General features: G+C 28.7%; 1 protein-coding gene across 1 annotated transcript; it reads left to right on the forward strand.

The window, feature by feature from the left end:
* Positions 1–18110: 18110 nt before the first annotated feature.
* On the forward strand, positions 18111–60306 carry LOC100211568 (uncharacterized). Its single transcript, XM_065817613.1, has 10 exons — positions 18111–18463; positions 18612–18869; positions 18955–19119; positions 37599–37743; positions 38145–38407; positions 54021–54356; positions 56791–57068; positions 57302–57407; positions 58765–58951; positions 59930–60306. The coding sequence occupies exons 1-10, from the start codon at positions 18227–18229 to the stop codon at positions 60142–60144; spliced, it is 2190 nt and encodes a 729-aa protein (XP_065673685.1). The 5' UTR covers positions 18111–18226; the 3' UTR covers positions 60145–60306.
* The last annotated feature ends 642 nt before the right edge of the window (positions 60307–60948 follow it).

Genomic DNA, 60948 nt, shown 5'->3' on the forward strand with positions numbered 1-60948 from the left:
CTTCCTAACCGATGTCGCAAAGGTGGAGTTTGAGCCATGGATTTTTTGCTTCTGAGGCAAGTGCACTACCACTGCGCAACGGCTGCTTGATTTGTAAGCTATCCTATCAGGGTTGCACAATTTGAAAGATATCCAGGAAGCCTTTGAGCTTTGAGAAAGGTGATTTAAAAGATTGTAAATGCTTTGTTTCTGAGTATGAGATGCCATACAAGGTACTTATCTCCCAAACTCTATGTTTTTTTCTTTGAGGATAAAGAAGTTACAACTGAAACAAAACAACAAAGGGCGCAAGCTCTGATTGAGTTTGAAGAGCTAAGGCGCTTCAAACCATTAAATTTATACATTGGAGAGACCAAAAAGCTACCTGCTGATTTCCGAATAAAACTTTCTCTTCAAACATATTAAAATATCAAGGGCAAGTATAAAAGAATGGCTAAATAACTCAGCCAACATTAAGGTATGGGTAACGTATGGGCATATATAGTTTGTCAACTAGAACTTTAATGGGTTTGCCCACCAGTATCCATATGGGTCCCAACTAAATGCCGTATTTAAAAACCGTACGGAAACTATGTGGGTTTGCTACTGGGACCCATATGAGAAGCCCTATGGAATCTCGATGTATTTTGACAGCGGTTTTCATCTGGGAAAGCCGCGGACCGCGGTTTTCATAAGGTCTAACCCGCTAAGTAACCCGTATCAGTTCCAGTTATATTTTTATTTTATAGTATCTCATATAAAATTCTTGGAGTTTCTAAACACTACTTTTCAACAACACATAAAAGCGAAACCATAAGGTTTCATTCTTTTATTTAAAATTAAAACTGTTTTGTAAAATAAAAATGAGTAAGATTTCAAGCTTTACTCATGTGTTGTCACTATCGAAATTCGTCTTTACGGCTTATCACAAATCAAAAGTTTTTCCCATATCGTTAAAATTACTTCTTTGAGAACCGCTTGCGTGATACAACATATTTTTTAAATGTGACCTGTAAAAAAATAAATTTAAAGTATACAAATGTAAAATAACATATCTAAAAAAACAAATAAACTGAGCTGAACTAAACTGTTAGTCTTGAACATTATAGTAGGGATTGTGGCTGATTAATTTTTAGCAATGAGCTTTAGCTTGAAAGTGAATCTAATCAGCTTAGTCAGGCAATCAATAATCAGCTTAAACAGCCAATCAAATAATCAGCTTAGATAGCCTATAACAAAGACTATTGAGAGTGTAAATTAAAAAATTATTTTCTGATTTTAAAATGTCTCTATTTGTTTAACTAGTTTAAACATTACAAGTCATACCTTTTTATATATGCTGTCAGTAGCATTACAAAGAGGGACCAAATGAGGCTTTGACCCCGGGTACATGTAGTTTAGAGGGCGCCAAAAATATATTAGGAAAAAAAAAAATTTCTCTTAATATAAAAATATACAATTGTTATAAGTAGCTCTTTGCGACCAACATTGTAATGGATTAGATATAATTTGGTTTGCCATTAGGTCCTACAACACCTGCAACAAATTTATTTAATTTTCTTCCTACTAGATACTGTGATATCTCTGCATTAAAATGCTGCTGAGCCTTAATAATTACAGCATTGTTTAAATATTTTGAGAGGTATTCCTTCTTAATATAGCACAGGATTTGCTTCAGGTACCGGGGAATTATTGATGTTTGGTATTTGATTGTTTTTAACTGCTTGTACTGCCTATTCTTTAGTTTTCTTTCTACGTCCCAAGTTGTAGTTCCAACTCCTATACCATTTTTGGTTCTTTGATTAACTGATTTGAACTTTGAGTGTGACTGCTAAGAGTGTATGAATACTAAAACCTATTGGGTGATTGCATGGACCTTCTTGTAAATGCTCAACAACTACAGCAAAATCTACACCTGAACCAAATATATTATTCAAATCACATAGCAGTATAGTGAACAACACAAAATTTTCTGAAAGAATTGCATTCTCTTCTACTCCAATCATTCAATTTTGTCTAACAGATGATATTATTAATAGCATACAGTTATTAGTGGCATACTTTTGACCTTCCAAAAACTTTTGAGCTTGCTTAAAAAGATGTGGTATATTTTCAGAGTGCTTCAATACTTCCTACTCTTTATCGGTTAGATTTGTTGTTATCCTTTCATGGATATCTTGAATTGTTGTAATATACAGTACTGTGAATAAGTTTTAGACCACTTACATTTTTTCAAAAAATCCCGGAGAATTCTTCTCTGATATTTATCTTTGTAGTTCTAAATTATAAAGTTATTAAAACACATGTATTTCAGACAAAATTTAATGTCAAACTTCATAAAAAACTCTTTATATTTATAATGTCCTCCTTTTGCCTCAATCCCAGCCAATATTTGCCGGGGAATAGATTCATACAAATTAGTTATAAAATCCTGCGGTATGTTGTGCCATTCTCTTTGAAGTATTTTAAAATATTCTTCAGCATTTTTGGGAGCATGTTCGACCTTCTTTCTGTCCAGGTAATCCCAAATATGCTCAATTATATTCAAAAATGGACTCTGGGGAGGCCAGGTCATTAATTCCAGTACTCCTTCTTCTGCCATTTCATTTAAATAATTTTTTTGCCACTCGGGAACAATGTTTTGGGTCATTGTCCTGCTGCAGAATAAAATTATGACCTATTAGTCTCATTCCGGATGATACAGCATGGTGCCTTAAGATATCCACATAACGTTCCCCGGTGAGTCGCCCCCTATTTTAATCAAATTACCTACTCCAGATGAAGATAAACAGCTCCAAGCTGGTAAAGAGCCTCCTCTGTGTTTAATAGTAGGGTTTAAACACTCGGGCTGATAGGCTTCTTCAATTCTTCTTCAAACATATTGGCGTCCTTTCGTTCCAAAATTTTCAAATTTAGACTCATCGGTGTACAGAACCCAATTAAACATTTCTTTGGCCCAATTTTTGTGTTGTTTTGCATATTTATGTCGTTTTTCCTTTATTGCCACACCGTAATAATGGTTTTCGAACACACTCTCTTAATCTTAAATAATATTAAGCCTAGCCCGTAAGGATTAGTGTCACAGTCATCAAGGATGGCTTTTTTCCAAATTACGATTAATGTCACAGCGGAAGAAGATATTTGTCTCTGGAATACGCCTAGGATATTTTTTAGAATTAGAAGCCAGTTATAAATCCATGCATGGGTGTTAAATCTATCATAGTTTTCTGGAGTATGGCTGGACTGGCTTGATGCCAGTCCAGTCATACTCTAGAAAATGATTGAGTAAAATCTTTTACGCTGCATACTAACAACACAAGACTCGAACGACATGAACAGCATGAACGACAATACTGAACGACATGAACAGCACAAACTTAATAAGACAATTTTAAAAATCCTTGAATCTTATCCCAAAGAATGTGTAACAACAAGCTATTTTTTTGTTGTAAAATACATCATCGTTCGAAAATGGCTAATGACAATAATATAACATGTTACGAGCTTTCATCATGGTTGGTCTATCATGATTATCTGCTTCTTTTGTTAATAAATTTAAAGTATGTGCAATACAGACTAACCAATCATACTCTAACTGATGCAGCTTGCTGAGTAAACAATCTTGAAAAAGCAATCATGATTGCTTTATTATTTGTAAAACTTACTAAGACGTTCTTATACTCAAGAGCAAACATTCTATAAAGATCTTCAATCTCCCTAAGATAATCTACAGCTTCAAGACAACTTTCGATTTTTTTTTTACTATGTCCAGGGAAAAGAATTTTAATTCTTGTTAAATATGAATTAAATATAATTATAGAAATATTATTGATTAATAATAAGTTAAATTCTCTTTTCTCTAACTTCTCTATACTCTACTTCATCATCATTACCATTTTCCAATTTTTGAGTAATATTCATCGACATATATTTTTGAGTAATATTCATCGACATATATTTTTGAGTAATATTAATCGACATATATTTTTGAGTAATATTCATCGACACATACTTTTGAGTAATATTCATCGACATATATTTTTGAGTAATATTCATCGACATATATTTTTGAGTAATATTAATCGACATATATTTTTGAGTAATATTCATCGACACATACTTTTGAGTAATATTCATCGACATATATTTTTGAGTAATATTCATATTATATATTCATTATATACTACTAATTATAATATAAATATAAAAATAAGTTTATCACAATTTATCACTAATCATAATTAAGATAATTTTTTATTCATTTTTTTTCCATAATATTAAAAATTATCCATATGAATATAATTAATAAAGTTAGGTGTGGTATTAATTAAAGGTAAAATTAGTTGTAATTCATAAAGGTGAAAACTAGTCAATAGAGTGACACCCTAACAAAACAAACAAATAAAACAAAAAGCCTTTTTATTATATATTACAATTGTTAAAATATTTAATACTATTAGTTTAGTATTTCAGCCTATATTTACGTTCATTTAAGAATTGCTCCATGCAGAATTAAACTCCGAGGTAGTTATAGTTTTGCAACTGTAATAACTGTAACTGATTGTAATAATGTTAAAAAATAACATGGTAAATAAAATTTAATTTCTAATTGTTTGGAATATGTTGAACATTTGGAATTATTGTGTAGCAATCTTTACAATCATGAAAGAATATTCGAACTTATTTTGGTTCTCCCAAAATTTTGAGTCCAAGACTGCGGCCTAGTTGCCCAATAGATAAATCTAGTCCTGACAGCAATACATATAAACAGTAATAATTTTTGGAAAATTTGTTTTAAAACTTTTTACATATATGTTTAAATTGCGTCAGTATTTTAGATTTTCATTGAATAATTTCTTACATGCAGGGTTGAAAAAAAACATTATAAAACATAGGCCTGAAAACCAAAGGAAAGTCCTTTAATTTGATGTTGAAATGCCAAAAAAATATACAAAAAACGCTAATATTAGCCATCTTTTTTTATAACACTTTAAAATTTCACTATTTAATTACGCCGCCTGGTTTCTCTAGTTTAAAAGTAATTAAAATTCTCATGAAAATTCCGAAAGTATTCATGAAAATTCCGATGCAAAAAATTTGCAAAAAACAAAATGTAATTATAAAAGACTCTCTCTATCAGAAATGTTTCTGTATTTCTGTTGTAAAATTAAAATGGCGAATGTTATTGAGTTTGACGACCGAATATTATTGAGTTTGATAGCCTTAATTTACCGGAAATTGGTCGCAGTTTTCAAAACAATAATAACGAGCGCATCCAGTGGTGCAGGGAGTTTAGTTTACTTGTTAGCAATATGATCTGTTCTCGATGTAACATAAAATGCAACGAACGAAATAGTCATAATGTCAATGGAAAGATTTGGAGATGCATGCAAAAACAACGAAAAAGTATTCGTGTTGGAATTTTTTTTGAAAGATCTTAATTAAAACTTTGGCAAATAATTGGTAGGAGGACCTGTTGTACCTTTGACCACGTTGTACCTTTGGTCACTCTACTCTGTCGGCTTACTATTATTTAAAAAAAAAAACGTGAAGTGCCATTTGAAATACTAGTCCATGACGACTCTTCTCACAGTAAAACATCATACTTGGGATAGATGGTATCAATCCACAAGTAATTATAAGATTTAGCTCTTAAAAAGTAAATATTTGCGTTAATCTTGTTCTGATTTTAAAAATGTGATAAATTGCTGTTTGATTCATCTGCGATATTATAAACATTACCTAACATCATTTTATTGTTATGGAAAAGTTTGGATGATTATGTTTCACCGTAAATGTGGATTAAGACGATATTTGTTAAAGAAACCCATCTCGTGTACCTTTGACCAGACTAGGATGTTGTACCTTTGACCAACAAAAACTAAAGAAAATATGTGACCCTTTCTAAATAGTTATAATAACTGATTTTGTTTTAAAAAAATTAGTAATACTAATAGTAATACTGAGTATTGTAACTTCGATACACAAGTCTTTGCAAGATTGTAAGGATTGATTTTTCTAATTTTTTTTAGACAATTAGGATTGATTACAAAATAGTTAGATTTTTTTTTTTATTGATATAGGTATTGGTACGTACGATATAGCGACTAAAGAAGGATTACTCATTCCTGTAGCGCACCGCAATGCAGCAACCTTATTACCCATTATTATACAATGGATTCGTCCTGGAACAGAAATATTGAGCGATATGTGGGCAGCATACCGAGGTTTAGCAACGCAAGGTTTTCAACATGGTACAGTAAACCATAGTTTAAATTTTGTTGATCCTGCAACAAATATTACAACAAACAGGGTTGAGGCAATGTGGCAAAGAAGTAAAGCCAAATTCAAAACTATGTTTGGGCCCACAAATCGAGAAATGATTCCCGGTTATTTGTCAGAATTTATGTCGGCGCGACGTTTTAAAGAACACTCTTATTTTCAATTTTGGAACTAAGTTGTAGATATATATCTCGCTTGCTTATAATGTTTGTATATAATAACATATGTCAGTCTAAAATCATTAATATATGTAAAAAAAAGTATGTATATAATTTGAAAATACAAAAAAATTTATTGAAATTCGAAGTTTTTTTAAGAAAAAAATACTAAAATAAAAAGAAAATACACAACAATAAAATGTTTTAGCGATATAAAAACCGGTCTATAAAGTTTTCTTAGTGATAAATTTCATTTTTACCGCCTTAAATATTATTATTAACCCTTGTCGTGTTTTAAAAAAGATGGCGAATATTAGCGTTTTTGGTGTATTTTTTTGACACTTCAACATCAAATTACAGAACTTTCCTTAGGTTTTCAGGTCTATGTTTTTATACGATTCTTAATCAGGATAAAATTCTTTATTATAATCAAAAATAAAAATACGGGGGTAGAGATATGAATTAGCGCCTGATTAAAAAGCTTCAAATTCCATAAAACAAAATAATAATCTATCCATCACAAGATTCGCCTGTTTACTCTTCTGGAATATTTTATATTTACAAAGCAGCTATTACCATTTAATAATGGAGAAATAGCAGAAATAAAAAAATTCTAAACTTTAATAATTTTTAAAAAGCAAATTGTGTCTCAATGCAATAGTTACTGGTACATATGTTAAACTTTGTAAACTTATTACTTTCACTCAAGAAAGAAAAAAAAGGAAAAATAATATTTTTATAATGATAATGAATAAAAATTCTTAAATACTATCTTTTTAACAGAGTTCCACAGTGAAAAAGTACACTGTAAAAACAACTTCTTTTTAATTATAATGTAAAAATAATGCATACAAAAAATATAATGCATAAAAGAAAAATTTTTTAATTTATTTGACGCGTAATATTAATTTTAAATGGCCACCACCGAGCAAGTACTGATTTTTTTGATAATAAGTTTGAAACTTATGTGAACCTAATGGGAAACCCTTTTAACTCTAGATCCTTCGGCCCTGATATATACCAAATAGAACCCAATTAAGCAAATTTGCATGATTTCTCTTTACCATTTGCGATCCGTCTAGAAACCAAAACACATTCCCGTCAAAATCTTGTTCACGTAAGCCCAGGCAGTAACCATACGGTACAGTATTTCAATGTTGGCCGGAAATAGTCTCAACACTTTTTAACAACCCTCAGATGCTAGATTTTATCGTAGAGATCAAAATCATACTAGTTTGTCAAAGATGGCTCAGTAAATTGAAAAACTAAGCTCATTCAAAAATTTATTGCACCAACAAGAGATGAAGATCACCTTTAAACGCTACGACCTAAACGGCTACGACCCAACGGCTACGACCAAAAAAGAGCTTAAAAAGTTGCATTTTTTGAGAAATTTTTCACAACAATAAAATCTTTGATTTGTTTGCAAATATTACTTTTCTGGTTTTTTTTTGTATTTTTAAACTTAATGTAAACTGCCAAGTTTATATAGCAGAAATAACAATCAATGATTTATACACCTCTAATTACATATGATTTATTTACCTCTAATTACATATGATTTATTCACCTCTAATTACATATGATTTATACACTTCTAATTATATATAATTTATATACCTCTAATTACATATGATTTATACACCTCTAATTACATATGATTTGTATACCTCTAATTACATATATTTATACACCTCTAAATAAATATGATTTATGCAACTCTAATTACATATGAATTATTCACCTCTAATTACAAATGATTTATACACCTCTAATTGTTTTGTTCTAATTATCTAAAATGTTAAAACTTGTTTTTTTTATAAATGATGATCAAGCCTAATATTGTTTGTTTGTTTATTTTGCAGTTCAATAACTTTTAGGATTTAAAACATTATTTTGTCTTATCACCGAGCCCCAATCATGGGAGCCCCAATCATGCGTATTTACAATAACCGTAGTAACCGTAAATAATATATATATATACTTTACGAAGTATTTATTGAAATTATAAATGTAAAAATAAATAACAATTAGTTTAAGAAATACTTCAAGAACAATATTCATGTTAAGAGTAATATTCAAGTAAATAAGAAAAACTGAAAGAAAAGCAAAAAATAAAAATAAAAAATAAATAAATTAATTAAAGAGCACGTATTTACAAGAGCTACTCTATATACGTATATTATGCAAAGCATTTATTGATAAATATGAGAGTAAAATTTATAACAATTTGTAATAAAGTAATGTTTAAATAAAGAACGAAAAATTAAAAATATACAACTCAGATTAGATTTCAATAATAACTTTTAAGATTAGAGGAAACACCATAACTGAATTAATGGAAAAAAAAAACTTGATAAATTTTAAGACATATTTTATATAATTGAATTTTAGTTAAAAGAAGCATTTAAAATCGGATATGTTAAAATTCATTCCTATTTTGATTCATTTTTAAACTGTTGTATACTAACTTTTTTCGTATTTGCAATATTAGGAAACTTTTTCCACAAATAAGGTCCACGATATTGAACTGAATATGTATTTTGTTTTGAATTATATTTAGGGACAATGTAGTCATTGTTTGAAAATTTTGTCGGGTATTTATGCATTACTTTTTCAAAATAGGACTGAAATATTTTAGGAGACAGTCCCATCTCTATTTTATACATGAACATTAAAACTTAGTGTAAGTTGATTTCATAAACGTTTAATGCGTCTAGTATACGCAGAAGAGGCTTGCATCGTACAATTTGATCAGCTCCAAATAATATTCTGCACGCATGTTTTTGTTTACTGTATAATTTTTTTAATTTTGTATGATTTGTACTTGCAATATTACAATAAATCAAATAACAATGAATGAAAGAAAAATAAAAACTTTTTAAAGATTTATTATTTAGAAATGAGTCGGTAAATGTTGAAAGGGCGGAAGTCCAACAATGTAAACTTTCGGAAAACTAAAAAAAAAAAACTACTTACTCAGTAAATTTCTGTTAATGGTTCAGCAACTTTTTTTTGAAGGGGATAATGCTTTTATCTTAAAAGCAAACATATTTTTTTATATTTATTTTTAAAGAACCTACAAACCAATCAACACTGTGGACTTCAGCCCTTTTAACATTTAACAAATAATTACTGCTTATTTTATTATGATTTTAATTTTGGGCTATAGAAAATAATGTCACAAACTGCAATAAATCTTTAAAAAGTATAGATTTATGAATTGCTTATACATTTTAACAAAAATTATAAGGTAAAAAAGATCAATTACAGAAATTTTATTAGCTATGTATAATTATTTTCCACAACATCTTCTGCTTCTCCATCGTTGCTTTTTGCTGTAGGCCATTGCAGTAGTTCATGCAGTAGTTCATTATAAAAGTCAATATGGTCATGTGGGATATATTTATTACACTTTCTTAAAGTAATTCGTTTGGGTAAAGAAGCCGTTCTGGCAGGTTCACTTTGTTTTGAGTATTTTTTCTTATCATAAAAGTATGTTTTACAATACCATAGATAATTTCACTGGCTTAAAATTGACCTATGTTGTCACAATCGTAATGAAAATGGTGAAATTTGCTTATTTCAAACTGGGTTTGTTGGTTTCTGGGTTTATCTATTGTTTCAATTGAGGTAACGTTTTTTTTTATAGTGAACTGGCCACCAACTTTTAACATTGTAAACTAGAGATGAACTCTCTACATCAACCACTAAAAACTTTCTTAGATCGCTACATTTTAATATATTTTTTTTATTTCTTGAACGCTGTACACTCTGTCATGCCTTCTTAACTCTCTTTTTATAATCGAAAAGTCACGGTCACGGGGCAAAAAACTGTGCCCTCTGATTGGGAAAAATTGATTGACCTTTTTAATTTACTTATTGTCAGTAAGCGCCATAAAAAGTTTTAAAAAGCAATGGTTTTTATCTTCCCCCCCCTACCCCACAACTATAGGCATAAAAGTTGAGTTCATTATACTCATGAGGACAGGTAGACAGGTAGTACATAAGAAAGGAGCAAGTTTCATTTGGAGACTTTCTAACCTGCTCCTCGTGATAAAGGTAGAATGTTGCAACGTTTCTCTTCACATCATGAATAGAAAATACACTAACCGTTAACTGCTTTAGGTAAAATAACTCTTGCACAGGTATTTTTGGCAGTAATATTTACATTTTTTTCTTCCCTAGCGTCCTGTACATCTTGATTTATGGCTTGGTAAAATTTCTTTGCGCGTCTGTTATGTACTGCCAAGTCAGTTACTGCTGCTTGCTTAGCAACTTCATTAAGGTGAGGTGATTTTATCTTTAGCTTAAACTCTTCGCATATGCAACATGTGTCTACTTGATGTTGCCCGAAACTTAAATGAAAGTGCTCATTGTTGTAGTTATAATAGGACTTGTAACTGAACTTTACCCCATCATTTTTTTTCATGAATAATTCATACATTAATTTCACGTTCAAATTTTCACTTAAAAAACACCTTTCCTTTCCGCCACAGTGGATCAGTTTTTTTGGAAAGGAGTCTATCATGACTGGTAATGTAATTCGTATGTACTCCTCTCAAATCTTTAACTGCTTTTACATCCATTTTTAAACTCCTTACTCTTTGAACCCTCTTTTCTGACACAGAAAATATTGATAAAATGCCACAGCACAAACCTGTACTTGTTCATCTCCGATCAAAACATGATACTTAAATTCCTTTTTGTTTCCGCCGTTACTTTTTCTTTTTCGTACAGTATCTTCATTGGTATCACGACTATTTCCTTTGCTATCTCTTGAACAAGGTCTCTTCCTCACAATATCCGTAACGTCAATCAAGCTCATCTTTTGTATTGAACTGGCTGTAGAAGTTTATAAATGCATCATCGAGGTTGTCTTTGCCAATAGACTCAAAACACTTTCTTGAACAACTGAAAAAAACATTATGTAACTTTACTTTATAAAAAAGATTATAGGTAAAAAAATATAGGTAGTCTAGTCTAGTAAACAAAATAGATTTTAAGTTAAAATACGATAAGTAATAGTAGACTATCGTAAAAATGTCATTCTATTGTCTTTGGCCTACAAATATTTACAACCTAAACAAGCAATCAACAACCTAGGTCTATAGGCCAACAATAAATTACAGAGCCTAAATCTGACCAAATTTTAGAAAAATTAAATTTGAAATACAATTTGGCATAGATCTGTCATGAAATTAAAAGTTATTGTGTATTATCACTCACCTGCATGGATCTCCGATAGACTTTGCATCAACTTTTTGTCCCCTGTGGTTTTCATATGCCACACCAGTAAGCCTAGTTTTCTTAATCTTGTTCCTTTTATAATCATCTGGGTTTCTTATCTTTTTTTTATAACTTGTATAATCGGACTCACTACCACTACCACCATTTAAAAAAGCAGTTAATCAATTTAAATCACCATTAAAATGATCAAACGTAATAAATCAACTGTATTTACCACGCTGATGTACAATCAAAACAACAAAGTGAGATTACGTTTGGTCCGCTGTCTTCAGCGAAAAGTTTCTTGTTTTTGTTAAAAGGGCTGAAGTCCGGACTTCAGCATTTTTAACAAAAAACCAAAACTTTTAGACACTGTACAGGCTAGAGAAAACTTTGGACAGACACCTTTTTATCATAAAATGATGGAGATATCCTTTGAATATACAAATTTGCTAAAAAGTCAATTTTGTAAAATATGTGACTTCCGCCCATTTAACATTCACCGATTCAAATGGTTTAGCCCTATATAAAATGGCAATATTTTTTTTTGATATTTTTTTCTCAATGCTTTTTATATGATCACTCCAACGTAAATGTTCATCTAATATTGTTAGCGTTATTGATTATTAGATTTGGCAGTTTAATGGAAATATTTTCTAATTTATTTACTTTATGAAATAAATTAAATTTTTTATCCACATTTAGAGACAGTTTTTTACTTATAAACCATTCATTTACCTCACCTAACTCTTCGTTAGCTCTTTCAAAAAGTGTTTTAATGTCTTGATGGGAATAAAAAAGATTAGAGTCATTTGCAAAAAGAATACAATTTAAGAAGTTTGTTGCTAAATTTATATCATTTATATATACTTAGAATAATAAGGGTCCTAAAATAGAGCTCTGGGGGACACCACAAGTTACAGGAATTGTTTATTTTTCCTCATATTGAATAAATTACTTTCTATTGGTCTAATAGCTTTTGAATTAAAGTCAGTTATTATTTTTTTACTTCATAATATTCAAGTTTTTTTGTTAGTATGTTATGGTTTACAGTATCAAAAGCCTTTGACAGATCAATGAAAACTCCTTATTCAAAGTAGTTAGTACATAATGCGTTTGTTATTTGATTGACTATTTCAACCACTGCATGTCAGTGGAACATTTTTTTTTAACCAAACTGTTTTGAATACAACATATTGTTTACTGATAAATAATTAAATAGCTTGTTGTACATTATTCTTTCAAGCAATTTTGAGAAACACGATAATATTGATATAGGTCTATAATTAGAAATAATAGAGTCATCGCCAATCTTAAAAACCGGTGTGGTTCGTGCAATTTATAATTTTTCCAGGACAATACCTGTTTTAAAAGAAAGATTAAAGATGTGAAACAAAAAAAATTCGATTATATCATAAACATGTTTTACAACATTAACGTTAATTTTATCAAATCCAGCACTTTTGTTAGTTTTAAGATTATAAAAGGCGATTTTAAGATTATAATAGAATTATTAAGGTTCATCCATAACTTCATCGTAACTTTTTAACTAAGACTCAAATGAAGTCGAATTCAGAGGAAATTTTGATGCCAAATTCGGACCAGCATTAATAAAAAAAGAGTTTATTTTTTCAGCAATAATTGATTTATTATAAATATTTTTTTCATCAATTGTTATTTTTTTTGGCGTAGTGTTTCTCGCATAATTATTTTTGCTAAATAATTCTTAATTACATTTAAAATTTTTTTGGTGTTTCCGCTTGCTTCGTCTAATAGCTTTGCATAATAAAGCTTTTTAGAGTTTTTTTTTGTTTTTTCGAATATATTTTGGTAGTTTTTATATAATATTAAAACCGTAAAACTTAGATTTTACATGCTGAAATTTTTTTCTTAAGACTTTTTCAGTCAATGAATTTACCGATGCACAATGGAACAAAATCGAGTTTTTTGTGCCAAAATTATTTTCGTGTTTTTTTTTATTAGAATAGCTATATTTAATTATAAAATGCATAAATAAAGTAATAAACATGTAATTATATGATATAAAAAAACAAATTAAAATAATTAAATTTTGGTGAAAAATACAAAATATTTTTAATGGACAACTTTTATGAGTGCAAACATTAAAAAATTACTTTTCAATGTATTTGTCATAAGATAACTTTTTTAGATTTATATTTACAGAACTTATATATATTACAGTAATGAAAAATTTTGTAGGTATTCTTTGTGTACAAAACATCGTTTTTACATGTTCAGTATTTCTCATCAACTGACCATTTACAGAAGACCAATCTTTTGTTATAACTTCTTTTATTACAAAAAGTAGCAAAATATTTATGATGCATGGCTATTTAAATACATTCAGCATGAGATTTACATAGTCAAATGTTTGGAGGATATTGGAGGATAGTTTATCTCATACCTAATAGTAAAGGTTAGTAGCAAAGAAAATATCGAAAACTGTCTGTTTTCGATGCATAAAAACTAATGATTACACTTAAGTTAAATTGATTTTAAAAACTTGAGCGAAAAAAACTATGTTAATTAAAATACATATTTTAAAATGAAATCCAATAAAGTTAATTTAAAATAATAGTAGCGTAAGAGAGTTGATAAATAAAAAAATGCAAAATAGCGTTTTGCAACAATGTCAAATTAACGTCTAAATAATCGCATAAAATTACGCTTAAATTATTATTTAATGCTTTTTTAACTAGATATTTCCTCTAATGAACATGCCTTCACCATTATGACAAATCTTCACCGTTTAATGAACATACCTTCACCATTATGACAAATCTTCACCGTGCGATGTCGACATTGATTTATTGGTATTTTGGCACACTCTATCCCTTTGGGCGATGCTCGCCTACCCTATTTTTATTTCAGTATGACGTCATTAGTGACAATTATGCAGATTTAATTATATAAATTTGGTTTATAAATAGCATTTAAAAAATAGGAGTGAGTGAAAGCTAACAAGCTAACTTAGAGTTTAAAGCGTTGAACCGAAAACCAAGACGAACAATGTCTGTATATAAACAAGATCGATAAGGAAATCGGTTTAAGCTTTCACGTTAAATCCTTTACTTGTCACAGTGTTATAAAATGGGTTCTAGCCTTGACTTTCTGACCCGAGAAAACCCTTTTGTGGAATGATAGCCCACACTATGGGGATCACTTGGATATAAGTATTAAAATCAGAATACAACGTCCTGGCAAGTTATTGACAGGGCCGTACCGAACGACAAAGACGTGGGGGGGGGGGGGGGTGAAAATGAAAAAAACAAATTTTACCGACAAGATTTTTTTTTTTTTTTTTTTTAGAAGCCAAATTTCAGTTTTAACCGACATAAACCATAATTTTCGAGTTTTCCGTCAAAAACCGATAGAATATAGTACAAAATATAGGTTATTCCAATAAATATGAACTAGGGAAACAAAAAGACATATTCTGAGAGTTTATCGTGTATCTAAAATGAAAATTATGCTTTAAAATAAATATTCTAATACAAGAAAAAATCATTCTAAAAGGGCTCTTTTCACAAGCAATGTTTACTATTAAAGTCCACAAGGCAGCATTGCAACTTTTTACTGTATTCAGGATGATGGTTAGGTCTTTGTACCTTTGCCAATGCACTTGAAAGTTGTGATGCATTGCCTCTGTTGCTTGTTCTGAGTAAAGTTTGGACGTGTTTGTCAATGAAATCTTTCACATGAAAAAATACAGCATGAACCTTGGGTGTCACAGAAACATTTTGCAGTGCCACATAAGCCACTCTGAAAGCTTCAATTTTTTGTACATAACTTGGATCAAGAACGCATCCAAAACAGGCAGACACTACTGCATTGAATTTTCGAAATACATTAACTAATGGTATTGCAGCATAGCATGAGTGTTTCTCGACAATAGATTGAAGAAGATCAATATTTTTTAGCAGCTTCCTGCACTCATTTCCTGCAAAATGCCCTCCATGATAAGGCTGTTGTTTAATGTGCAGTGAATCAGTCCAAAGAGTTCCTTGAGGGAAAACGTTTAGTAGGGCAGCAAAGAGATGATTGAAAACTCCAATAAGGAGATGCAACTCCATTGGCGGTATGAAGTCCAAAACTAATGTGCCACCAGCAAGATCAAATACAGGAGAATGAACAACATTCATGTAATCACGAGCTCTTTTGATGTTTGATCCTGCTGCATTGAAAAGTGAGACATTCTGATCAAGAGATTGGAAAGTTCTTAATTTTCCTTGATTTAAAAGGTCCTTTGCACTTGACTCACACCAGGTGCAGGGGTGTGCACTTGAGTGTGCTTGGAGACCACAAATTATATTTGCCAGTTTTAGGTCACAGGACAAAACAAAATCTTGGTCTCTCATATTGATCAATTGGAAAATTTGAGACACATTTGAGTAGTTTTCTTGCAGGTCCTCAGAGACAGCAATAATAAGTTGCCGCTTAACTCCAGTGTCCTTGAAAAACTTGTTTGTGCAATTGAGTTTTTCTGGGGGAGTGTTAGGTTCACGATTTAATTCAATAATTCCAAGGCCTAATTTCAGGAATCCTCCCCCACCGTCAATTCCAACTTTCACAATATGATTGTTTGATGTGCTTCTCATAGAAATGAGTTTATTTTTAAGCTCTTTGAAGTCCTTGCAATGAATGACAGTCCTTCCACATCCAGCATGATCTTTAATTAACGAACTCGTGAAATGGTGAGAAAGCTGCTTACTAACTGCATCAAATTTTACAGCATAGTTTTTCTCAACAATATGTTGTGAAGTTGACTGATTAATTGTAGCAGCTAGTCTCTTGATGCCATTGTTTGAAAGCCCTGTGTTTGCCTGAACTTGAACAGGTTCTTTTATACTAATTGATGGGTTTGGAGGAAATAGTTTTCTAGCTGATGAGGAACCTAAAATAAATGCAGATATTGTTTAATTTCGAAATTTCTAAAATATCTTTTCATGAAAGTTAAACTTTTACCTGGCATTATTGGAAGCATTCTTCCACCTTGTGGTTGACTCAATCGAACAGTGCCATGTGGAGAAGAATCCTTACTTGAAACAACAAGAGCAGCAACTCGTTCAGATGCAAAAGGATCCTTGGTTGCAACAGCAACAAGGTTATTTCGCAAAGTGCCCTTTGTGCAATGATGAGGTAATCCTCTTCCAATAATTGAAAAACAGTCAGAGCATCGTTTTTGGACAGTTGAAGATGGAGTATTTTGTGCTGAGCTCTGCAAAAGCTGAGTTTTCTGTTGACCATTATTTCTCAGTTTTCCAACAGAACAAATCAAACAGTCACATTGTGTGTCTCTAGTTTGAGGTCGAATTTTTATAGTCTCAAAATTGTAAAGTGATGGGAGATTGATGTGTTCTCCAGAATCCTTTCTTCTTAAACAAGAACGACACTTTTCACAAATTCCAAGTGGAACTTTGTCATTACTAAAATCGATCCTCTCATTGAGTATTGTTTGGCATTTTTCTTTTAGGAAAGGTGTCAGTTCCCTCTGACATTTACTGAAGCAAAGAAAACAGACAGTTTTCCTGCAGTCTTGGTGGTTTTTTGCTGTATTCGGCATTTTTTTGTAAAATTAGATGTGCGCAGTTTTGCTCTCGTGAATAAAGTAAATAAATCATGCCTTTTCCCGAAATTTTTATTTTCCCGAAATTTTCCCGAAATTCAAAAACTGTCTTATTTTCACAGTTAAAAATAATTTTTATGAAAAGTTAAACAGAAAAACAGAAGAATAAAAAAATATTATATTTGTTTGGTAATAAAGGAAGCTTATCTTTTTGATATCTTTTAATTTTTCAACTTTTTTTTATGTTTTCATAAAACATAATGCTCTTTATGCTACAGTATGTTTGTTTACTTGAATTTAAAATTATATCTTACTGTAAAAATGCAAAACAAGCTGTCATTTCGAATGTGTGTGTAATCAATAAATTCAGAAAATTTAAACATCAATAACTTGCCAGGACGTTGTAATCTGATTTTAATACTTATATCCAAGTGATCCCCATAGTGTGGGCTATCATTCTACAAAAGGGTTTTCTCGGGTCAGAAAGTCAAGGTTAGAACCCATTTTATAACACTGTGTTGTATGGACTTTAAATCCTTTACTTGTATGGACGTGTATGGACTATTAAAACCTCTTAAAGAAACTTAATAAATCACCTAGAAGACAACAACAATAACACCACCACCAACAACAACATTAACGTAATCTTCAAATTTGGGACATTAGATAGTGAAAAATGTTAGACTAGAACAAAAGTTTAAAAAAAAGCTTTAGATATAATTTATTATAATAACAAATTTTTAAATCCATTGACGAAAAAAAAAATTTCGATAAATCAAAAACTCTTTTTCTAAAACATTTGTCTGAATGAAACTTTGCTCGTTTGATCTTCTGCAGGTTTAAACTCATTCAAACTAATGTAAATACTTCGTTTATAATTTCTTGTGAATAATTACAATAAACATAACAAAAAAGCAACAAAATTTTTAAAGGTAAAAATTCCATTTCATTTTTAAACAAATTTTATATTTAAACACAAAGCACAAACAAAATGGCGTTTCATTCCATAACAATCTTATTATTAAAACTTTTTTATATCTCGGACGTATTCTCGTATCGGCATGAAGACGGTTGGGACTACAAAGAATGTCTACCAGTGCAAGAAAAATGTGAATTTTGGCTCGTCATTCAAGAAAAGTTGACAATGATTTTTCATAAAGATTTAGTTTATGCCGAGAATGGAAAACTATACTTATATAATGAAAGTCCGTCCAACTTTACAACAGAGGTGCTGCTACTTATTATGAGATTTAATTCATATGCAGTTTATATAAATTCAAAGTTTGTATTTGTATAAATAATTTTTGAATTTTAAAGAGTTTAAATTTTTTGATCGCAAGTAATTATGCTATGTAAAAAGAGTATTAAATTTTTAGGTGCCAATTGAGGAAGTAATCACAGCAGATGGTGTAAACCGCATGATTGAAGCAGTAAACGGCACCCTACCGGGGCCTCCTATTGTTGTATATGAGGGTCAAACAGTCATTGTTCATATTAGAAATACTCTTTTGAGTAATTCAGCTACAATTCACTTTCATGGGCTTCATCAAAAAGATACGTCATATTTTGATGGTATGCCGTACGTCACACAATGTCCAATTGCTGCTGGACAAACATTCACCCACAGATTTAAGGTCTGGCAAGTTTTTTAAAGGTTAAATTCTGTATTTTAAATTCTTCTCCTTCACACAGATACTTTTATTTCAACAAATATTATAGGCAGAACCAAAAGGAACATTTTGGTACCACTCACACATTGGATCCCAAAGAACAAACGGTGTATACGGCGCTTTTATCGTTAAAGAAAGACATTCTGCTGGAGTTATTCCTCCGACAGATATGATTATGACTGTTGGAGATTGGAATCATGAAAGCAGCGTTGAGGTGATTTTTAATAAACTGTTTGAAACTAAATACTATAGTAATTTTGTATATTTTTTGGGTAAAGTGAGCAATATCGTCAGGTTTTACTTTTCCAAAACAAAAAACTAAACTTAAAAAAAATAAATTTTTTTTATTACTTACGCTCAGTTAAGTTTCGGCAATTTTAAAATATTATAGCGTCTGTATGATATTTTGTTGACTACGACATATTTCCGTTAAATGATCAGGTCTGTGAATTATAAAAAGGCGAAAAAAATTAAAATCATAAATTTTACGGCATCATAAAATATAAATGTTTGTAGCGAAAAAACCCAGACTGAAGATTCTTTTTTTTTTTAAATCTTCTTACAATCACAAAAACCTTTTTAAAATTTCTTATCCGAATTTGAATAAGATTTTAAATAAATACGTTTTTTAGGTGAAATGAACATCATAGTTACAATATGCAATTTTTCGTAATTATAAGCTCTCTCTTGGTCGAAATACTAGTATTTTTTGTAAAAATTGATAGAAAATTGAAGACTCCAAAATGGTGTTCTTTAGATTCACTATTAGGGGTAGTAAAAAGGTTTTGAAAATTATATGAAAAAAAAAAGGTTTTTTAAGCATTAAAAAAACCTGAAGCAAAAAAAACTATAACATCTATAGCTCTTGTTTGAACTCTTGTTTGAATAAGTTGATAAAATAATTTCAAGTAAAAGAATTCAAATAATTTGTAAATCGCCTTAACAACACCGAGCAGTATCTACTTTTTCATTGGATAAAACAAATTTTTAAACTACTTTGTGTATGTATAGATTTTTTTATCATTTAGTAACTAGGAGTAAAATTAATAATGGCATATTTTTTGGTTAAATACTAAATCAGAAATAAGAATTACTAAATTTACAATTAAAGAGTATCAATTTACAAGTAATAAGTTTATTCTCTTAAAAACGAGATAAAAGAAACAAAAGAGCGTAATGTAAAGTCTAATGTAGACAAAACTTGTGGTAAAAGCAACTTACCATGGAAAAAAAAACTTTGGTATAAAACTCCATTTATTGCGGTAATGGTAGGAGCTCTTTAACTTTACATAAAAAGCTTTTAAGTTTTCAAGGTAAAATTACTCTAAATCAGTTTCCTGATCTGAATAGAAACAGCTGAATAGTTTTTGTTTTAAAAGGTTTTTTAATTTTTATTTTTTTATTTTTAATTATGTATCTATCTGTCAATTTTAATTATGTATCTAACTAATACATTTAAAAAAAGAAAAATTACTTACGTTCGCGTAACTTTTACAAATTATTCAAGTTACGTATTTTATTAAATATTTAATAAGAAAGCATAAGAGCATTACATATATTCTAAGAAATAAAAAAAAAATTAAAAATAAAAACTTTCATATATTTATATTTGATTGTCATAATAAGTTTTATATTCTTATATTTATGATTGAAATTATTCTTTTTATTTAATGTTTTGTTTAACAATAATACTCAAACATACGCTTAAGTATACCTACAAAAAAAAAAAAATGAAATTCAAATACGTGCGTTATTATTCCGACAAAAAAATGATACTCAAACATTATGGTAATATACGTACTTATAATATGATTTTTTTTTAAAATTACCATTTTTTGAATGTTTTTGGTGGAATTTAAATTAATAAAAGTCTTAACAAAAAAAGTACTTTTTACAGACATTTTTTGATTTTGGATAGATGGATAATGGATGGCGTCAGACCATCACCAGCAGCATTTTCAAAACTGTATAATATTTCCATTGTTGCAAACTGGTTTCAATGGTCATTTTGAACTACGCTTGCAAACTCTATTGATCATTAGAGAAGCCAACATCTTTAAGGCTTCATAAATGATATGAAGAGTTTTTGTTAACCATCGGTTTGTTGACTCGTTTTGCAGTGTGTTGAAATACTTTCCTGTTTCTATTGTGAAATTAGCAGCTCTGAGTGATAAAATATGGTTAATGACTCCGATGCTCAACTTATGACTCCACTGATTGATGAGAACTTTGCACCAATCTCTTTCTGGTGTATCTTCAAAAACCAACCTATCGCATCCTGGTGTACCTTGGTGCTTCAAACAGTTGGTACTTGATAACTTTATTCTAAGTTTAACCAAAACCCAAAAAAATTAACAGCTTATCAAAATAAATTTATTTTGTATTAAAATCATCTTGTTCAGAAAAAGATTCTCAAAAAAAAGATTTTCAGAAAAAAAAAATTCTCAGAAAAATACATGAAATAAACATTATTTATTTAGGTATAGCCTCTATTTTATTCAAACCAGTTTTACACAACATACCATTGAAAAAATAATAATGTGCTTATACTATATATTTATATTTCATTATAACAAGTTTGTTTACATGTTTCACATCAGTTTAAAAGATAGTTTGTTTCTTTGTTAAAAATTTTCTATCAGAGTTTTAACAATAATTTTAGATATAAAATTTTACAATAACAGCTAACTGGAAACTAATATGTTTTTTAAAGCTTTGAATACTTGAGTATAATTTACTTTTTATTCAAATGGCGTTTCGCACTTTATAAATTTGCGTGCCTCTATTTTCTGTATTCCGCGCAACAAAGTTGCTTATATATCTTAGCGCAATGGTTAAATAGAATAATAATAATATTAATAATTTGTATTTTTAGAAACAAGTTAACATTTAATTTTTTTTCGCTTGAATTTTTTTTTAGAAAAAAATTTAAGTGAAAAAAATTAAATGTTAAAAAAAAGAATATTGCATTCTATTATAGTAATAATATTGGTAAATTTAATACATTACTTATATATACAACTTAATTTCTTCAATATTTAAGGTGGTTTCTACCTGTAAAAATATAGATTAAAAAAAAAGTTTTATTCGTTTACTTTAGCAACGCAATAGCAACAAAACACCAAGACATTATTTTTGCTTTTTTTACATGGCCGAAATGACAACTCTTGTAAAGCTTCTTTTTTATATATATATTAAGTAAATTTGAGGTGTTTTTTGGTCATTTGGAATTTTTAATTCACATTTTCTATGGTAATTGTCTTTATAAACTTTTTTTTTTTTTTTTTGCGCTACAATCAGAGGCTACCCCACACCCCAATGGGGAGAGGACATCAATTTTAGGGGGCCCATTTGGAAATTTAGGGGTAATTTTGCATGTTTAGGGTGTATTTTTTTGCTTTTGTAATACCTATTAGAAAATTTTTTAGGGTTTTTTGGGCCCTATTGGATAGTTTTTGAGAGGCCTCTGATCCACTAGCCGCGGTACTGGCAACAATATCATATTTTATTATTCTTCTATCTCTAAGTTATATAATAAAGTATATTAATGAAGTTCTTTATACTTAAGAATGTATTTGCATCTTTGTTGATATGCTCCGCTTGTGACAATAAAATTATAACTGTCACTGATTACAGAAAAAAGAGAAAAGGGTTTACCAGTAATTTAACATTTTTTGTAACTTATGTGGTTGTGCAAATTGTTTTATAAATCAAAAGAATGCTTAGACAAAACAATGTTCAAGTTCTTAAAATTCATGAAGCAAATGCTGTGATTGGCTTCTGTGAAATTAGTCGAGGTTTTTCTGCGATGGAAACGTTTTTATAATGCATATTTTCTTTATCAAAAACTTCATTTTTTAAACTTAATTACAATGAAATTTATTCGATTTTTTTTTTTTTATTCTTTTTATCTAACGGGGGTTTTGTCAGTATAAATATTTTTTTAACGATATGCTAAATTTCATATTTTTTGTTAATATGTGCTTATTCTTTGTAAATATTAGGATTTTGAAAATTAATCTTTATTACTTCTATTTTATTTTTACTTTTATGTTCATAGTAAAACAAAATAATTTGAAAACTGGGCAAGATGACAAAATGGATAAGATGGCTTTTCGTATAAAAGAGAATAATAAAAATTTAAAAATAAGCGGACACAATACTTTTTTTATAGCTTGTACTAACAATTGGTTTTTTAAATATTTTAACCTGGTTAAATATGCATAAGCTTTTTTTACGTTTAAAAAGTATTACTTTCTGAGTTATTGCTAATTGGTGGTATTTTATAGTTGTAACCTTTTTAGGGATAATTATTCGCGACGCGTATTTATTTGCGACGCGTATTTATCTTTCAATATTTTAGAGTAGTTAGTAGTTTTAAAAAGTTTATAAAGTTGGAGACAGAAAATTCACAATAACTGCTCTTTCCTCGATTACTCTTCGACAACTCTTTTTTCCTCGATTACTTTAACCAGATAAAAAATTTATTAACTTTAGCAATGAATCTTTAAGATAAACTGAAAAAAAAAAATCAGTTATATCAAAAACTCAATCCATTAAATTTAGGCAACAGATCAATGAAAACTCGGTAAAAAAATTTCAAAATCATTAAGAGACAACGTTGATAGGAATCTGGTATTGCAGTCAGATGACTTAAGGTGGTAGACCACTATAATTAACGCCAATACAATAACACCAATATAATTATCGTAGATTACGAATTTCATATTAGTTTTATATAAAAATAAAGCTAACCCTATCAAAAATCAGTTTTTAATAATGCGGTTTTGGCATTTTCATAAATTTTTCCGTAGCAACGGGTTGTTTATTCCGTTGCTATGTAGCTAAAAAGGAAGTTATCCCACAAAATACCATAAAAATTAGGACAAAAAATCTTCATTTGTGGTGACTGCTACTCTAAAACTACTTTTTGTTTATTATTAAATGCTTTTGGTGCAGTGTTTTACATGGTTTTTAACGGATTTCTTCAGTAAATGTCTAACTACTTTACAACAACCATAACTTTCTTCGGCTAATTTTCTGTCCTCTATGCTTTGGTTAAATAATAATTAAAGTAATGGGAAATAAAGATAAAAGAAATAAAATAAGGTATAGCAAGAAACGTAGACTCTTCAGTGGAAACCAACATAAATCATCAAACGTTGTAGCTGAAGAAAATCTATCTAATTTAGAAGAATTACAATTCAAATGTAGCTCTGCAAAAATAATGAAGATATTGTCATCCTGTTGCAGTAGTAAATCTTCCGTCGATATTGTAAATAATGATTTTGTAAATAAAAATAAAATTTTTGCTAATGATGATTAGTCCAATGACTGCTATATTTTTATGAACACTAACATTTTAGAAGAAATAATTACTGCCATAGACTGCTGTCCAAAATGTTCTGCAAATGTTAATTTTGACCATGATGTTAAACTTAAAAAAGGTTTATCACACTGTATATTTATTTCATGTGCATCTTGCCAATGGGAGAAGAAGTTTTATTCTAGTAAAACTATAAGCCAACCAGTAAAAGCCGGTCAGAAAACTTTTGATGTTAATTCAAGAATAATATTAGCTTTTCCAGAAATAGGTAAAGGATACTCTAGTATTAAAAATTTTTTTGGTTTAATGAATATGCCTGATCCTATGAACAAATCTTTGTTTAACTTGTTAAACGAAGAAATTGCAACTCGTACAATTACATTGCCGAAGTGAGCATGAATGATGCAGCTAAAGAAGTACGAATAATTAGTTTGAAAAAAAATTATGATGATCATATTGTAATCGATGAGGACATTTTAGGGGACGGAGCTTGGCAAAAGAGAGGATACTCATCACTCAATGGATTAGTTACTATAATTAGCAAAACAAATGGAAAATGTATAGATTTTCGCATACTTTCTAAGAAGTGCAAATCTTGTGAGTATTGGAATGCACACAAAGGTTCTTCAAATTATATGATGTTAAAGACAATCATGTCTGCTCAATTAATCGCAAAGGATCATCTGGATCAATGGAGGCAAAGGGTATTGTTGAATGTTTTCAGTTCTCTATTGAGGCAAGAAAATTAAGATATGTTCGATACATTGGTAATGGTGATTCTTCCTCGTATCCAGCCATACTTGCAGCTAATCCCTATCTAGGACAGACAGTTAAAAAAGGTGAATGGATCAACACAAAATAACAACAAGTTTTTGAATGCTTTAGTTTGGAAACATTTTCCAAAAGATGCTTTTGTTGGAATTGATGAATTAAATTTAGGTTGTTGTTCTGCAATCATTAATTTTAATGATGGACTTAATGGTATCAATAGAGTTTTTTAAAAACTTTTTTTAAAACCAGGGTATTGTTCTTCAAGTTTTTTGGCATCATCTGATTTGAAAAGAGTTAAAAATATGGGAAAAAAATGTAATGAAAAGGAAAAAAGCAGGCGAAAGCAGTTACGAAGTATTCGTAAGGGATTTTTGGACAAAGATAAAGAAGAAGAGAGTTTATGTTATGGTGCAGGAGAATTTTACTTTTTATTTATTTACTATAAACAAATATTTAATTAAGTTGATAAGACTTAAAATTGAAACTAAATCGCAAATCAAAAGAAAAACTTTATTTTTTCAAACTGAAATACTACTTTAATAACAGTATTGTTTATTAATATTATCACTTTTTATAAACATATTTTGTTTTAATTCTGCGTTAGTTTTACTCCACAACACATTTATAATAAGATAATATTTGTCAATAGGTTTTTTTTTGTGTTTTTATATTTTATTTGAAGTGTTTAATGTTTTTTTTTGTTTAAATGTGTTTTTCTCAGTTCTTTAAAATTCACGACTTTGCGGTAATTATCTCTTGATTCTCTAAACTAATTTTAATAAAATTTTCAGGAGTTGTTCCTTTATTTATTATGGATGTCCCCTACCACTTTTATTGCATTATGATAACTCGGTAAAAAGATATTAAAGTCCAAATATGGTCAAAAATGCCCCTTTTTTGTTTTCGAAGTGTTCTTTTTATTTAAAAAAAAAACTGTTTAATGTTTTTCTTTTGTTTTGGTACAGGATCTTTTTCATTATATTAGAAGCAAGTCTAAAAAATTTCAAGTTGATACCATACATAGTTTTTGAGATATTCACTGCAACGAAATAACCCTATTTTGGGGTTTTCGGGACCAAATTTCTCAAGCCATTTAATAATCAAAAAAAAAAAAAAAAAATTTGTCATTAAAATGTAAATTTTAGTCAACTTATATAAAAATAATTTCTAAAATGTAATTTTTGAAGAATTTTTTTTTATTAGTGGCCTACCACCTTAAACAACGCATATGATCGATTTTTAAATCAATTCTGCAAGCAATATGATCAAGCATTTCCTAAAAAAAAATTATTGTAAAAACCAAAGCTGTATTAACTCCATGGATGTCTAATGGGTTACTAAAATCTTCAAAAAGAAAAAAAAAGTTATGCGATAAGTACTTGAAAAAAAAAACGAAATGACATATAAAAGTTATAAAAAAATATTTGAAAAAAAAAAAAGGAACTCAAAAAAGCTTTATTATGCAAAAATGTTAAGTAAAGCTACCGGAAAGCATATTTTGAAACCCTATACAGACTCAGAATAGGCAGAGATATGCGCAATCTGATTCGCTGATTTTGAAAGAGAGGCTTTTGCGCGTATGTTTAAATCAAAACAAATGTCAAAAAACGTATTCAATAATAAAAGTGAATTTGAGTAATTTCATAAAAAACCAAATAATAATAGCAAAAAAAATTATGATTTTTCTATCTAATTTTGTGCAATATAGTTCAAATACTTATACAAACCCTCACAACTCAAAACATCCGTGATTTTCAGAATTTTTTCTAAAAAATAAAGATTTAAAAAAATTAGTTTGTTTTTCTAATTGTTTTAACTCTAAGATATAAAAAAGACAACCATTGTAACAAACTATAAACCAGATGGTAAAACTTAACTATGCTGTGATTCTCATGCGATAGATTTTTTTACAACAGTTTTAAAATTTACCTACTAATATCAATAGACTATTATTAACTTGGTATACTTTTTTTCAAATTAAGTTCCCATTTATCCAATCATTTAGCAAGAAAAGTATTTTGAAAAAATAGCCTAATATCTTTTTAGAACTTTACACATATTACTCCCATATATAAATTATATACAACACTAAAAAAGTTTGAGAATATTGGTTATTGTTATAGCTAGCCCAGATGATTTGCAACACTCTTAAATTAAAAGCAACTGTAAGCAAGAGCGAATTTAGATATCCTTTAATAATGTATAGTAATAAAAGATCACGAAGCATTGTAGCCTAATAAGCTATTAGAAAAAATCTATAACCTGATGTCCACAAGTGTGTTTTGATATAATAAACTGATTACCAAAAGCAATAACTCTCAACTTACCACACCTTTATGAAAAACTACGTGTAAAAAGGTAGAAACAAGAAAGATTGCAAACATGCAAGTTCATGTTGTTGTTTATTTCAATTTCAAAACTCAATACATGTTTGTTGATATATAGCTTTTAACCTGAACAAAATACTCGTTATTGTATTCTATAATTACTATAAAATGTGTATCCTTTAATAGCAACTGATGGTAAATAATATTAAATAAAGCAGCAAACTTTGATAAATTTTATATATTTATAATGCTAATAATTTATTTTACATTATATACTCCAGAAGAAAATGAAAATATGTCTGCTCTTAAAAAATTAGAAAAAAAACCTTAAATAAAATGTACTCCATATTTACAAATTTTATGAATAGTTTCATTATTTAATTTTTGGTATAACCAATAAAAAAAAGTGTTCCTTTTTTTAAATTTCTGTGAATATCTCTTGTTTAATAATATAAAAACAGAGATGCGTCATGTTTTATTTTGATGTAATATTAATAATTTTTTAGAAAACTTGCTTCTTCAAATGTAAAAGCTAATTTTGATGAAGTTATTTTTATTACAAAAATTGCCATGATTCACCTTTATTTGGTTAAATTTTTTGACTTTAATACTCAGTAAAGTTTTAATGTTCAGTAAAAAAACAAATACCACTTTTTTTGTTAAATTTTCTGATAGATTATTATCCAATTTATTATTCAAATTATTTCCATTAGATTAATATCCAATTTTCATCCTATATAATATATATAAAGAAAAATATTGATGTACACCTTATCAGCCTTCTCAAAATTTAGGTTGAACAGTAACTTTTTCAGGGTTCGTAGATTTATATGAAACATGTAAGCTAGTTTGGTAAAACATCTGTAAAAATTTTAAATGTTAAACTGTTTATAATTAACAAGTTGGTATAAAGATGCAGTAACGAGCTTAGAACAACCTCTGCTTCAGCTTAAAACTTATACTTTGCATATTTTAAGTACTTCACCGGTAGTCTGGTGCAATTGCATATAAACTTTGTATCAAGCATGCTTTATAGAACACAGACATTATATTTAATGAGAAACACATTTAAAAATCTTGCAAAATTGCACACATGCAAATTCAAGTGAAATATTTCAAGAGTTTTTACATACAAAACACATTTTATAATAGCAAAAATATTTATAGCATGACTGATTTTGTTCTTTTTTTGATAATTTTATTTTCTTTTTTTTTATTACTCTTTTTTCATTAAAACATTTGATTTTAACCACTTAGTTTAGTTTATTAAATCTTTTTTTTTTTTTCAATTACTACAATACAAAAAATGCCACAATCATTTGCCATAATCCACTTTTATTTATGCCATAATCCACTTTTATTTGGTTAACTTATTTGACTTCAACACTTTTTCTTGCTTTTAATGTCAGTATTTATATGTAACTGTACAAAAATTACTGCTCTGTAGACAAACATAAATTTCACTTCTTTTGTTAAATTTTCAAATATTTTATAAACTAATGTAGCCAGCCAAAATTTTTTTAAATTTTTTAAAAGTTTTTAATGGTTCAACACAATTTTTTATTAGAGTTACGTAATAAAAAAATATATCAGCCTCCTCCAAACTATGGTTGAAACAAAGCATGAAAACAAAATCTCCTCAGAGCTCATATATTGACATAGAACATGTAAGCTAGTTTTGCAATTAGTAAAAATTTTCTAATTTTTAACTCTTTATAGTAAACATGTAAATCAGTTTATAAATAAAGTTCTTCACCAGTAGTCAGGTAAAACTGCATGTAAACTTTGTATGCAAAAGTGCTTCACTATTAGTCTCGTACAACATACTTATATAAACTTTGTATGCAAAAGTGCTTCACTATTAGTCTCGTACAACATACTTATATAAACTATGTATTTGAGAATGCTTTAAGGCCAAGAGCATATTTTAAGAGAAACACATTTGTAGATTTTTTCAAATTTAATTCAACACATTTTTTTTTTCGTTTCTTAAAATTAACAATAGATAAAATTCTTGAAATTTTGAAATTCTTACGAGTGAAAATTCTCTTGTACAAATAGATTTTGATACATTTTAAATACTCTGAAGAGTAATAAAATAAAATGAATTTTCTGTGTTGATAGTAATACATGACTTGAAATTTATTTCAAAAATCTGTTTGTTTTTATTTTAATTATGATTTTTCAAAATCGCACTTGCCTCTCTTTCAAAATCAGCGAATCAGATTGCTCATTTTTCTGCCTATTCTGAGCCTGTATAGGGTTTCAAAATATGCTACCGGAAACACTAAAAATACATAGAGCGTAATTAAAGAAATAATTGGAAAAGATAATTATGCGAGAAATATTCTGCCAAAAAAATAACAATTGATAAAAATACAATTTATGATAAATCAATTATTGCTTAAAAACTAAACAGCTTCTTTGCTAATGCTGGTCCGAATTTGGCATTAAAAATTCCTGTGAATTCAACACCGTTTGAATCTTAATTTAAAAATTACGATAAAGTTATGGATGAAGCAAATTCAAAACTAATTAAATTGCAAACCGTCTTTTTTTACCTTAAAACTAACAAAAATGCTGGATTTTATAAAATTAACGTTAATGATGTTAAATCAGTATATAATATAACAGAACCCTCGTTGTTTCACATAATTAATCTTTTATTTAAAACAGGTATTGTCAATGAAAAGCTAAAAATTGCACGAATCACGCTGATATTTATGTTCGATGACTCAAATATCTCTAACTATAGGACTATATCTATTTTACATTGTTTTTCAAAATTACTTGAGAGAATAATGTACAATAGGCTTTTTAATCACTTATAATAAAACGACATGCTGTATTCAAAACAATTTGGTTTCAAAAAAAAAAGTTCAACGGAACATGCAGTGGTTGAACTAGTCAATCAAATATCAAGTGCATTCAGTGGTAAGTATTTTACCTTAGGGGTTTTATTGATCTGTCAAAAGATTTCGATATCGTTAATCATAATATACTGATAAAAAACTTGAACACTATGCAATAAAAAATAACAAATTACTTTTGTTCAAAAGTTATTTGACTGATATAAAACAATTTATAGCGTATGAACATAAACAAACACTCCCGACTGCCGTAACTCGTGGGGTTCCCCAGGGCTCTATTTTAGAACCACTGTTGTTCCTAGTGTACATTAATGATTTAAATTTAGCAACAGACCTTTAAAACTGTATATATAATTAAACGGAATTATATATATATATATATATATATATATATATATATATATATATATATATATATATATATATATATATATATATATATATATATATATATATATATATATATATATATATATATATATATATATATATATATATATATAATGCCGATACCGTGAAAATTTTTATGAAGGTTGAATTTTGATGGAATTTTTCTGTGCGGCCGTGGCGCAGTGGTTAGAACACTCGCTTTAAAAGCGAGGTTGAAACGAGCTCTGGACATATTTTCGCGTCACGGTAAGGAAGGAGGCGTGAACGTCCTGGTTAAATGCACTTCCGCGGTGCTCTGTGACTAGACCGTTAGGACTTCTTGGGACACCTAAAATTAAAAAAAAATCAAAAAATTGTACTCTTTTTGCAGGTGACTCCAATCTTTTTTATTCGCACAGAGATATTAATACACTATTTTGAAATAACAAACAATTATTGTAAGTTAATGAGTGGTTTATAAGTAATAAACTTTCTCTAAATGTGGATAAAACCAAATTTATTTTGTTCCACAAAGTGAATAAATCAAAAACTATTGCCCATAAATTGCCTAATCGAATAATCAATAACACTAACATTAAAAGAGAAAACTCAGTAAACTTTCTAGGCGTAATCTTAGATGAACATTTACGTTGGAGTTTACATATAAAAAGTATTGAAAATAAAATATCAAAAAATTTTATCATTGATTTATAGGACTAAACCATTTTTAAGCAATGATTCTTTAGAAAGTTTGCATTTCTCTTTTATTCATTGTTATTTAATTTATTGCAATATTGCATGGGCAAGTACACGCGTGCAGAACAATTTTTAAAGCTGATAGAACTGTACCTGGTGAGCCTCTTCTGCGTATACTTGGAGCATTAAATATCTATAAAATCAACTTACATCAAGTTTTAATGTTTATGTATAAAACAAATATAGCATTATCTCCTAAAATATTTCAATCCTATTTTGACAAAATAGTTTATAAATATCCAACAAAATTTTCAAATAACAACTTTGTTGTCCCAAAAAATAATTCAAAACTAACTTCATATTCAGTTCTTTATCGTGGACTTACTTGTGGAAAAATGTTTCCCAAGATTGTAAATACACATAAAACTAGTATAGAGCAGTTTAAAAATGAATCAAAACAGGCATTCTTACATAATGGGTTTTAGTATATCCAATTTAAAATGTTTTTTAAAATTAAAACTCAAATACAAAAAATAATAAATAGAAAAATTATGTCACTGAGTATATCAACTTTTTTTTTTCATTACCTTAATAATGGTATTACCTCTATGGCGTTTGCTAATTTGTTTACTTTATTTCTATGAAGTATACGAATTTATTTATGTTATTTCTATGGTGTATAATAATTTATTTACTTTTTATTTTTAAATCTAAGTTTAAATTTTTAAGTTTTAAAAAAATGATAATATCTTATTTATTTTTTCTTATTCACTTGATCTTACTCTTTCCTTAAACTTTGATTCTTTAAATTTTTCTATAAAAGACAACGAATTGTTATCTATTTTACTTTTATATATTTTTTTAATAAATAGTTTGATAACTATAGATATTTATATAACTAATATAATATAATATTTAATTTTACGGTTTTTGTAAATACGTGAGAATGGGGCTCGGTAATAAGGCCTTTTTCTAGGTCTTTTTCTAGGCTTATATAGCTACAGTTTCGAAGCATATATTTATATGCATCAAAACTGTATATATTATTAAACGGAATTATATATATACATATATATATATATATATATATATATATATATATATATATATATATATATATATATATATATATATATATATATATATATATATATCATGCCGATACCGTGAAAATTTTTATGGAGGTTGAATTTTGATGGAATTTTGATAAAAATGCGAAGAAAATTAAAAAAAAATAAACTAGTAACTGCTTCTTTCTATTCCTTAGAACACGAGAGAATAATACAGTTTTCGTAATTTTAATTGCAAAAAATAAATGAAAGTTTAATACTTTGCGTAGGTCATTTTTAAATGAGGTTTTTGCTAAATGATTGTTTACAATAAATAAACTTTTAAACCAGCGAATTTTTAACCATCATAGACGATTTTCTACTGAAATTTTTTCCCGTAAAGTTTAGGAGGTAGGACAAGAAATCAATGGTTTTCGCAGGGCTGACGTCAAGGTTTTCAAAGTGGAGGACACACTACCTCATTTTGAAAAAAATTCCTCGATTTTGTATAAAAATAGTCAATTTTTTATGATGTTGTTGCTTATATGCTAAAATTACTCGTTTTTCTTTTTTAAAGTACTGTTTATTGCTATTTTTTATTATAGTTATTGCTTTTTGGTACTTTTTATTATAATTGTTGTTGTATTTAGTACTTTTTGTTGTATTTGTTGTATTACTTGTATTACTTGCTTTGTTGTATTGTTGTATTACTATTTTGCTGTATTTGTACGTAGTTGCTAATGTTTTATGTTATGTATTATAGCTACTGTATTATTATCTCTCATCTCCTTGAGTTTATAATTTTTCATTACTGTTTACAAGCTATATTTCATCTAACAAACTCCATTTTTTTCTAAGATCATAAATTACTAAATATAACCAAATTGTTTTAAAATCATAATACCTTGCTATGCCATCTAAGACTATTCAATTTGGATCTTGTTCTGACCTTAAGCTTGACCAAACATTATCACACAAGAATACTAATTTACAATATTCTCTTGACACTACATCAAGTCCACAAAATTCAACTTCAGATCTAAATAATCCTCAAGATTCAATTAATTGTAAATACTATGACACCATAGATTTCAATAAAAAAGTTAATCCTAATTCAGATCTTTATATTCATCTCAACATAGCTTCTTTACCATATCACATTGATGATCTCTGCAGCTTTATTAGCACTCTTAATACATTACCTTTGGCAATAGGTATTACTGAGTCAAATTTATATGTAAATGATTCAAATATAACAAGCATATCTATAAATGGTTTTAACATTGAGCATTGTCCCACTGAGGCTAAAAAAGGGGGTGCTCTTCTATATCTAAACTCTAATTTAAACTACATAGTTCGCAACGACCTAAAGATCTACTCTTTCAAATATCTTGAATCCATTTTTGTTGAAATTATAAAGCCTTACTTAAAAAATATAATAATTGGCTGCATGTATCGACATCCATCTATGAATCAAGACGATTTCACTAATAATTATTTAACTCCACTATTAGATAAGCTAAATATTGAAAAAAAAAGTATTTTACTTATGGGGGATTTTAATATGGATATACTAAAATATAATGAATCAAATCCTATATCTAGCTACCTTGACTCGCTTATTTCTTTTTCACTACATCCTGTTATTACTCTACCGACACGCATAACAGCTAAATCACAAACACTTATTGATAACATCTTTATAAACTTTAATTCACCTGACCAAATCTCTGGCAATCTTACTATCTCAATATCTGATCATATGGCTCAATTTATCTGCATTCCAAGAAAAACTAATCACCCTAAAAAAAGTAAATTCTACAGGCGATGCTTCAAGAACTTTAACAAAAATATATTTATTGAAGATGTTTCCAACATTAACTGGGCCCTTTATATTAAAAAAGATGATGATGTAAATCAATCTATCAGTTTTCTTTTAAAGACATTTGAAAAAAAATTAGACCAACATGCTCCATACAAAAAACTAACTAAGCAGCAAATTAAACTTAAATCAAAACCATGGATCACCAATGGCATACTTAAATCTATTTCTATTAAAAACAAACTATATAAAAAACACACAAAATGTAAAGATATTAGTACTAAAAATGAGCTGTTTTCTAAATTTAAGTTTTATAGAAACAGAATCAGCAATCTTATAAAAAGTAGTAAAAAATCAAAACAAACTTCAAAACAAAAACATACCTTGAACATCCAAATTTACTGACTATTTCAACTCTCCAAATTCTAATACGTTCTTTATTGATCCTGTCACAGAGAATGAAATCTCTGGTCTTATTAAAACCACTCTTAAAACTGGAAAAAGCTTTGGTCCTAATAGCCTTCCTACATTCCTTCTTAAACTTATTCCAGACATAATTTCTAAACCTCTCAGTATTATTATAAATAACTCATTTCAAAAAGGTTTATTCCCAGATGCTTTCAAAGTTGCTAAAGTCATTCCAATATTTAAGAAAGGTTCTATAATGGATATGTCTAACTACCGACCTATCTCTCTTCTTTCAAACCTAAGCAAACTCTTCGAAAAAGCTATGCATAAGAGGCTCTATGCATTTTTGAATAAATTTAAATGCCTTTACAAACACCAGTATGGGTTTCGTGCTAATCATTCCACGACTCACTCACTTATAAAAATAACTGAGTCAATTAGAAAAGCTCTTGATAATAAAAACTTTGCATGCGGTGTCTTTGTAGATCTACAAAAAGCTTTTGATACAGTAGATCATTCTATCCTACTCAAGAAATTAGAATATTATGGAATCAGAGGAATACCTCTTAAATGGTTTACCTCCTATCTTCACAACAGATCTCAGTTTGTCTCAGTCGGTGACTCAAAATCTACTCAAATAAAATGTTCCAACGGTGTTCCTCAAGGCTCAGTATTAGGACCACTACTTTTTCTTCTCTATATTAATGACCTCAATAACTCAATTAAGTATGCAACTCCTTACCACTTTGCTGATGATACTAACTTGCTCATTATCAACAAATCTTTAAAAAAAATTAACAAATACATTAATCATGATCTTGCCAATTTAATTCAGTGGCTTCGCTCAAATAAGCTTTCCCTCAACTGTAACAAAACTGAACTGGTCATTTTCAAATCTAAAAAAACAAAAATCAATAAAAATTTAAACTTCAGATTAAGTGGCCAGAAAATCATTCCTGTAAACTCAATCAAATATCTTGGAATTATAATTGATTCCAACCTATCGTTTGTATCCCACCTCAAAGACTTAGCCTTAAAATTGAGCAGATCAAATGGAATGCTGGCTAAAGTTCGCCATTATGTCAATCTGAAAGCATTGTTAAACATATATCATGCCATTTTTGGCTCGTATATACGATATGCTTGTCAAATATGGGGACAATCTCAACAGCAAGAAGTTTTAAGGATATCTCATCTTCAAAACAAAGCTTTAAAAATAATACATTTTCAGAATTACAAATCCAATCCTAATGTGCTTTATCTTACTTCTAAGATCCTTAAACTATGTGACCTTGTTCAATTCTTGAATTGCCAGTTTGTCTGGAACCACCAACACAAAAACCTACCTCTTACCTTCAACAATTTCTTCCCAAAAAATGCAAATAACCGATACTATCTTCGATCAACTGATAATCTCAATCTTGCAGTCTTAAATCATCGTTCTGTTACTTATGGATATAAGTCCATAAAAAACCAAAGTATAAAATCTTGGAATAACCTTCCCTATGACCTAAAAGCTCTTCATTCAATTTATGTTTTTAAGAGTAACCTATTCCATTCCTTCCTAATCAAATACAGTTTATAAATCCAATGATATGCGTATATATGTATAAGTGTTTGTGATAAGCTCATGTGAATAAGTGTGAGTGTATATGTATGTAAGTGTATATGTATACATGGATGTGTATGTGTGTATGTATATGTTTGTATATATTTATATGTGTATATATATGTGTGCGTGTGTATGTAAGTATATATATTTATATATATATATTTGTGTGTGTGTATGTGTATGTATATGTATGTATATATATATATATATATATGTGTATATGTATATATATATATGTATGTATGTATGTATATATATATGCATGTATATATGTGTGTGTGTGTATATATGTGTGTATGTGTATGTATATATATGTATATGTGTATGTATGTGTGTGTATATATATATGTGTCTATATATGTGTGTATATAACATAATGTGTGTATGAACATAATTTTATATTCTAATATTTTCATAATTACTGTCGTGTAAGGTTTTTATATAACCAACTTTATTAATATATTTGATTATCTATTTGAGTTTGTAAATCACAGTATAGTATAAATCACATTAATAAAATATGATAATAATATAAATCACATTAATAAAAGGTGTATGTGTGTGACTAATACTAAATGACTATTATTCTTTTTATGATTATTGTAATTATTTTTATTGTTGTCATTTTATTTTTATTATTATCATTACACTCTTATCATTGTATTGTTAGTATTGTTACTACTACCACTCTTATTATTATCATTATTAGTATTTTACTCCTTTAACTTTTAATGTTTGCTTTGTTACAGCTGTGGACGATTATTACTATTAACATTAACAATATATTTAGTAGCATTTATTTACAAGGTTTTTACTTAAGATTAGTACATGTACTATTTGTAAACTTCCGTGAATGTAACAACTATTTCAGAATATATATGAATTGATTGAAAAAAAAAAATTTTTAAAAGAGGGGGAGGGGCTTGCCCTCAGAAACAAGAAGTGGCATGCTCCCCCTTGTTTCTGAGGCGAGCAATCTACCACTGCGCGACGGCTGCTAAAAACAAAGAAATAACTTTTGAAGATTTTAATTAGCGATTTTTTAGCCATTATTAAAAATCTAAATTCTGTTCAAATAAAGTTATCAATTAATTATTGTCGAAAAAATTATTTGATTGTCAACTTTTTAATTATTTCTAACCCTGATAACGTTTTTCATTTGTCACAAACAAAAAATCATAAAAGAAATTAAAATACACCAAAAAAGTGTTGTCTAAATTATTTTTTATTTGTTTAAATTTTCACAAGTTGTTATTTAAAGTTAGTTGTTTTACTATTGTTACAATTGTGACAATTAATTAATTAATTAAAACAGTTAATCAATTAATTGTTATTTAAATAAGTTATTTAATGTTAGTTTAAAGTTATTTGTTCGAAGTTTCATCTATTTGTTGTATTTATTAGTTTAATATTTTATCTCATCATTTAAGTTTACTTTTTAAGGTTTATGTGAAAATGGTTTACGGTAATTTTATTGGCCGAAATAAATACGAAGCTACTGGGACACAAGACGGTGGTCATTTTAGTGGCGTTCCATGGGTCTCAGGTTTAATAAATGGAAAAGGAAGATATATTGATCCAAAAACAGGTATTATCATGTGTTAACCAAGTGTGTTTACAAAAGTTTACTTTTATAAGTAAAAAATAACTCGAAAAAATAAGTCGAATAAAACATTAAGTAATCACGAAAATTCAATAAAATTTTAAAACACATTCAAGGAAGACAAATCTGGAAAGTCTAAAAAGACATTGAGGAGTGATAAAACTTTAGAGTCTTGAAAAGTATGAAAATCTTGTTTTTAAAAATATATCTATAAAAATTTAGGCTATACAATTCATTCTCAAAATTTTTATGACATTTCTAAAAAAATTTCAGAGAAATTACATAATAACAAGTTTCTTTGGTTTAAAAAAAAATTAACTATTTAAAAAAGTTAACATTTAAAAAATTGAATTAAAATAAATAAAATAAAATAATTACGTTTTTAGGATCTAAAGTTATGGCCCCTTTAAGTTGGTTTAACGTAACAAAAAACAAAAAATATCGTTTCCGTGTTATTGGAGTTGGATCACTTTATCCATTACGAATTTCAATTGATGATCACTCACTAGAAATGGTTGCTTCTGACGGGTACGATTTTCAAACTTTTACAGTTGAATCTTTTATTATTAACCCAGGAGAACGATACGACTTTATTTTGGAAGCAAATCGACCAGTTGGTAACTATTGGATACGGGCAGTGAGTTTAGAGGTAGTTTTTTTACTTCTTTTTGTCTTTTTTTAAACTACTTGCTATTTTTGAATATACGCACACACGCCCAAATTCACAGATATATATATATATATATATATATATATATATATATATATATATATATATATATATATATATATATATATATATATATACACATATATATATATATATATATATATATACACACATATATACATATATAAGTATATATATTCTTTAGGCTTTAAAGAAAAATGTTTTCGTTTTCTTTTAAAAAAAAATCTTTTAATCTTGTTAAACAAGAATATTTTTTTTATATTTCTTTAATGATCTTTTTTTACTTTTTGCATATATGTGTGTATAAAACGCAGTGGCAAAAGTTAAAATATAATTTGTATTAAATTTTCAACTAATTCTCTCAATTTTGCTATAAACTCTATTACCATCATTTCTATCAACCTCTCTATCACCTTTTCTATCAACCTATCTACCATCTTTTCTGTCAACTTTTTAACAATTTATCTTCCGATATTTTTTTATTTATATTTGCCTACTTTTTTACATACTTTGCAATCAACTTACTCTCTAGTATACTTACTGAAAAAATTGGTGCTAAATTAGTGCAAAAATGTTAAATACTTCTTCAGTATAACACAATAAAAAAATATATGTATATGTAAAGTTATATATAAAAAAACCTTTTAAACTTTCAAATTTGGACAAAAAACAAAAAGTAGTTGCTGATGAGCTTTTTGTTAATATTTAAAGCTGTGAAAAAACAGTTGTATGAAAATTCTGCTATATAAAACAAATTCAAACCTAACCAGGAGAGCCGTGGTTAGGCTCCCCACACCCCAAATTGGTAGGCCTAGCATATTTAGGGGGCCCATAGGCAAATATAGGAACCCTTTTGCAAATTTAAGGATGTTTTTTTTTTTTGTAATACTTGGAAAAAATTTTAAGATTTTCGGGCTCTTTTAAAAGGCTTTTTTTGTGGGGTGGGGTGGGGGGATTGGGGCTTGGACCCAGTAGCTATGGCACTGCTAACCGGACTTAGAATTAAAATTATTTAAAAAATCTACATAATCATTTTAAGATTCTTTTAAGAATCATGTTTTAAGATTTTGAGGTCTCAATGACAGATATATTATTTTTATTTGAGGGCAGGAGCCTCCAATCCGCCAGCCTCGGTACAGTAGGTAAGTTAATTAGAAGTGTAAACTTTATTTCGTTTTGAAAGAGTGAAAAACTCTTTTGCTATATATTGCTTTTAAAAGAGTTTTTCAAAAACCAAAAGTAAAAAAATGTGCAAAAGTATAATGAAATGTTGGATGAAACAGTAAAAAAAAGTCTAAACATTTCTGACTTTTTTCATAATATCAAATCAACATAGTTTTATAGTTAACCATAATAGGTTAACCATATTAGCTAGATAAGAGATTCAAAGAAAAATAACAATTTTTCTGCGGATAGTTTCATACGTTACTAATGATGAAACTAATGTCATTAGCCTTTTATAAAATTTAAAAAGAAAGTTTAGAAATACTGCATTAAAATCTGCTGTAAAAGGTTATAAAGAATACAGTTGTTTTGTCTGATTTTTTTTGTACAGTTAAATGATTCTAATTGTTTTAATGGATATCTTCTGAAGCATCATTTGCTCATATCATCGTTTATTTAAATTCTTTAAAGAAAATTTTGGTTTATTGAAAATATTCAGAGCTGATGAAATAAATGCTAACTAAATATAAATTAAATAATTATGTTAAAATGTAAAAATAAATATAGTTACAAATCAAAAAGTAAAAAAAGATCATTAAAGAAATATTAAAAAAATATTCTTGTTTAACAAGATTAAAAGATTTTTTTTTTTAAAGAAAACGAAAACATTTTTCTTTAAAGCCTAAAGAATGTTAATTCAAAGCATTAAACTCTTCTGACCAATTAAAAATTGCCAAGCAAACAACAATGTAACCATTTAATTTAATATAAAAATAATAATATAAAAAAGCATTTTTATTTTATTATTATAAAAATTAATTAATATAATTAATATAAAAAAGCATTTTGCATGGTCTTTAATAAATATTTGCCGTCGTAGAGGTTATTGCTTACATTGCCGACTCTGGAACGTTCAGTTCCACAAATACAAAAAACAACCTCAGCAAGAAAGACAAAAAAAATTTTAACGTTTTTTCGCTTTTTCCTAAAATACTTTAAAAATCATTAAATACTGATTAATAAAAAGTAAAATTTATAACTTTGAAAGTTTTTTATTATCACGAAAACCTTTTGATAAATAGTATTATTGCGGTGTTTAATATATAGTATTCGTGCCGTTTAACACGTTCGCTGCCGAGCTATTTTAAACTATGCTTTGTTTCTTTGCCGAGCCATAAAGTCTGCAATGATTAATTTTTGCCGAAGCTATTTTTCGCGGTTTCATTGTCGTTGCCAAGGCTAGATATCAACATTTCAATAAACAAAATATTTTTAATCTAAAATAATATTATAGTATTTTTTATTCTGAATATAACTGACAAAAAATAAGCACTACGAGTAGGGTAGGGTGGGGCAAGATGCCCCCCTTAACAAACTTTAGCGTATATAACAAATACTTTTACATTTGCTTGTAATTTTTCTTTTTAATATCAAAGTCTACTTATAAGAGAAGACATTGGTAAGATAAAATATCTACTTTATTACTGGTGATAAACTTTAAAATTAAAAAAACTAATAATTGTGCAAGGAGACATCTTGCCCCAGCCGTGGGGCAAGATGCTCCAAAGAGTGCATCTTGCCCCAAACCTTTTAAACAGTTGTTAAAAATAACTATCAGTTAAAATAAACGCTATTAATAGTTCTTTATTAAAACTCTTTACATTTTATTAAAATAACTGAAATATAAACACTGCAATTATTCTATGCAATTGTCTTGAAGATAAATAACTTTTTTAAATTTATATCACTAACATAAATGTTCAAATAACATATACATGATTATGATTCACAGTAGTAGCATAAGTCTGAATCATCTGGACCACATGAAAAGTGGTACCAAGATGTACATTTACTACATTGTGTCAAATCATCAAATGGTGGCACATTGTATGGACAAGAGCATATGGTGCATAGAGTTGTATCAGTGATAAAAATTTCAGAGGCAGAAACCATATCTTTCTTCTTTTTCATTTGTTTCTTTATGCCATTAGGTCTTTCTGCTTTCTACTTTTCAGGCTTTTTCACCTTTTTTGTCTTCAAATTTATTGATTTCATTTTTTGCTTGATCACCTTATTAAGTGCAGCTTTTTCTTTACGCAATATGACTGCTTGTTGCTTTTTTTTTACATTGTTTTCATGCTCATCTAGTCGCTTCTTGAAAGGTGAAGAAGTAAGGTTTTCAGCTGACTCTGTCTTTCTCTTTCGTTGTCTTAAAACAGGAATTTTGGGACGTAGATAAATCTTTTCCAAAATATTTAAGGGAGATTTAAGGCCAAGATACTCATCAACAATTGGCAAAACTGCATCATCAACAGCCTTCAATTTTGCAGCAGTAGTTGTTGTGCTCATGACATTTGCCAACTGTATAGGTGCAACAAGAGGCAAATTAGGCAATTCACTAGATTGCTGACAGATTTTCAATGGCTCAGCTTCATTAGTGAGCAAAGCTGCTTCAAAGGCTTCATCATTAAAAATAAGGTCATTTATTGGGTACAAACCAGAGCATCTAAAACCATTAATTGCTTTGTCAATGTTTGCAGTAAAGTTGTAGGCAGTTGCAAAAATACCTGCCATGTCAAAAAATGAAATTCTACGCCCCTGATGTGATAACATCCAGTTGCTTGCTGCTGTATTGTAGCCAACTTTTAATGGTTTAAAAAATGTACGATCTAAAGGTTGCATCTTGTGTGTACAATGAGGTGGAAGAGTTATGAGATGGATCTCATTGTCACGACAAAAGTTAATGGCCTCAAGTGTTTTGTGACTGTGATGACCATCAAGTACAATTAATTGCTCATTAGTTTTAGATGCATGAGTCACAGCAACAAAATGTGTTAACCATTTAATGAATAAAGATGAATCAGTCCATCCACTAGAGCTAACTCTAATAATTGAGCCTGAAGGTGCACCAACAGCCAGCCTATCAGTCATTCGCTTACAGGGAAATATAAATAAGGGTGGGACATAAGTGCCACTTGCACTCATTGCACACACAACTGTCACAGTTGCACCTCTTTTTCCACTAGTTATTTTCAAAACTTGTCGTTTGCCTTTCGTTGCAATTATTTTTCCTGGCTTATGGACATTTGTGATTTCAGTTTCATCCATATTCCAGAGCTGTTTGGCTGAAAACTTATGTTCCTCAAATAATGACTTGTATAGTGAAAAAAACTGATTTACTTTTGGTTTTTTGAAGCCAATGGTTCTGCTTATACTGGTGGCTTGTGGAGCTCAAATAGAAAGTTGTGGATTGCGAGACATGAATCCTCGCAGCCAATCCACTCCTGCCATTTTTGACTCTTTATTAAAAGGATTATCGATTCCCATTTGTATAGCAAAATCATATGCTAGGCCACGCACATCTATTGTTGTCAAGCCAAATAATGCTGTTTCCATAATCTGAACTTGTGTAACAATCTTTAATTCAAATTCTTTACTAAAAACAGGAAATTTTCCACCCAGAGACAAACCACCAACTACTTTTACTTTTTCATCTCGATGACGTTGTAATGTTTTTTTATTAATACTAAATTCTGATGCAACATTCTTTAGACTGCAGGCCATCTTTATTACATCTAATGCTGACTTTATTCTTTTATCATTTGCTGCACCTCTCTGTGTTTTTCGCACATAATTTCTCACCATTATTTGTAATATTTAAATATGTATCTAAAGAAATATTAAAACCTTAAAATTTTAATTATATAAACATACCAACACATACACAGTATTATATAACTATTCAATACATTATTATTTTATACATTACATAACATCTATAAATTAACTCTCTTTGAGTTAAATAAGAACTTACTAAAGTTACATGTACATACAAAATTACTCAAGATTATTAACAATAACACGATGTTGCAATTATTAATGATGTTGCATGCTAAACACAGCTCCTTTTAGTAGAAATTGTATTATGGGCATGTAATAATATATGAAGTTGTATTAATACAACTTCATTCAGCTGAATGCAATGCATATTTGTAAAAGTTTTACAAATATGTATTGAATTGCAGCAATAGCATGTGATACAGCTTCATTTTACTTAGCATATACATTATAACATTTACTTAATATATAAAATTATTTTAAAAAGCTATTTATAAATATGTATAATAGTTATCAACATATAAACATTGTCAAAAACCATGGCTATCTAGAAATACAGGCCTTGACAACGCGCCGAAATTTTTTTTGACTGGAGGCCGATTGAATATGGCTGGATTTCCACGATATTTAATTATTTTTGTTTTACGATAGTAATACTCTACAGCGATTGGCGTAAACACAAATTTTTAGCGACTTTGTACCGTTTTCTAATCTAACTTACGTTTTTTAATTGAAAACTTCGCACTTTTAGATAAATGTTAATGAGAAGTGCAATATATTTCAATATATTTATCAATAAAGAATTATCAAATATGCCTCGAAAATGTTGTGTACCATGTTGTAATAGTGGTTATGCGTCATCAACTACAAAGGTGTCCACTTATCGATTTCCTAGCGATGAATACGAAAAAGACAAATGGATAAAAGCTATTCCTAGGAAAAATCTGGTTGTTAACAAGTACACTGTTGTGTGTCGTTTTCACTGGCCTGTAGATTGCAAATCATTTACATCATATCGTGCAAAAGAGCGTCCTACAGAACCACCGACTGTCTTTCCTAACATACCATCTAGCTGTCTTAGTTTACCTCCTTCTAAACCCAGACCAACAAAACTTTCATCATTCACTATAAGAAATACAACATCAGATGAACTAGATAGTTTTAGAGAATATGATCTTTTTCGATTTGATAACATCAAGGAGAGACTTTTGCAGAATAATGATCTTATTGTATACAACATAAATGATAATAATGATGTTGTTTACGTTCAGTCAAAAGAATTTATATGTGGTATTGCAAAGTTTTTGGTTATTATTAATAGGGATTTAACATTGACTTCGTTTCACCTTGGATCATCTTGCAGTATTCCTATTCTTCTATCAAGTAAGTCATCATCTTATTGTAAGTATTGGTCTGTCTTCGATGAGATTATTCGATACTTAAAAAACGAAGATATTTGCCATAAAAAAAAAATATTACTCGGACATATGGAGTGTATGTCTCAAAAGAAAATTGGTGAATTTACTTACTCTGCTGATATAATTACTAGAGCATTTGAATATTTTGCAATATCCAGGTCACTGTACAGTCGTATTTCCAATGACTATAAATTACCAAGTATTAGAACTTTGACAAGAATCACTTCAAAAGTTGGATCACAAGATAGTATGGAATTTTTAAAAAATGTTTTGATGAGTATTGAAGATACACAGCGTAAATGTGTATTGTTGGTTGATGAAGTTTATATCAAATCTATATTAACTTATCATGGAGGTACATTGTTTGGGTATTCTGCTGATCAACCCGGTGTCCTTGCCAAAACTATGTTGGCTATAATGGTAAAATGTTTATTTGGTGGACCAGAGTTTCTTATGAAAATGATTCCAATCAGTTGCTTAGATTCTGATTTTCTTTTAAATCAGTGCAAACCAATTATTGAAATGATTAACAATCAACCCAATGCAAAATTGTTATCGGTTATTGCTGATGGAAATAGAGTAAATCAAAGGTTTTTCAAAATTATGAATAAAATTGAAGGAAAACCTTGGTGCGGAGATGACGAGCACACATTTTTGTTATTTGATTTTGTTCATGTTATGAAGTGTGTTCGTAATAATTGGTTAACTGAAGAAAACGGAGAATTAGTTTTTGAGTTTGATGGTAATAAACATATAGCAAAATGGGCTGATTTAAAGAATCTTTATGAGTTAGAGTCTGGCAATCTTTTAAAGCTTAGCAAATTGAATGGTATTTCCATCTCACCAAAACCAATTGAGAGGCAGAAAGTTAGTACTTGTTTGCGAGTTTTCTGTGATGAAACAATTGCAGCATTAAAAAATCATCCATCCATTAAAAAGAATGATGTTATTGGCACCATCAAGTTTATTTCTATATTTGTGAAGTTTTGGAAAATTTGTAATGTGAAAGGTGTTGGAGCAGATATTCGTTATAAAGATGAGGACCGTGCAGTTATAAGATCACACACAGATAAAAGTCTGTTATTCTTATTGGATGTAGCAGATATGGTTGAAAGAATGAAAAAGTCAGGCCCTAAACGTGTTAAGCAGCTTTCAAAAGATACTTCTAAATCTATTTCTCATGTATGTAGGGGCTTAGTTAACATGGCAAGGTATCTTTTGGATTGTGGAAATGACTATGTTATCCTGGGGTGGTTCACAACCGATCCATTGGAGAAAGCTTTCAGCAAGCTTAGGCAGGGTTCTGGAGGAACCTATTTTATTACTGCTCAGTCTGTCATAGAAAAAGTTAGAATCCAACATGCAAAACTTTCTCTCCAATTAGAAATGCAGTGTTTTGATGATTGTTTTAATGGTCATTCCTGTAATAATTGTTTTCGACGTTTAAATGAGCAGGAATGTGAGATTTTTGATAACTTACCAGAATTAGAAGATAAAGTTCAAGCAGAATCATTGCTTTCAATTGTATATATCGCTGGTTACGTTCAAAGAAAAAATGGCTATGATTATACTGATACAAAATTTTATTATATAAAATGCGGTGCCTATATTGATGACCTGAATAGAGGTGGTCTTGTTATTCCCTTTGATAACATTGTTCAGTGGTGCATTTTTTGTTTTATTTTGTTTGAGCAGTTATCAGAAGAATTTTGTCAATCATTTTTGATGAAACAATTTTTATCTGTATCGGAAAAGTTTCAATTTGGTATTGATGAAAGACACTGCCGCACTTTAGCAAACATATTTCTAAAAAATTTAGCAATTATTAAATCTCCAAGATGCTCCAAGGAGTCAAGACAAAAAGTTATAAAACTGTCATGATATTCAGTCTATTTAAATTTTAATATGTTATGTTATAACTTTATTATATTTTATTAACCTTAGAACTTTATTGTATAATTTTACTTATAAGACTCCTAGATCTAATTAATAATATACTTAATTTGCTTTTCTTGTCCACATCCACTCTATTTATTAGCGCTTCACTCGGCCTCCAGTCAAAAAAAAATTCGGCGCGTTGTCAAGGCCTGTATTTCTAGATAGCCATGTCAAAAACTAAATTAGTAAACGTTTTTATGTCCTAAACACACTTTAAAAATGGTAGAAATTCCGTAAAACTACGACGCAAGAAGCCCTTTGAGGGCATCTTACCCCACGTAACCGAGGACATCTTGCCTCATCTGTAGTGAGTGCAAGTTTAATACAAATAAAATTAATTTTATTGCTGAGTTATAAAATTTCTTGACTATATATTATTGTGGGATAAATTCTCTATAAAACAGTACATTTCTTACCTTAATCGCATAAGTATTGCCATTCCAATAAACATTCAAAATTAGAAGCAACTTACTAACAAAATACTCCAAAAAGTAATAAACCAATTTAAACCTCACCTACCAGCAATATTAAAAACATTTTTTATTCCACGATTTTGTTTTAACTTTATGAATAGTATTATAGAGGGATAAAACATTACCGTCCTATGATACTCTCACATAAGCAAAAAGACTTCTTGCCCCACCCTACCCTATACTCCTACTTTGGCTATAGAGAAGAAATTTTTTCTCCAGTGCCGAAGTACGAGTTTACTCGTAACACCGTAATGAGTATAACTCATTGCGGTGACTACACCTTATCAAGATGAAATTGAGAACTTGAAAGTTGTAATTAAGAAACGTACGATGTAATTTAGAACATGGAAGATGTGATTGAGAAATGTAAGATTTAATTTAGAACATGAAAGTTGTGAATAAGAAATCGTAAGATGTAATTGAGAAGATAAAAGTTGTAATTGAGAAATGTTTATAATATAGATTATCAGAAAGAAGTTATTTGTATTTTTAATTTTGTTACTTTAGTTTACCTTGTAATATTAGGTTTGACCCCTAATTTGGCCAAGGGTTGGTTTTCAATAAATAATAATATATTATCAATAAAATAAAAAAGTGATGAAAAAGGGATTTGTCGTTGGCGGTAACTCCATATCTTCCAAGGAAATTTAAATTTCTGCTAAAGATCCAATTGTATGCTGTCTTATATTTGACACCTAAAGTTTGCGCCAGAGTCGCAAAATGACGATTGGGTCGTCATTTCGCTCAGCATTTTCAATAACTCATTCAATGAAGATAAAACATAATGTTTTCTTTCAACTTATTCGGTTGTTTGTATTTTACGTCTAAAATTCGACAAGGTGGTTCTGGTTGTTCCAAACGTGGATGTAAACAAATTTAGTTAAATAAATGCACCAATTCATCTTAATAACAGACTTTCTGTTTATAGTGTATTGACAAATAACACAATGACCTTTCAATTCCATTACTGTATTACTGTATTGCTAGTGCATACAAATGCTAAATTTGATATTATTAACTTATTAAAATGCATGTACAAGAAGATTTTATTATGACCTTTAAGCTTACATTGTGAATTTGCAATTACAAATAATGTATTCTCATTTCCATATTACGATTTCTTAATAAGAACTTTTATTTTTTCAATTACATATTGCGATTTCTTATTTACATGTTAAGTTTCTGAATTACATTTTAAAATTTCTTAATTACATTTTGTGTTTCTTAATTACATACTTTGACTTCTAAATTACATGCTGTATTTCTCAATTGCATCTTACTTTTCTTAATTACAACTTTCAAGTTCTCAATTACATCTTGAAAAGGTATAGTAATGTAGCTTATTTGATGCAATATTATTATAAATAGTGTTTCACATTTTTTGCACATCCACATGCACATTGGGAGTTATCATGAGTAAAAAGGTAATTTATATTTTTAGACTACAAGCTAAAATATATTTGATAACTACATTATACCGCATGTTATTAAAAATGTGAAAAAAATTTCATTTCACAACGTTATCAAAATGTTTTTTAATGTATTAAAAAACATTTTAGTGCGCACTTCGAATTTTTTAACGCGGTATACTAATTAATGTGTTTTATAGATAAGTAGTTTCTTTTTTATAAATAGATAATTTATAAATTTATCTATCTCATATTAGCTCAACACAGATATTACACAATTGGATCGGCACATATGATTATGGAAGATTGTGAGGATAGTGAAGATAATGATATTGAAGATTCAGATTCATTTTTCGCATATACTACTACGTTTTCGAGCTTGATTGTATTAGAATCAGGTTATGAAGATAATCACTCTGAATAAAGTGATGGCAATCAGTTTACAGACGTTCATCTAGCAGCCACTGCAGAAGATTTTTTAATGCCGCCAAAAAATGCTAGAACAACGAGTGGTCTTGCTTATAGACAAAATCAAAACAAAGCTTAACAGATAGATCTTATAAGTAATATTTTGCCTGAAAAAACAATTTCTGAAACAAATCCATCTAGAAATTCAAACCAATGGAAAGATGAGCCGAATATTGTAAGACAAATTCAATTTACTGCCGATCCTGGTTTGAAGATAAACATGGAGAGCAAGAAACCATTAGATTTCTTTAGACTTTTTGTTACAGAAGAGCTTATAAATACTATGGTAGTTGAAACTAATTGCTAAGCAACGCAAGAAATAAATAAGCAGCGTCCCCTCAGAAGAAGCTCACGTTTTAAAGATTGGAAACCAATAAATTTAGAATATATGCGGCAGTTCCTTGGAGTTCTTCTTCATATGGGGTATGTCAAAATGCCATCTTTAGAATACTACTGGTCTAAGAACAGTCTCTATAGATTCCCTTATTTTCTAAAATAATGCCACAAAACAAATTTCAACTAATGTTACAGTTTTGCCATTTTATTAACAATGAAGATAGAGGTAGTGGACGCTTGTGTAAAATTATTGGACTTCTCGGTCACTTCAATAATACAATGAATAACATCTACTGTCTTAATAAAAATATATCAATCGATGAGTCAATGATGCTTTGGAAGGGACATCTTGTATTCAGGCAGTATGCGAAAAATAAAAGACATGAGTATGGTACCAAGTTCTATGAGCTTTGCGAATCAGATGGTATTGTACTAAAAGTAAAAATCTACTCTGGCGAGACAACTCTCAGTAAACATTTATTGGGTCAAAAAAGAGCTATTGTTTTAGACTTAATGAAAAATTTCTGGGAAAAGATTATCACCTGTACACCGATAACTTTTACAATTCCTTTAAGTTAACAAAGCACATGATAAATCAAAAAACATACATTTGTGGTACTTTAAGAACTGACCAAAAGTCAAATCAAAGAGAATGTACAAAAGCAAAACTGAAACAGGGAGACGTTATAAGCAGTAGCAGAGAGGGTGTAGTGGTTGCTAAATGGAAAGACAAAAGAGACGTGCTAATGATCAGCAACTTGCATTCGTTGCAAATGATTGAAGTGACAAACAGAAGAGGAGAGAAGAAAATGAAATCCAATATTATTAAAGATTCCAATCGATGTATGTCAGGAGTAGATAGGGCGGAACAAATGGTATCATATTATGATTGCCTAAGAAAGACAATTAAATGGTATAAAAAAGTAGCACTTCATCTCTTTGATACTTTTTTGTTTAATGCTTACTGTCTAAACAGCAAATATGGACAAGATAAAACAATTTCCTTGCTTAAGTTTAGAGAATTAGTTGTGCCATTGAAATGTTGAAATTGTGCCTCTTGTCTTCAATACCACCAAATGAAAAGAAAAAATTCCCAACAAAACCATGTCGAGTCTGCTCTAAAATAAAACGTAAAGAAACACAATATGAATGTGCTGTTTGTGAAAATAGACCTCCGTTATGTATTGGCGAATGTTTCAGAATGTATCATTCAAAAGAATAGGTTTACACTTTAATTTTCATGAAATTAAATTAAAGCATTATCAATATTTTACTTTTATTTGTTTTAAGCTATTATTGTCTTTATCCGCATTTAAATTAGGTTTCTTGGATTTTTAAAATAAAAACTTGAATGTAATATTTTCTGAAACCAAATGTGAAGCTAAGAAAACAAAAAAGTGAATAGACAAAGCCAGTCATGCACAAATATTACTTGAAATAAGTTAGTAAAACTACGAGTTTACTCGTAGTTGGCAAACTCATGACGCCGCACAGTGGGCGGAATTTCAAAAAACCTGGCCAAAAGTCAAAAAATGATTATAATTAATGGAAATTTTCTGTAAAGCATTTTTTTGAATCCCCAACTTTAAATTTGACATAAGTGTACCAAAATTCAATAATGGTAGATCCAAAATGGCGGTGTTTTAAAAACATTAATCGTTAAAAATGCCTTTGGGCTTTCGTGTTTAACCAATTAGTTCTAATTCGACATTTAAGTTCAATAGACTAATGTATTATTTACATTACATATATAAACATTATATATAATACCGATATATGATGTATTATGACTGTATTATTATGCCGCAATGTTAAAAAAAATAAATTGAAAAATTCATTATTTATTCTACTTATTTATTTGTTCAAGGAAAACAAGGAAAACTTTTATTTGCATCATTTATCATAATTGTTTCATTTATATTACTTTAAAATAAATCACCACTGTCATCTGAATCATTTATTGTTGAAATATTGTTGATAAACTCAATCACAGACGAATGAGTTTCAGAGTTTTCGTTAATCTCCGGAGGTAATAACATTTGTAAAGCTTGAGAAGACAAAGATCTGCTAACTTTTGTATGAGATTTTAGAAGTGAAGATATTGCAGGATCTGACGAAACCAGAAGTCTGCAAAAAACGTCATGCATTGTATTTTTTCTGGAATTTTTCCTGGAGAAATCTTCGCGATATTTTTTTAAGTCTTTGTTTCTCGATTCCTGTGCATCCTCAGATAGTTGTCCTATGGGTAGTATTACTGTTTTTGTTATTAAGGCTCCATGAATAAGTACTTTGTGTACTGTTGTAGGCATGTTATACCAAGGATACTTTTCAACAAAAAGTAGTGCAGTTTCGGTAGAATAGTTATCGAGTTTGTCTGCGTCTATAGGAAAGCCACTAGATAATACCTGTAAAATTACATGAAACCGATTTATTAGTTCTAAATCCAATCCTAGAATATCAGCAGACACTTGTGAGTTTTTAAAAAATCTTCGAGCTGTATTTCCGTCATTTGTATTACCGCATCCTGGTTTCGGTCGATCAACTATTAACCCTAGCTGCAGCTTAAAAGCATTCTGGATTAACAATTTTTGTTGTAATATTATACTTTTTTCAATGTCAGAACGTGCTTGCCATTTTTTTATTCCAAGTTTATACCCAAGATGCAAAAAACATTCAAAAAAGCGAATCCATGCGTGCAACGTTGATAAACCGTATTCCAATTTTGATTCGTCAACTTTTATTTCTTTAACGAAATTGATATTATTGAATTGACTCGAAGTAGCAGAACACAAATAACACCGCATTGTTGATTTCGTCAATGTTATTGCATTGCAAACTTTTCCGTCAATCATTGTCATAACCAATTTATAATGTATTTTAATTTCTATTTCATATTGAACAATGATGAGAGGAACCAGTGATTTAATTTTATCTTCAATATAGTCTTTTTCATTAATGCTTGTATGGACATTTTCGTGAAGAAATTGAAGTCTTATAGGTCGGCAAAATCGAGTAGATGAGGGTGTCCTATTTTTCCATATAATAATATCTTGACCTAAAACTGAATTTGTACACAAAAGTTGTAATGGTACAAGTGAAGTCAGAAAAACATTTGCATCTGAGTTTCTTCCATCGGCAAATCTCTGTTTATATTCGCTATGACCGGAACTGCCATCAAACCCCCACTTAAGAATTAAAATAAAATTTGATAAAATATTATAATATAGTTGACAAATATCAATGTCCCGCTAACTACGAGTTTACTCGTAGTTGGCAAATAAATGACGCCAACTTACTACGAGTATACTCGTAGTTGGCAGCGAATGTGTTAAGGGTTAAACAGTCTAAAATTTTAAAACCTAAAGTAAATTAGTTTTAAAGTGAAACGTCTTAAAGTCAAAAATTCTTAAGTTTTAAATTATAAGGTTTTGAGTTTAAAGTCTTTAAATCTATAATTTTAAAGTCTATGTATCTAATGTATAGGAAAATCTAATGTGTAGGACCAACAAAATTTATCGTTATATCTCTTATTAAATAAACATAGGAGTAAAGTGGGGTAAGAGTAAGCGGTTTAGCTTTAAGTTCAACTTTTTTTTTGCTTTTTGTTTTTTAGAGAATTTTTTTCGTTATAATAAATACATAAAAATTTAAAAAAATATATATTTTTATGACGAAAAAAAAACGTTTACTTATCCCCATAAAATTGGGGAAAAGTGAAACTAGTTCAATTTTAATAAAAATTCTTTAAGATATTAAGAAAATCAAGTTAAATTAATTAAAAATAAAATTATTTAAAAATAAAATGAAAACTAATCATATTAGAAGTTAAGTTTACAAAAAAAAACTATTTTAATCAAATATAAGAAAAAACTAATTATTATTTAAATAAATTTAAGTAGGCCAGACGCAGGTCCGCAGGATTTTTTTATGCAAGTAAAAGATCCACATTGGTAACAAAGGTTGTTTTGAGTTAGCAATCCTTCTTCCCAAATTCTGCGACACATTTTGCACCTCTTGAAGTCTTCGTCTTGTCTCGGTTTTTTGAATGTTGCACTTGCTGAATTTCATCCAAAGCTTCACTGAAGTCTCATCTTGCTTTAGTTTCTCAAACACCTCAGATGTACACAGATGATACTGGCCTTCAACTCTAAGAATGTTGACTCTTTTAGGTTATTTTTTGTGTGTTTTTGTTGTGCAAATTTTAAATTTGAATACGTGTAAATGCGTCACCAGAACTAAAAAGTTTCGCTTGCAGTTGACTGAAACTTTCTTTTGTTAAGTTGTTGAAATTTTTAGCTGTATAAAATTCTGTAAGTAATTTGCGCCTAACTTGTTTTAAGTGACAATATGCACCTACATCTATTGGTTGAAGTATGTAGGACGAACGAGCTGGTAAACATATCAGCCTGATGTTAACTCAAAACAAATACCTACAACATTGAAACATGTGAATACCTGTAATTGAAAAAAATATTTGATTTATTGATTAAAACAACTTAATTTAAGAAGACCAAACTAATTACATGGAATTAATATATATATATATATATATATATATATATATATATATATATATACATATATATATATATATATATATATATATATATATATATATATATATATATATATATATCGCCAACCAAATTAATAAAGAATTACATATTTCGCATACTATTTTTTTATGGATTGTGCATCTGTTATGTATTTTATATATGTATTTATTATTAACATTCGCACCTTTTAGATTGGAGTTATAGATCATGCTTTTGAAGCAATTCTACACTACAAAGGGTCACGCGATGATGAACCGATAACAAAAAGAAAACTTTGTACAACAACAGACATGTGCGAAGTTTTAAATTGCCCATTTCTTTACTTTCCTGCCAGTGAAAACATAGTATGTCATCGAGTTTCTGAAATGATCAGTACGAACTTTAAGGAACCACCACCTCCTTGGGAAGATGACTCCGAAGAATACTTTTTGAATTTCGCCTTTCCTGGAGAAAAGGTCACGCCGGGTTCAGTTAACGGAAGAAAGTTTGAATTTCCTGGTATTAACTCATTGTTTCAAGATAATCAGGTATAAGTATATAAAATTTGTTTAGTTTCCACTTAACTATTATTTTTTAAATTTTAAAACAAAAAAATCTGTAACTAGAAAGTTGTAACTAGTGTGCCACAAACTCAGTAAAAAACGTGAATTAAAAGTGAAAAAAGTTTAGTGTTGTGAAAAAAGAATACTTAAAAACCTTAAAAACTGTGGAGCAATTAACTTGTGTATAGGAAAACAGCTCATCTAAATCAAATGCGTGGGTTAATTTAGTAGCATTGCGATCGTTTTTGAGCTTTCTTAGGTTGTGGGAGTTGGTCCTTTGGAAAAAAATGATAACCACCTCCAAACAAAAGGATTTAACATAAAGCAATGCGATATCAAACTAGAAGCTTTAAAATTATTTTTAACAGAGAACAGGGATCAATTAGTAAATAAAGCAGTCGTTTGTGCAAATAAAATTTGTATAATCTGGGCACAATCATTTATTGTCATTGTAGACAGGTAGAAGGGTAAGAACTGCATAATGCTGTATTGTCATGTGAAAATAAGCTGAGAAAAGAAATTTTTTTGTTTCTTGACAGAGTGATCTAAGCATTTGTTTCAAGATTTCAACAGCTTGATGTTCTTGCTAAAAAGTATGCCATTAATACTCCATCAAATCTGTTGAATGATAAATACGAATTTTAATTTCTGGGTCATGACCGTGATTACATTAATAAAGAAGAATTCCTCCTTAAAAGGAAAAGACCTAAAAGTTTTATTTTTGTTGTTGTATCATAAGACAAAACAAAAATATGGATGAATGTTGGTCTACTTAAACTTTTGCTGTTCATTCTAAATTACAGTCTTGAAAACTCAGTTCCTAATATAGTTATACGACCACGAGTTTTTTCTTGCAGTTGCTGTTAGAGTGGCTAGTTTTAAGAGATGTTTAAAACAAAAAACAAAAAAAAAGTTATCTTTGATCTTCAGTGAGTACCCTGCGTTTAAGAAACCTACTCATCCATCGAGCTGAAACTGAATAATGATACTGACTTTGAAAGTCTCATAAATGACTTTGTTGACAGAAAAGCAGGAAATAAACCTCTAAAATGTTGCAACAAAGTAAATTTTTTGCAATTAAAATTTGTTATAGTATTAAAAATATACTGCATTTTAATTTTGTTTTAGTTTCATTTGAAAAAGTTATGTATTAAATATACGGTGCTCATTTTTCTTTTACAATTGAATTTGAATGACAATTTTTTATTGTTAATTTGTGTTTATTATATATCATTGTGGCTTATTTGTTATGTGCCTCTGTTCTTCATTTATTATTTGCCTCTGTATCTCATTTATGTTTTACTTAATCGTACTATACAAAGATCTGTAAGTTTGAAATTCAGAACTGCACCTTTTGTTAACAGTAGTAATAAAAACTTATTATTATTAGTAGTAATACTTTGTTGTTTTGCAATAAAGAAAGGTTTTGCCCAATTGTGTATCTTTTATGCATCCTGGTTAATGTTAGTAGTTACCAGTCCACCTTAAATTTTTATCATTGTCTCTATTATAACTATTAAAGGCTGAATCGAGACATAAACCTGAAACAGTTGATGCCTCAATTCACCCCATTTGCGTGGTCAATAGGGACAGACAGAAAATAAAAAAAAAAAAGCTCAGCCAATAATTTTAACTATCAAATATTTTCATAGAGTAGAATAGAGTAGTTTTATAGAGTAGTATGTATGTCCATAGTTAGTAAATCAATCAACAGATCACTCAGTAATATCAGAAAAATCAAAAAAAAAAATCCTTACTCACCTCATTTCACGGTTTTTGCAAACTAAAAAACTAAATCCATAGGAGCAACAACGGGTAAATATTTCGGACAGCAACGTCTAAATATTTTCTTTCAAACTTAATTGTGCCTTGTAGAAAACATAAAATGAGAGTTTTTTTTCAACAATTCACGGAAATCGGAGCCCTAAAAAATACATGTTATTTAAAAGTTCCCTTTCCTTTTTATTTAGTCTTTCTGAATTAAGAAACTTTATTCAATAAAATAAAAACTCTTGATTTAGTAATACATAATATAATAGTTTAATTGTTGTTATTATTAAGTTAAAGATAAAAATATGTTTAGCTCATAAATAATTAATATATATAAGATAACAAACTTATAAGAAAAGTAATAAATCAGTAAATCAAAATTTAAATAAATTTTTGTATCAAATATCCAACAGTCTTAGTTTGTATAGTTTGGATTTGTGTTTAAAATATTTTAATATTTTTTAATATTTACAATAAATAAGCTTAAAGTTAACATAGGGTTTTGATTAGACTATTAAAAATTTATTTTAGTTAATTGTTTTTATCAAATCATGAAACGATTAAAAAGAACTAACTTGTTTAAGTACAATATTTAATAAATTGTTTAAACCACAGGTGTATTGCTTATTAACAGGTGTATTGTTTACAGGTAGGTCAAATAAAAGATTATGATTGTGCCAATCATGACTGCGGAGACGACAAGATTTGCTACTGTCATTTTCAAATTACGTTGCCGTTTAACAAGACAATACAAATGGTGTGGCTTAACATGGGCGTTGGTGCTGGATGGGCTCATCCAATACATTTACATGGTCATAGTTTCCATGTTATGAAAATGGAATATTCAACATCAGATAATGTCACTGGAAAGCTGTTGTCTCCTTCGCCTCATATTGATTGTAATGGTGGACTGAACTTTTGCAATAGGTTTTACTTTTTAGTATATCATATAAATATATATACACATAGTTTAATTTATTATTGCATACAATTATACTAAGAAAAGTTTATTTACTACGATTTTGTACGGAAAAATAAGTTTGTGGAAGAAAAAAAACTAATTAAATTAAAACTTAAATAAATTTAAGTTTTAATTTAATTAGGCTTGGTTTTAAATTTTTCTGTATATAAATATTTAGACCGCATATATTGTTTTTTAGTGCTCAGTGGCAAGATCCTTCTTGGGAAAATGGAAATGTTCCTGGACTTAATTTAAAAAATCCACCGTTGAAGGACACAATTATTATTCCAACAGGTGGATATGCGGTACGATGTTTCAGTTTTTTATCTTTAATTTATGTTTCTTTGTATATTTAAGATTGTATTTGGGGGATTAGATAAGAAAGGAAGAATTTTTTCAAATAAATGTTGATATATATTTACTATTAAAAAAGTTATAAAAAGCCCACTAGAAGATTAAACGACCCTCACGATAAACTGATAAGTAATAAGCAAAATTTTTTATTTTATTTATTTTTTACTTTTTTTATAAAATCAAAAATTTTTTAATTTTTGTTACCTTCTACTCGTTTTCATGCCTCAATCGGCACAAGGCGTGATAAATAGAGAAGATTGCCTTAATTGGAAAAAAAAAAAAAAATAATTTAATTAATTAACTTTAGAAATAAAAAGAATAAAGGCAATATTTTGCATTTTAAGCGTCTTATTTTTTACGTTTTGACAGATTTTGAAAGTTATCAGTCAAAAAATGTACGTGCACCGTTTTAAAATGAATAAATAGTTCCGGCGCAATTTAAAAATACTTAGTAATAACCATAAACCTTAAAAACTTTATTTGATCAATAAAATAAAAATCATAATAGTGTAATAAGGTAATACAGCGTTTATGCAACTTTTTGTTTGTAGAATTTCAGTTTGTTCGAGTAATATAAATCCTATTCTAAATTTTTGAATGTTTACATTGTCACTGTTAAAATATTAATTACTTTTAATCAGTTTTTTTTATTTTACTCGTTTTTTACTCTGTTCTCCAGCTAAAAGTTCGTTTGTGCTTTGCATCTCCTATCCAACTAATTTTAAGTAAAGTGTTGCTAATCTTAATTATCATTTAATCTAGAGCAGCACTTACTAACAGTAACTATCGTACCTTTATCTTCAAAAAACTTTTTAATCGGGGTGTGTTAATCGTATCAACAAGCTCTTTATTGAGTTAAGATCTACATCAGATATTCCTGGGTTTTTTAAAAACTCTACTATTCCGAATTTATTTCTAATAACAGTGCAATCAATTAAGTCAAATTATGCTTAAATTATGTTCAAAGTATCAAAATTATGGTCAAATAATGGTCAAATAATGGTCAAATTATAGTCAAATTATAGTCAAATTATTAAAAAAACCACAAAGGTTTTTGTAGTTTGTAGTAACCATCTTTGGTTAATAAATATTTTTTCCATTAGTGTTCCAATTAATGCAACTCTTCCCTGCGTCTAAAAACGTTTTAACTCTTTTTTAAGGCGTTTAAAACTCATATTGTAACCACAAGAACTGTGCCTTATGACATTTTTACTTTACAAAATGTCTTTGTACCTTATTCTTAAATAAAGTTTTTTTAAATTGTTTTACGAGTTTGACACAATTCTTAAATTATAAGATTTTATATAGGTTATACGATTTCGAAGTACAAATCCAGGAAAATGGTTTCTTCATTGTCATATTGAAGTTCACGCCTTGGATGGAATGGGGATGGTTATAAATGAAGCACCTGAAATACCAATTCAGCGTCCAAAAGGATTTCCATTATGCAACCACTTTTACGATGACCCTTCTAGAGATATTGAATACATTCATGGTAAAAAATAATTATATTATTTTTAAACTTAGTTAAGATGGGAAATTTGGAATGCGTTTTAAAATACACTAACCTGTCTTAACGTTTACGTTTGAAATAAATTGATGCTTTTTTAATTAAATATTAAAGCAATCAATAAAAGCTATCAATAAATATTTTATTATCAAATACTTTTTCCTAAATAAATAGGTTAGCATAAAAATCAGATAATTGTTGCTTGATTCAGTTTCTAATTAGTAATGGGAGTGCTGTGGCATTGTTACCGGCTTGTCGATGCATCGACTATTTAGCCGATGAATCGGCATTAGGATCGGTCTAGGTAACCATCGGCTGATGCCGAATGTTTTGAAAACATCGGTTTTTTATATTTGTGTTTCTATTTTGCAAGCAAAAGTATAACTCTTTCATAAGCAAAAATGCAAGTATAAGCTTGAGTTATTATTTGCGCTAATCTGCAACCACTAAACCTTTAAATAGTTTTTGAACAGTTTTTTACAAGGGACTCACTACATTTTTAGTGTTTTTATTTTAATTTAGAAAAGCAATGACCTATGGACCTAAACTGTACAGATCTTGGTTTTAAACTTTTCTATCTAAATAGATAAGTTTAAAGTCAAGAAATGTAAAAATGTAAACAAACAAATTCTATTAGATGTTCACTCTTTTTATTAAGCAAAATTTACAAATTGTAATATATATAAAGACATATCAACCTGTACCAATCGGCATTGGTGCACCCCTACTATTTAGCTTATTTGGCCGTTTTCTTTTGAATGAATTTTTTTTTTTAGGCTAAACTTCAATAAAAGTATCGAATTCTATCTTAAAACCGAATTACTTTATTTTTTCATGTGCTTTTACGCTTTAAACTTTTATTTTTTTTTAGTGGTTTATTATTATTACTTTTTTTATTTTTATAATTTTATTTAAAACAATTAATGCTTTACATAGTTTAAAACTGTTTATTCCTTATTTTAGCGCATCTTAATGATACAGAAACAGAGAGGTTTTACCAAAATAAATTTAGCGAACAAATTTCAGATAAGAACCCTCGTATTAAAAGTCATGGATTTAAAAACGCTGAAACAGCATTAATAATTGCTGTCACTCTTGGGTCAATTGTCATAGTTCAATTTCTTATAATTTGCTTATGCGCAGTTTCGGGAAGAAGAAAAATGAGACCTTCGTCATAAAAAAAGCAATGAAAACACAAATACATTTTTTTAATAGGTTTTAAAGTTCAATTGTTTTTTTATTCTAATTGATATTCCTTTTACATATAAAAATTTTCATATATTATTTATATATAAAAGGTTTTGTATAAGAATAGTATTTTTATAATAAAAATAATCAAAGATTTAATTTTTTTATATCATTGTGACAAAAAAAAAATGTTTCAAAGTTTTATTTAGAGTATATATATATATATATATATATATATATATATATATTATATATATATATATATATATATATATATATATATATATATATATATATATATACACATATATATATACTTTATAATATATAAGAGAGGTACATTGGTGGTACCGTATTTCAAGTGCCTCACGAACTTTCCTATCAAACTTTTTAGCATCGATACATATATATATATACATATATATATATATATATATATATATATATATATATATATATATATATATATATATATATATATATATATATATATATATATATATATATATATATGTATCGATGCTAAAAAGTTTGATAGGAAAGTTCGTATATATATATATATATAGGGGAAAGAGGGGTAATTAGTACCGCTGTCCAATTCGTACCAGCGTCATTGTTCTTTTTCTGATTCGTTGAAATTGGCGGATCACGATAAAATCAAGCCAGCAGATGAAACATGTATACTGACCAAAAAAATGGCGGAATCAAACGTTAAAGAAAGGAGGTAAGTCTGTTACCCTTTTTTTACATTATTTGATGTAATAATTACACTGTTCTACTAGTCGTACCTTGCA

This window comes from Hydra vulgaris, chromosome 14 (assembly GCF_038396675.1).
Source record: "Hydra vulgaris chromosome 14, alternate assembly HydraT2T_AEP".
NCBI lineage: Eukaryota > Metazoa > Cnidaria > Hydrozoa > Anthoathecata > Hydridae > Hydra > Hydra vulgaris.

Coding starts and splice junctions, on each gene's coding strand:
- LOC100211568 (XM_065817613.1), top strand. CDS start 18,227: ATGGCGTTTCATTCCATAACAATCTTATTATTAAAACTTTTTTATATC. Junction 18,870..18,954: donor CATTCACCCACAGATTTAAG/GTCTGGCAAGTT, acceptor CAAATATTATAG/GCAGAACCAAAAGGAACATT. Junction 37,744..38,144: donor ATATATTGATCCAAAAACAG/GTATTATCATGT, acceptor TTACGTTTTTAG/GATCTAAAGTTATGGCCCCT.